Here is a 72,089-nt window from a genome sequence, read left to right on the forward strand (position 1 = left end):
CACTCACGAATGGAGTGGATAAGTTATATTCCAAGTAAGGAGATTATATTAGATGCTAATCTAAGAGTTCAGAGGAGAGATGATACAGGCCAAATTAGGCAGAACCAATGAGGAAAGTGAGATGGACTTGAAAGATGAGTCAAGATGGCTCCCAGGGCTGTTTGGGAGTTTCCATTCAAGGGAGAATTAGGGATTTCTCTGGTGGTCCAGTGGCTAAGACTCCGAGCTCCCAACGTGGGGGTCGGGGTGGAGTGGGGAGGGGCAGGTTCAATTCCTTGGTCAGGAAACTAGACTGCACGTGTCGCAACTGAAGAATCCACATGCAGCAACTAACCTGACACAGCCAAATTAATATTTTTTTAAAAGATTTTTTAAACAATTGAAATAGGTTTAAGGAGGCAAAGTAGTAGGTTCATGTGCAGACATGGTTAATCAGTCTTGACACTTGGTCCTTGCCATGCATGAATCTTGAACCTAAGGTTACGCGACAGCCACAGGTGAGCTTATCACGTACTACATGTGGCAAATCATCAGGTACACAAGATTACCAAAGTAACAGGCCAGCTTCAGTGTGGGCTCTGAAGCCCAGTAGTAAACATATCCAAGTAAGTTTTCAAGTCATCTTTCACAGTCTTTAGGAAAGAAGGGATAGAGGAACAGCAGGTTCTTTAGGATTAGGCAGGAGAAGGCAATGGCAACCCACTCCATTACTCTTGCCTGGAAAATCCCATGGACAGAGGAGCCCCATAGGCTGCAGTCCCTGGGGTCACTACGAGTTAGACGTGACTGAGTGGCTTTGCTTTCACTTTTCAGTTTCATGCACTGGAGAAGGAAATGGCAACCCACTCCAGTGTTCTTGCCTGGAGAATCCCAGGGATGGGAAAGCCTGGTGGGCTGCTGTCTATGGGGTCGCACAGAGTCAGACACCACTGAAGTGACTCAGCAGCAGCAGCAAGCATTAGGCAAACATAAGAAAGCACTTCGGTTTTCACGTCAACTTGAAGAGTTAGCACGGTTTGGAGGAAAAGAAAAGAACTAAAGTTGTCAGATTTAAGTAGGCCTGCAACACTGACCATTTGAAAACACACTTAAACACAACATAACACACACATACGTTCCAGATCAAGTACTGGTAAAATTCCTTTTACAGTTAGGGAAATTGTAATTCTATTCACCTGGTTTTTCCTGATCTCTTCTGGGAGTAGTACTGATTAATGGTGGAGTCATCTAAAGTCTTTGAATCTAAAATCAGCAGCAGATAGGGTGTATTTTTTTTTTTTGCATAGGTCCAAAATAGATGTGGTCTGGCAACAGATCTTGGAAAAAGAGATAATGCAGGTTTTAAATGACCACAAATTCAATGAATCAAGAGCATTCTACTGCTGAAAGCAAGCTAATACTATCCTAGTCTTCATTAACATTCAACAGCGGTTTTACCAGCTATCATCTTGTTCTAAACTAGGAATTCGTGCATATGTGCTCAGTCACTCACTGGTGTCCAACTCTTTGCAACCCAATGTACTGTAGCCTGCCAGGTTCCTAGGCCCATGGGATTATCCCAGCAAAAATAATGGAGTGGGTTGCCATTTCCTCCTCCAGGGGATCTTTTTGACCCTGGGATCTTCTGTGGCTCTGGCATTGGCAGGCAGATGCTTTACTAGAGCCACCAAGGAAGCCCAAACTAGGAATACAAGGGAGGGGAAAAAGTTATGGCTTCTGCTCTACAAGAAACTCCTTTTCTAGGAGAGTAGATGCATACAAACTCTCTCCTTCCTATGCCAACATGGATATATCTCCCAAAAAGGGCAAACAGCTGTTGGTCATTTATGGGAAAGTTGCAACGCTAAACCCTCAGCAAGTTTATTTCTTGCTGTTTATGTATTTCCTAGCAACAGTGACTTCATGGCTTGTTTCCCTATGTGACAATCCCTGAAGAGAGGCAAGGAACCCATGCCAGAGAAGCCATCAGAGTTTACTGGCTTCAGTTCTGGCTTCCTGGAAGATCTAGCCTGGATACCTAAGAGTACAGAGGCCAGTTTGGTGACACAACCAGCTTTCTCCAACACAGAACTTGCAAACCACCTGTGCCCCAGAGTTTATAAGCCTCCTCTGCAGATAGACTGAGCCTGACCAGTCCTGGTCAATGGTCTGTAGGGAAAAGTGACACGTCAATCCTGCTGAGGCAGTTCACTGCTGGTGTGCCTCCAGCATCCGGCCCCTGATGCATCAACCTGGGAGGATGAAGGCCCCTCTCCTCACAGAGAGCTTATCCTTGCATAAAGTCATTACTCCACACCTTGTCTTTTGCAGCAAGCAACACCAAGTACCTTGACTAGTAAACAATGCCGCTTCCTTCCCGACCCCTCCATATGATCCTGATGAATTTCTGGACGTCCTCCTTTGTGACTGCTCCCCACTTTTCCTCAGTAACTCATTATTCTTTATACTTGTGTTGCCCCAGATTTCTGTCCTCAAACCCTCATCACATTCAGATCAAAAGTTGAGTCCAAATACCTCTGGCTTGGGGCACTGCTGGCCTTAAAAGCTATTCAAAATACGTGAGCGCAAATGTGTATGTGTGTGCATGCACACATGCACTCCTGCAGTGCTTTGAAGGATTTGAGGATAATTGTTTTAGATAGTGAAGTCCTGCTAAGATGTATAAATCAAATTTCTTTCCTAAATTAAGCTTCCAACGTGAAGAGATTCTACTACCTCAGTCACTAAAAAAGTCACCAATTTTAACTCAAGATCTGTCCTTTAACTCAAAGGAGAAAGAAACTTTAGGTAAACTGTTACGTGGAACCAATGGTATACTGATAAACGGACTGGGAATGGTGGGTAAGCTTTCCAATTTACCAACAGTTTTTCAGTCACCATGTCACCAGTGTGGAGTGGTGAAGAGATGCAGCTGGATTCTTTCCTAGCTCTGCTGCTAATCACCTCTGTGACCTTGAACAAGGTATTATTCAAAGGAAGATCAGAGCACTTCAAGATTCAGTGACATTATTGTTAACTTTCCATGTTAACAATAACTGCTATTTTCTTATTTATCCATCTTAGCCTGCTATCACTGCATGTGTATTATCCAGAGACAAAAAAGCAGAGCTGGGTACCTCCAAATGTCACAAGCAGCAAAACATCCAAAAGACTTACAAGTGGCATTTTAAGACATTACAATGTATTTATCTTACAGGAACAGAAAAACAACCTTAAAATACTACAAAGACTTGCTTTAATATACAACAGAACCTGGAGTCTTCACCACTACTAACTTATGACGCTGCTACTTAGCAACTGTTAGCTTTGTGCACAGAACATTGTAGCGGGCTGGACCCAGCGCAAGGGAATTAATTAGAAACCCTCCTACTGTTGGGACTGCTCTGAAACCATCCTATCGACCACCCACGTGGCCCAGTGCATTTCCTTACATGTTGCTGCTTGGACTTTCTCACAACTTAGCGCCCTCCTCTGCTTCTACCACTTAAGGTCATTTATCTTATTGTTCTCAGATCTCCTTGATGGTCATGCGAAGGCTTAACTGTCTGGAAAAGAACATGGCTGCACGGAACTTCGCCTTCTCCCTAAACTTCTGTGTAATTTTAACTTTTTGTTTAAAAAAATTACATATGACTTACATATTTCCCGCAGGTATTTGCTTCATCCTTCAAGATGCAATTCAGAGATTTATCTTCTCTGACCGCCACCTGTACCACTAGTACTGAATCCATCTTGGTTAACATCCCATATTGCAGTCTCATGTGAACTGTCAATGCCTGAATTCCCAGGGAGTGGCACAGTGCCTGGCACTTAAGAAACCCATTAAATATTCCTTAAACATTAATCTGTTTTCTAGTATAATTAACCCCTATTGTTTGTACAAAACTTGAACTTTTGTACACAAGCTTTAAAAATTATACCATCATATAAAATTTAAGATAAAGCAGTAACACTTTTTTCACCATTTTGCAAAGGGGGAGTATAGTCAAGGATATTAAAAATTGTATTAACGTTCATATTTTTTGGTGGTCACACACTATCTGGAGACTAATATATTTCTTTTTACTGTCTATATCGAGACTAAAACATTACACTTTTAATGCAATCGCATGTTAGCACAGTGCAAACCAATTTTGCAATTAATGAAAAAATATTTACTTAGCAACTGTTGAGAGCAGTTTCTAAAAATACCCACCTCCCACCTTTCTTCCAATCCTAAAAATCTAATATAGCACTTCATCACCAAGATTTGTGTCACTGTTCACTGGCAGAGAACCAATGGATGGCTGCCTGACAAAATTGTTTCCAATGGTTATTCAAACTATTTCATATCCCTACATTAGTAAGGCTGACTTAATATGGTAATGGTGAGAAAGGGCCACATTTTTCTACCTAATACATTCTACTCCATAAATAAGACGACTACAAATGTACTATGGTACTAGAGGGTGAGAAAATCCTGTCAGTGAATATACTAATACATTAGAATAGCATACCTCTATAAACCTGATTACATGAAAATGCTCCATAATTGTAAATATTTACCATAGGTAAAAATAACCTGACCAAATTTCTTTTTCAGTAGAATGCAGACTTTATTAATGCATCCTCCGGACTCGACTAATAGCCCAAATAGCTGAAGTGGATGACTTCTTTATGAAATCCTGTCTTATCAGTTTGGATTTTAATTCCTCCTACACTACTATCCTGTTTGATACTCATTTAAGACACACAGACCATAAATTATAAGGGGTATAGTTAGCTCTCACTTACGAAGCCAAGAGTAACATAAATACCCCCTCCAATCCTTTACTTTCATTATCTTCAAAAGTAAAATGGAGACAACTTACCTTAGGGGAAGCTGTGACAATTAGGCATATCCAGGTAAAGTGCTTAGAAAAGTGACTGGCATACAGCACTAAATAACATTACCAATCTCAGGGTTTAAAATGGTGAAAAATGGTGATGAAGTGCTATCTTATTTTTAGGGACACCACAGTCCAACAGGCTGAAAAACTAAAGGTTATCAGGTTTAGGTCCTTGCTCTGCAAAATTTACTGAGCTGTCTTGCCTAAGGTAGTCCCACTGTCCTCAGTTACCCAATGGGAGCAACAGTAACTTTTTCACACTGTTCAGAAAACTGACATGCTGCACCTAATTTTGAAAAAATCAAAGTTTCACATAAATTCAATTCTGCACTTTTAGGTTTACTCATCAAACTTGTGCCTTCTCTAATATTTCATTCATCTTTTATTAGCTTTGTACTCCCCCTTCTCATTTTTCTATCAATGTGGAAATCATGTGTCCTTGTTCAGTAAGTTAACTTGCTATCATTATTTTGATAATGTAAATGATAGATCTGGCCAGTAAGAACCCTTCAAGTGAGTCTTGTGTCCTTCCAACCCATACCTAACACTTTTTGAGATTTCTTCTCTGACACAATAGAAAGTTCCAGGTTCATTTTGTACATTCTCTGCTCTAGCCCTGAAGTCAGACATTTCTCCAAGCAGCCATGTTTTCTTTTAGTATTTAGAAATCAAGATTGAGGTCTTACATGTGCTCACTGTGACTGCAGTATCATGCCTTCTAGGCCCTCAGTGAACACAGCTGGCAAGTAAAGGAAACATTACATGGATACAAACAAATACTAAACTCATAGAAGATAAAGGGTAAGGAACTGTCCCCAGTTAAAGAATGCCACACACACAAACCAAAGCAGATTCATGGTCCTTCTGTTGGATCCATGAGAGGACTCAGGAAAAAGTTATCAAACATTAGGGTAACTGATGAAACTGAATAGACTGGCCTAGAAAGTTGGGTCAACATTAAACATGTCTCATTTCTTAGGAACTCTACACTTAGGTGTAAAGGATCATGATTCTGTAACCTACTTTCAAATAGCTAAGTATATGTTAAAAGAGCGAATGTACAAACAGAAGTGTAAATGGGACAATGTTAACAATTGTTGAAGCTGTTTCAAGAGCATTCTGCTTTGAATAATATCAAGATAAATCACAAAATTAAAATGCTTAAAAGCATCTCATCAACTAAAGGACCATTAACACAGGGTAAAGCCTTGATTCAGCTCATTAAGATGACCTAGCATTAAAGCAGCTCTGGCTTGTTAGTTTGAACAATGGGTATATTATTTAGTAGATAAATGGGTAATTCATCAATGAAAAGCAAGACACAATGAATCTGACCAACTTAAAATGTGTCTTGAGACAGTTGATTTCTCTAACAGCTCTGATATTGCTCAACATTTCCACTGTATACCTGCACATCCTCAAAAGCGGCCTAATAGGTCATCTCAGAATACAAAGCACTAAACAATATACCTTTTGACGACTGACTACAAAATGCATAGCATAGATTCAGGTCATGTTACACCTAATTCATTAGTCTTGGGCAGTTTCAAAAGATGAGAGGTGTACTAAAAGTCAATAAATATATTCCACAGAAGAGTGGAAGTTATCTTTTTCTGAGGTGGGAGGGAATCCCTAAAATGTTGTGAGCAACCATAATGTGCTTATAGTCTCACTTCAAAGGGACCCGCACATCTCAGATTCATAAAATCATTGGTCAGTTATCACTGTCTAAAAAGTGACAAAGAGAAAATCTGGAAGTCAACTATCTCCCAGACTACCGACCAATTTTTAGGAGCTAAGCTGAAAACATCTAAGATGCCCCTTTCCAAGGTTCACTCTAGTCAAGTTGCAAGAACGTAATCCTGACATCTCAGCAAATGTTAGAGAAAACTAGCTCAATGGCTTGGCTTCTAAAATCCTTTTGCTTGGTATTTTTATTACAATGGAATTAAGTTTATAAAGTATAGTTTGCTCAAAACATTGCAAGGACTAGCAGAAATAGGAAAAAATCTCTTAATATCTGTTGATGGAAAATAATAGCAAAAGCAACCCTCCAAAATTCCACTCATAGGCCACAGGAGCATGAGCACATCCATGTGGGAGGAGATAACCAGTCTCTCCCTTCATATATTTTTTTTATTTTCTTGTTATACCTTCCCAAAACAGAGACATTCAACAGTAGTTAGAATGGCCATCTCCCAACATTTAAAAAAACTGCACCCCCCAATGGGTGAACAAAGTAAAGAGTAGTAACCTAGAGTTCAGCTGAGTAAGCCACTGCGGAGCCTTAAGTGGTGAGGTCTTCCAATTTCAGAGTGATGTGTCTTCAACTTGTATCATCATTTTAGTGGAAAAACATAATTAAATTTTGGTGAAATGAGATTCATCTCCCGACAGGATTAGTAACAGCATTCACTGAATTTCACATTCTTCTTCCGTGAACTGTGAAGAAAATGAATGGTAGCTAGAAGATCAATGAGATTCCAACTCCAGCTGCAGATGGAACGACAATATACCAGGACAAACACACCTATATTTTGATTTACAAAGCTAACAGCAGTTTTAAATCTGCAACTTAATTACAGACCAACTACACCACAACTTTTTCAAATGGCAAAAATACAAAAAAGTTAAGTGTTACAAAAATATTTCAGAAAAAGTGCATAGTCTAAGTGCATAGTAAATAAAAGCACTGAAAAATATCTTGCTAGAGGGAGTTCAGCTTGGAAAAGTTATTACCAAAGCCAAACATTTTTATTTTACACAAACTATACTCAAAAATAGCTTTATGAGACTGATTTCTGGCTAAAAGTATCAAAGGGTTTATTAGTCAAGAAACAAATACCTTAACCAACACGGGTGGATAGAAAGAAAACAAAGAAGCTGCCTACCCCAAAGTTCATATTCATTAAGATTTCTGCAGTATGATGGTGCTAATATATCCTTTAATGGCAGAATGTGGTAATCACTGAATTAATTATTGCTAATGTAGTTTTCAAATTAAAAAAAAAAAGGAAACAAACCTGACACAATCTGACCAAACACGTGTCAATTTACAATTTCAAGTGTATTTTTTACAAAATACCTACATTTACACAATAGGTCCCTGGCAGCATTTTTAGACAAGTTTTTAAATTTATTCTGACATGCTATTAAATGAATAAATTACACTAACTTCCCTTGTGGCTCAGCTGGTAAAGAATCCGCCTGCAATTCGAGAGACCTGGGTTCAATCCCTGGGTTGGAAAGATCCCCTGGAGAAGGGAAAGGCTACCCACTCCAGTATTCAGGCCTGGAGAATTCCACGGATTGTGTCCATGGGGTTGCAAAGAGTTGGACACGACTGAGCGACTTTCACGCTACATTAACGAATTAGTCATGGAAAGCTTTTCTTTTTCTTGGGTCAGAAAAAGAGCCACAGTAAGACTGAGAGATAAACTGCAGATAATTTACAGAAATGGGTGGGGGCTGGGGAGGATCACCAATCACAAGAATCTCTCATGGTATGCTCTCCAAGATTAGGAGTCAATCTGCCCAATCAACCAGGAATTTAAAGAATAGCTTCATTTTATAGATAAACCCTTTAACGCTTTCATTCTTATTCAAAATCAGTCCAGCTGTTAGTCTGAAGCTGCAGAAGTTACAATACCAAGTCCTGGCAGCTGCTGCAGCACTAGGTATTGTGTCTGCAAGTCACTAAAAAAAAAGAAAAATGAAAGAATGCCTTTCCGCTTCAGGGCAAAAAATTTTTTTTAAATAAAAAATTTGAGAAAGTTATGACAGTAAATCTAAAATGATTTGCAAAAGAATAGTACATAACAAATGGTTTGAAGTAGTCTATTAAAAAATTGGGGAGATTTTGATTTCATAGTGAGTCAGCAAGGCATTTTTTTTTGTTTTTTAAAAAATCTCATTTCCTTACAGAAACAGTTTATAGTTTTTAATGAATTTGTAAACAAAAAAGCTCCCATTTCAAAATAAAAACAAAATCCCAGATCATATAGATGTTTACAGTGATTACATTTATCTAAGCAACATACATACATGTTCAGTTGTAAGATGTTAACTAAATTTCTGTGACAAATATGCGCGCTTTTTTTTAATACCAAGAACATTATAGAGTTAATGCAGAGTCCTAAGGATAATCTAGTAGTCACTAAGTTTTTCTTAAAGTCTTCACTTTAGATGCTGTTATTTCTAGCACAGGTAAGCAGGCAGAGTCTTTCATATGCTCAAACACTGGAATCTTTGGTTGCTACCATATCAGCTGGCTTGCAAACAAGAAGCCAACCATTTTAAGAATGTTTTAAGTGAACAACTTGCAAACCCCAGGGATGGATAAACCCTAAGAATGCACAATTGTGAGCATTTACAACCATCACAACTGTGGCTGAAGACTGTTCATGCCGTTCTTCTGAAATGAGATCTCAAAGCAGTATAGTTCAAAATAAAAGATTTTAACAAAAAATTGGCATATGCACAATTTCTCCACCAATTTGTGTGTGTCAACCATTTTGTGAACTTTTCCACTTGAAAAAATGCAATAGAAAACTGACACCATGTTTCACTATCTCAGTTAATATTCACAATTACAGCGGCTACAACTCAGGACACAGCATCCATCACCAATGCTGCCCAGAGCCAGTTTATACTGAAATTAAGTTCTTTACACCAAATAAATGGTTGTCCACAACCACTGGCTAGTGTACATATGAACTAAAATTTCTAGATTTGGGGAGAAACAAATGCTGCTCCGATCATCTGCTCTGCTTCTTCTGTTCCTTGATTCATGCTTAGAAACCTATTAAAAAAAAAAAAAATCAAAACAGAAAAACAGGTTAAAATCCAAATTAAGTACATTTTCTTAACCATACCCAAAGTAGGGAAATCATTACTTTAGAATGATACTCATGCTATTTTCATCTATTTGAAAATCAACAGGTCAGGCCAACTGTTTAAGAAAACAGCAAACTTCTGTTCAGGATGCCTCTAGGCAAGAGTGGTATACAGTGAATTAAAGCCTTCTAGTCCAGCATACAATTCTCAAGATGGAGAATTAGTGTTACTTCCAATAAGCCTATTCACTTTATTTCTGTGTTTTTAATACCTAGAATACATTATATGTGTTTGTCAAGTTAAAAAAAAAAAGGTTGCTTTATCAACTAGAAAATATAGTTTTAATCACATTATGATTAAGAACTTTTCTGTACGTTATTTCTTTTACGAATGAGGGACAATAGGCTTTAATAACAAATGTATTAAAAGCACAATTATCTGAGTTATTTCACTGAATACAAATCTGGCAATAAGTATATGGCTTTTATACAGGAACCATAGATCTTTAAAAATTACCAGTTACATTAAAAACACTAGTTTTTACCACTGATTTGATGTGTAAAAATGAGTGACGCCTTCTGGCTTTACTTCAAGCCTCCCCACTATGTAAATATAACCCTCCTCTTTCACAAATTACACCTTAGGGCTACTACATAAAGGCAGGCTTGAATAGGAGGAGGCTTCAGGTATCTAATTGCCATATTCTACCTACAGCTGAAGAGAAATCAGAAGAAATAGGTCTACCTCTAATGCCTGTAAGCTTTACCTGTAGCTAAAAGGAATATACTATCTCTCAACACTGGGAATATCCCATCAGCACCTTCTCTCACCTAGAGGCATCAATGCCCTCTTGGTCCAATCCCTCCTCTTAAAGCCTATATATATATATATAGAGAGAGGCTATATATATATATTGTTCTAGCTTACTCCATTGACTCACTTCCTCAGCACAAATTGTTTTGCCAATCATAAGCTGGGTTTGTTTTTTTTTTTGTACTTTTTAGGACCATCTCCGACAGGTTTTGTGCGATAAATGAAACAGTTCTGTAATTTACTTTTTCTACATATATGTCTTTGTTTTTTCATTTAAGGGCAGAAAGTCATCTTTATTTACCTAAAAACTAGATTGTGACAAGCTCTGAAGACAAAGATGTACTTTGTCTCTGCATAATGCCTAACAACAAAATAGGTGTGAAATAGGCATTTGCTACCCATCCTAGTACTAAGTTCACAAAGTAAATGCTAAAAATGAAAGATAAAACTTTCTGAAAATGTAGTTTATCACAACAAATACCACCTTGCTGATGCATATTAAGCAGGATTAGCAGTATAACCACAAAAAGGCTGTCAGATCAAACCTGAATTAAAAAAAATTCTGACCATAAGCTTTAACTTAGTTTCAATGCTAAAATACAGAATATTTTGAAACAAATTGAAACTATGGGTTAGCTAAATAGCAATAAGCCTTATCCTGATGAGTACCTGATGGCTTCAAGTCTTGAAATTATTTTTTTTGCAATTATTGAAAAATACAATAAAAATGTTTTCACAGCCACTAAGATTGCTGGGTCTTCATTTATCATAGCTTCTTACATGATTACATTACAGTGCATAATTTAATTACCAGTGTTCCCTTTACTTTTCAAAAGTTCACTGTATGCCACTTGATATAGGAAAGATCTACATTAGAACCTATTTTAACTAACCAGAAGAAATTCAAAGATATTTTGCTTTTACAAAAAAAAAAAAGGCAAAATCAAAAATAGTGTTCAGTGTTTCACAGCTGATCTAGAGGCAGTATGCACCTTGAGTAGTAAGAACGGCACCACCAAGTTCTTTCCCTGGGAACTGCTCTCAGCCCTTAAACTGCCACAGCTCTGAACTGTGTCAGCTAGCATCTAAGCATTATCTCAATGTATCAGCAACATTTATCCTAAGCTAACTGTTTTTTCACTTTATGCCACTGTAGCTTTGGAAAAGCTTCAAGAACACCCTACTTTCAGGTAGAGGGCAAACCTGTACTATGCTGAATATCCAAACAGCTTTAAAATAAAAACCACTAACAAACTAAAAAGAAAAGTTACATCATCAGTCAAAATATTAGAAAACTCTTTTGTTTTTAATAAGGATAAGAATTATATCTGTTCATCTTTTTAATCTTATTATTTGAAGAACTGCTGGGTTAATTAATGATTACAATTGTTTAGGGACTGGTTAAAGGCTGGCCTAATAATATTCCTGGTAGAAGAGAGGAGTCAAATCCAGATTCAATTCTTCAGACGGGCCAATGGTAGGATGTTCCATCCAGAGATAAATGTTTCTCCAGTGAATTGTCCTAAAATGTTACAGATGTTTGTTTAGGAAAAATCTCAATAGGAGCATTCAGCAGGTATTCAATCTTCAAGTATTCTTTTCCCCAGTGTGCATTAGTCCTTGGTTTGTCTTGTAGTTGTTCAGGTGGTGTCTCCTGGCTTCTGAAAGTCCAAAACCCATCTTCATTACAACAGTTAAAATAAGGAATGAATCCATCTGTTCCCAAAAAAAAAAAAAGAGGAGGAGGGAAAAGTTAAAACAAGGCTGGAGGACTAATGTGACAAATTCAGGAGTTAATAGCTACATTTAAGATTTAACAAATCTGCAAAATGAGAAAATATGCTCATTTGTCAATTAACCAGGAGATTCTATCCCTCAGTCTGATATCTAAAAAGTATATATTTGATCCCATTTGTAAATTAACTTCATATGAACTTGACTTTGTTTCTCAATAGAATCACAAACTAGTTTAAAGAGATATTTATCTAATACTAAGGCTAGGAAGTTTGTGATGAGCTTTTAAAATTTAGAATTCCTTAAGAAGACATTAGTTTCAAAAACTGACAAAAAAATTGACTATAATATTTATATTCACTATGAATGCCATTTATATTAAAGAACTTTTTCCCTTTTCCTATAATACACTTGTGTGGTTTTTTTTGTTGGTGCACAATCAGAATCAAGCTTGGAGAATTCTGAATCAGACTGACAGTACAGAAGTTAAAGAAAAAAAAATTTTTCAAAGAAAGAAGAGCTACAATAATTCTTCCTTTTCCACAGAAAGCTAAAAAATGTATTCAGTTGGGAAAGATAAAGGAAACATTTTTATCACTACAAACAAAATAGATGACAACTTAGTATAAAGGGTACACATCATCCTTACACTGCATTTTAAAAAGACTGATGATCTGATTTCTTGTCTTTTCTTTTACACAATTAATTCTGCTACAGATTTTGAAGGATGTGAATTTTAAAATACCTGTTACAACTGATTGCTTCCCCAATTGGTAGATGGTCTGCATTATACACCACCGAGTCAGCAGCACTGTGCTCTTCTAGATCTTCTGACTGTTGCTCTAGGTCTTCTGTGGTTTCCAATCTGACAAGTTGAAAAGTTTGATAGGTCCAGCAAGCCTTAGAGATGTGGGCTTTAGATCATGTCAAATCAACTCTTAAGCAATCATCTTCATTTCCTGTTGGGTTATTTGGTTCTCTTTTCTCCAGCTTTATTGTCCACGGTGAAAAAAACACCTGATAAAAATTTCAGCAGCAGCCGAAACAGATGCAGCTCCCTGCCACTCCTTTGGGATTGAGAGTATTCAGAGCAAAGCAGTCTCTCCAGATATTTTAAGGTCTTCCCCTGTGATCTGGTTTACGTTGCTGAATGACCAGCCACGTTCCTAGCAGCAATTGGTGAAGCCAGAAAAAGTTAAACTGGACATAAATGGTAAGTGAAGCCCAGTAAATACTGGAAGGCAATTCAAGGAAGATCACGGACGTGTAGCATAATGTGATGGGAAAAGTATTTCTAATCTATTAAATGCCAACCATTTGACATCCATTTACACTATGATACAATTATGCTTAGTAGCCAGTGGAACAGTAAACAGATGGGTTAAGATGATGAGTATATTAGAATTCTGAGAGGATCCACCTTTGGCTTCACTACCTTCTGCAATTTTCCCCATCTCTGCCCTATACTAAAGAAACAGTGAACTTAGGTGAATTCTGAATGTTCTAAAAATATTTCTCTTTCCTTTACTATGTCTTAAATGTCCTTAAAAGTACCTTCCCTATAATCAATACAGTTGAAGAAAACAGAGTGGGAAAAAAAAAAAAGAAAAGGGAGTGGAAATGCATTTGGAAGTGTACCAGATGTAAATCTTTTCTTTTCCTCTATAATGTGTATAAAAACAGTAACTGTAGTCTTGTGGCACCTGAGCGCTTAAAAACAGCAGCAATCACAGTCAGCTTTACAGGAGATGCCTTGTTTCTTAGTCTTTCGATGGCCTTTGAAATGGAGTATTTCAAAAGATCTTTTCTTTACAAAAGTAAATAGAAGTCTAATACACATAGGAAGTCCATCTTAGCTAAGTCAGACTTTGAAGTCTTTGCACATTCTTAGGCAACTGCTAAAACAAGTTATAGCTTTTGATGGAAGAAATACTAGACGTGGATTTTTCCAATATTATTATATAAAACATATTAGTAAAAGCTACTATTTGGGGGATTCCCCCCCTCCCAGGAACGAATGTGCTTGCAATACAGAGATTTACCTAAAAACTTACAGTAGGGAATCCTAAGAGAAGAGATGCCTTCAAACACCTTTATTACTTAGAAACTCCAGGCTTCACAGGAGATTTCTTACTGGATGACCCAGATAATGGAACTGTGGGTAGAGGTTAGTTAGGGGGAATAGTTCTCCATTTCATGCCACCTTCAAACATGCGATGCTTTCATGGCTTTATATATGGATGGGTTTGTATAAGATTTGGTTAGGGCACTAAGTTTTATATCTCAAATAAAACAAGTTAAAGAATTTTGTTCTTAGTAGTCTGTGGTGGTATGGGGTATGTTTTATGAAACATCCATGTTTGTGTGATATTTGTATAACCCCAGTGTCTAAGAATGCTATGAAATTTTTACAAGATTTTAAGTTGCTTTTATGAAAAATGGCTACAATACAAAATAAGGATCAAACTTCAGTTTAATTACAATTTTTTTTCCAAGGAAACATACTAACTCAGCGGATCCAACTTCTCATCTTTTAGACCTGGATAAGGCAGGACAAAAATTCTGCTTGTTTATTGAGTAAGAGATACAGTAAACTAACAACGAAGCTAGCTCAAAATAAGGTTATTCTTTCTGAAGGCTGCTGAATGCCTGAAGTAAGATGTTCTAGGTCAGGTAAGATTTCAATGTAATTTTAGTTCTAGAAACTGCAACTTGTGATGATCCTATTATCCCAGCTAGCTTTAGGCAAAAATTTGTTTCATTTTGTAAAAAAAGCACAAATACACTAATACACTGTAGGTGTCAGGTCCTCATTTAGAGAGTCTTTGTGGTCTTACCCAAATGGCAGAACCACTTCTTAGCAATACTAGCTAGCTAGCTACCTACCTCATTAAGAAACTGTTGACACTACGATTAGAAAGGGACAATTAAATCCCAACTATGATGCAGAGGCAGAGCACAGGTCGAGCATTGGTGTTTGCCATCTCTAAGAACTCCCACTACACCAAACTTTCAACTCCGGATCCGTCCCAAATACAGAAACATGGAAGTGAACTACCTCAACTTCACTCTAGTAGATGAGCTGCTGGGATGAGGATGACATCAGTTAACTATACTACTTGAACAGTATCCTCAGATTAGAGCCTGTGGGCTTCCCTGGTGGCTCAGAGGTTAAAGCGTTTGCCTGCAAGGCGGGAGACCCAGGTTCAATGCCTGGGTCAGGAAGATCCCCTGGAGAAGGAAATGGCAACCCACTCCAGTATTCTTGCCTGGAAAATCCCATGGACGGGTCGCAAAGAGTCGGACACGACTGAGCGACTTCACTTCACTCCACTTATATTACAAAATTTTTTAAATGCAACACTAATAACACGGACCAAAGAAAATCAAGTTCAGACTAGAGCAGTCATTCAGAAATTACGTAATTAGAAACAACAACAAAAAACCCCAAACAAACCTTACCCACCCACTACACTTTCAGAAAGTAGGCAGGTATCAGGAGTTAAGACCCAGAAAGGGGAAAAGAAAAACAGACAGAAAAACACAGGAATTGAACTGTGTGGCAACAGTGATAAGAAATGGTACTGTGTCCTAACAGTTCTACTCCTCAGAAGTACTAACAATGCCAGAGAAAGAGAAGGGAACTAGACTAGTGGCCAAGCGGCATTCGCCCCAGTTTTCCTTTTTTTCCAATTTGCAAGGAGTTAACTGCAGAATTCAGTTCTACAGTAGACCTCATTTAGATCTTGAATATTTGTACAATTTAAAAAACTGAAGCCCTAAGGAAAAAAATCATTTTAAGAACACATGTTGGTAAATAGCAACTAAAAACAAAAGAGATTTATTTTTGTGATGAGAAAGGATGTGTCGAGCTTTTCAGTTATTTGAGCATTTAAGAGAGTAAATGAGGTGCTCTGCAACTGAGAAGACAGACACTCCAGGGGCAATGCCAGACTGTCCCCTTGAAATTAGATCATGTTCTCAATGTTCCATTTTAAATGCTAAAGCATTAACATGCAGAAAATTCTTAACACTGTTAGTTGAAAAGTCAAAATACCATAGCTAACCAGATTCATTATTAAAAATCAACAAGTGTTAGGTCTAGGATTTTGGATTGATTGATTATACCATATTCCCAACACCGAATATTTATTTTGGTAAGGGTTAATGAATGAGTAAAAAAGATGCAATTGTTAAAAAATGACCCAAAATCCCAAGAGAAATGATATAATATACACACATATATGTATATACAAATACATATACATATATATATGAACAAGGACATTTGGGTTTAAAGTTAGTAGTCAAATTTTCCAAGGACGTCTTTTTTTAACAACAAAGAGCCAAATTTTTATGTATTTTAAAACCACCTCCTCGATCTAACACTGTTACAAATGGATGAATTACCCAATTTTGTGTTTAATTTTTTTTCCCTGTAACGTCACTTGGTTCTTGGCTACTAACCTTTCATGTTACTCTTGGTTTTGTCAGTTTGCTTGCCTGTGGGGGTTTGGGCCTGCTGACCCTGCCCACTTGAAGAGGCTGCCTGCTGTGCTGCTTTCTGCTTTAACATTGTCCAATCAAATGTGTAGTCATATTGGTGATTCAGGGTCCTAGAAAATGTAAAATTATATGTTAATCCATTAACAACAAGGTCCAATTTAAATGCTCTACTGAACTTTCAAAACAGTGAGAGCATTTTTTTTCTTTTGTGGTAGCTCCTGTAAGATTTCTTTCCCTATAGTTGACTTCCTTTTTGATTAATTAATTTTACTTTTTACACATTTTGATTGGAGGGAAATGTTACCACTTTGGTCTGCTATATTCAAGAATAATTAAATCCTTCCCCTTTGCAAAAAGAAGCTGCCTTTGAACTTTTTGAAAGGAGCAGGAGAGTGGGAATGAAGGGCAGCATGAGGGAATTCCCCAATGGTCCAGTGGTTAGGGTTCCGTGCTTCCACTGCCAAGGGCAGTTCTATCCCTGGTTGGGAACTAAGATCCCAGAAGCTGCTCTGTGTGGCCAAAAACAGGAGGGCAGCATGAACAACAAAAATACTGAGTCAAGCTATCAGTTATCTGGGGGAATATTTATAACAGACGGTACCCCGTGAAGACAAATCAGAGTAGACATGGAACTGTTAAAGTTTGAGAGAGAGACGTCTATGTTGACTTTGTCCATGCAAGACTTTTGTAGGATTACAGCATTATCCCTAATTCTTCTCTTCCAACTAAGATTTTTGAGTCACATGTACTTTATTTTTCCCTTTTGTTCAAGATCAATTATAGGTTGTTTACATAGGGATCTGAGAGCTTGGGCCTACCTCTACAGTATCATAAATTTTGTCTGATATTTTAATTGTTATTCATTTCGGTATTAAACAGGATTCTCTACCAAGTTGGAGAGTCCCCAATTCAACAACAGTTACTTGTATCTAATACTTACAATCTACTTTGAGCATGATTCAATGGTTTCTCCATCCGAAACTACAACACTTCAAGGACATTTAGAAATAGTAAAATGTCAAACTCAGTTCCTTAACATTTCATTACTACTGGTTAGATCGCTTTTATCTGCTACTTGTCAGAACAGGTACGTTGAATGGATTGAACTAATTTCCCTCACCGGAGTTTACAGTCTTAAAACTGACCTGAAAAGAATGCGGAATAGCTGCCTCAGGTACATGTAATCTGGGGCTTCCTCAAAGCGCAGCCCACGACAATAGTTTAAGTACATGGCAAATTCTGCAGGAAATCCCTACAAGTTCAAGAGTTAAAACATAAAATTAAAAACAATTATATGACTTGTTATCCACATGAATTTAACAGAACTTCATCATCCAGACCACCTTATTATGTATAGGTAAAGGAAATGTATATCCTTTTCTTACAGTACCAGGTTCTTAAATAATATAGATATCACACTTCTTAACCTATTAGTTTATCAACGTCCAGTAATTGGATGGCAACAAAGAATAACTAAAATGAGGCCTGTAATGTTCTTTGCCAGAACTGGACAATTAATGGGTGTTCTTTCTCCATTCTGAAATTACTTTTAAAAATAGTAGTACAGACCTATATTAACAGAGAAGTAAAACCACCAAGAGTGTAATCAATCATACAGAGCAATCAAAATTATGATACAGATCAATCCAATGCTTCATCCTATGAATCAACTGGGTTTATATATTTTTTCCCATAACTGTTATCATATTGCACATATACATATTCTCCTTTCCATCAAAAGAAATCCATTAAAACATTCTTCTATATTATTTCCAACCTCCCCATGAACTATTTAGAAGTTCATAGCTGGATATTATTTGACCTACTGAATATATCCTAATTAACCTGTTCCCTATAATTCGACATTTGGAGTATTCCAGTTTTTCTCTATTATACTAATAAGTACATCTATGGATATAAACTTTTTCCATGTTCGGTTTATCAGCAAAGATTCTCAAAGATGTATATAAACATTTTTTAAGGCTATAGATATTAGTCACCAAAAGGATTTTGCCACTAGGAATGTAGAAATGCAAACTATTAAAACAAAAACTCCCAAGTCTCTTCCACATGAGTAAATGTGAATGGCGATGAGTTACAGAGGCAGTCTCTTCCCACAGCCTTATGGTTTTGAGAAACTTCTCATATACAGAAGGTAGGATTGAATGTGTATACCTACCACCTTTATTTTTATTGATTATACTGATAGAAACAAATTTAACTTTTACAAAGTGTTTTATGCTATTTCATTTTTTGGTAGACAGTTAAAAATAAAACATACTGCACAATTTTTAAAAATCTTGTAACAGGGCTTTTCACTTTTTAATATACATTCACAGTCTGTATTAATAGTGTTCCATATTTATCATAGGAACTTGCTTTTACAAAAGAAAACTACCAACGTTAAGTGTTACCTGGTAAGTTATTTGGGTGAACTATAACATATGAGTATTTTACTCATTAGCCTAAAATTTATTTCATAATTTAAAACAAAGACTCTCAGAAAGGGTCTTATTTTCTCAACCCATCCCCTCTATTCCTCCAGATATGCAGAAAAGGTGAAAGCCAATTTGTAGGTGGGGAGAGACATAAAGACATCACCATTTTATACCCTTCCACAAAGTACAATTTCAACTCATGCTGATTTTTCCCTTCTACCAGACAAATACATAATTATATATTGTTTCCGAATAAGTTCAGGTATGCAACTATCACAAAGATGACCACGTGGTCTTCTTTCTATGGAAGAGACATCATGACACAAATATCTTTCTATTCTCAACTCACAAGCTTCTGTCTATAATGTTTGAGATTCCAGAGAAATGAGCCTGATTCAAACTACCATCTATATACTACTGGACACTTCCTATTTTTGGATTGTTCTAATCTGCTTGCCTTTGTTTCCCTAACTCTTCAATATGCCAATTGTGGATATTCTTTCTTCTCTGGCACCAGCTTAGGAATAAGGGAAATGTTTCTTAATTGAATTTTCTCACAGATCGGTGAGATTCCATTAGGTAAGTTTACCTGATCTTATTTTTCCTCTAATTTAAAATGGATCATAGCATGTAAACCAGAAACAATTATTTAAAATAACTCATATGTTCAAGTCATTCTTAAAGATACCAAGAATCAACCAAAAGTAAAGTTAAAACAGTAAACAGCTACTCAATAGGAAGTTTAAGTTCTGAGGCTGGGAAATAAAATGTTCCTTTTTGGTTTTGGATCATTTATATTTTTAAACAAATCATCAGTGTACACTTACCTTACATAAAACTTCAACGGGTGTGGACATCTTCTTTTCGCTAATTTTTTCATATTTTTGCTTTTTTGTTGCAGCCTGTGGAGAATAAGAATCAAACCACACAGACATACTCAATATTATGAAAGATTCTTTTAGTTTAACTTGCTACACATAAAAGTAAACTTGAGATTCAAGAGGAATCATAACCTAGGGAAAAGAGGAATGAAAGCATAATACATTTAAAATTTTCCCCCTAAGCTTTAACTTTTCATATGACTTTCTGCTTCAAGAATGTTTTTAGCTAATAGCAAAGAGTGAGTTTAACAGGAACATCAAAATGTATGATTTAAGTAAAAATAGGTGGGGTCAAATTTTAAATTAGATTTCTTAACAGATATTCAGCAAGGGCAAAGGTATAAGCAGATCAATACCAAACAAATGTGCTCATCATTTAGTTAACATTAACAACTGTTGTTACTTTTCCAGTGTAAAAATATTCACATTGGATAAAGCTACCCACCCAGCACTGAGCAATGTGTCAAGCTTACAGGTGCTCAATAAATATACAGACTACTTGAAAGAACCAATAAAGTACCTAAATAGTCATTAAATTCTTGAACACAGTAATTAATCATTAATTTAATAATACAAATGTAATGGCAAAACTCCTAATTAATGGAAACAAGTAAAATGTTAGGACAATTAAATAATATAGAATTACTGGATAAACTAAACTGTACATGAAAGCAGACATTTTCAACATAATGGCAACACACTAAAACAAAAAGCAGGCAATTTGAATCTGGTTTACCTTTAGTCCTTGCCATGGCAGGCTGGTTCTATTAAAATACATCAAAACATATCCTAATGATTCCATGTCATCTCGGCGACTAGAAAAGAAAATGTAAATTTATAAGCTGAAGTTATTATGAAGAACATGTGATAGAAAGCCAGGTATACAAGGAGAAATATTTCCAAGCAAGGAGAGAGTAATTTGGTATCATGAGCAAGTTAAAGTAATTTTAAAAAGCTCCTAATGGGTTACTTTTAAACAAAATTTTCTCATAGAATCCAAAATTATAAAATCCAACATGATCCTGCAACTTAACTTTTACAGAGAAAAAAGAATTTAGCTAAATAACTTTCTTTTCATTAAGTTCCCTAACCTGGAAGTGTTTAATTTGTCATTTCTATGCTTATTTTAAGGGACAAAAAGAAAAATGGTTGACAAAAGATGAAAGTAGAAGAAAAACTAGAATTCAAGTCAAAAAAATAGAAAAAGCACAGAAATTATGACCATGTTTAAACCAAATCCTTTATGTAGGGGTGGAAGAGGAGAACAGAGGATGGTCCAACAATCAAATTTTGATTCATTAGGAATCATGTAATATTTTCCATATAAAAATAACCAATATATTCTTTCCCTAAACTCAGCTTGCATCACTAATATATAAAAAGCACAAGATCACCATTAAGGAAAAAAGTATTGTTTTTAGCTGCAAAAATAAAGTTGCCTTTACACTTCTAACTTCCAAGGTGCAATATTTCTTCCCCAAGAGACAAGTTTCAACAAAGAAAACAAAAAGGCCTCATTTAATTGGCTTTTCTGCAATGTCTAAAGAAGCAGGTTAAAGGATTAATACGTGTCTTTCAAATCTTCAGCCAAGAGACATCTTTAGATATTGTAAGAAACTAATTAAAATATTTCAAAAACCCATAATGGCTTTTGCTATAGATTTGATAAATGCATTCATTCCAAACTCACCTTTGTTCAATACCAAGATGCGCATTGATGCTAGCATACCGGGCAGTGCCAGTGAGATTTTTATCTTCTCTGTATGGTATGTGTTGCCTTGTCCTGTTGTCTCTGTACTTTTTGGCCAAACCAAAATCAATAAGGAATAACTTTAAAAGAAAATAAAGAGACATTAGATTCCCAGGCTTACTCAGTCAAACTGCTTCTTATTTATTAAATGGCATTTATTCTATTTTGTTCAACCGTATCAAAATAAAGCATCGTAAGCAGAACAGATAATGAACAAACTTAACATTCCAATAAGCTTTTACTAGACCTCATCAATAAATCAGGTTTTAAAAAAATACAGTTACATCAAGCAGTTGATCCCTGTCAGCTGAACAATTTCACAGGCCCAGCTCATTAGACATTCAGAAGCCTGTCTCTGGAACCTCCAGCGTAGTGGAGAAATGTACACGTGCTTGATAGCAGAGTTGCTGACAAGTGTGCTGTGTGCCATAATGAAGCCTGACATCCTGTTACTAGTGGTAAACAAGCAGGGGGTTAAAAAAAAAAAAAAAAACTAGACATAAGCCACCTGGAACTCTTCCATTCTACAAAGGCCACTCTTTAGTATGCCAACAGAATGTTCATTATCTGAAATAAGACAACTCTGAAAGTTTGATATTGACAACAAAACCAGGATTTTTATTTATAATAAATGAGTACTTTAAAGCAAGCATACATTTCATTTTATTTCCAAATGACATTTACACATGTGATCAGCTTAAGCTTCTGGAAAATATAACAAGTTGATCTATTACTTAAGTCAAGGTGGCTTACAATTAGCAGCTTAAATGACCTAACTAAAAACCAAAGTATTAATAGTATTTCAAAACAAAGTAACATTTAGTGCTGTTTCGTTTATATGATACACAGGGAATAAGATGTTCATTTATAACGTAGCTAATTTCTTGAAATAATTCAGGTTTATTCTCCATGATTAAAACTTTTATAAGAAGAACAAAAAAAGCAAAAGTATTTTTAGGGGAAAAAACCCAAAATATGTTCATATTTACCTACCTTCTAACGCAAAATAATCTTAAGTAAAAATTTTATTTAGCCTTTACCATAAAATCACTTATTTAAAGTTATGCCTACAAAATTTATTAAGCAAAGCAGATCTATGTGCTCTTATACTATGTGGCCCTACACTATTCTTTACCTCAATTTTGTACTTTTTCTTCCTATCAGGCTGACATTGGGCCCCTTCTGCTACAGTTTACAGTGTGTGATGTACTGGGAAACATGATCACCTAGTCTGTTAGGGTCTGCCTCAAACAATAAATAAAGCAAGTTATTGATTTAAGTGGAAAAGATACCACCAAGTGTTTCTTTTAGAAAGATGAAAAATACTTATTGCAGGCAGGCACTATAATCTAGCCTCAGTTAGACACTGGGTAGGAAAGACTGAGATTTGTGCTTCTGTAACCATGTTAACATCGAAATACTTATTTTCATCTAGTCTATTGCAAAGAATAAAGATTAAATTATTAAATACAGATAATAATGAAAGTTCTTTAGTATGATTAAATGATTGAACAACTGAGTTACTATAAAATAGGAACAGAGAAGTTAATGCAATAAATCGCTAAGAGAAATAGGAGACTTAAAAGTATGAGCTTTAAGTTTCTTTTGATATGAAAACTGGCTCAGTACTCAAATATTAAAATGAGCAATATATACTTCTGTTAAGCAAAACAGAATCCATGACTAAGTTCTACAGATTCACACTGAAAAAAAAAAAAAAGGGAAAAACAAACACAAAAGGATGTCCACTTTCACAGCATTTAAAAACTATCTCTAAGAATTATGTGAGTTATGAATAAAAGGTGATTAGGACAGACTTTCTTCTAAGGACTATCTTCTGAGATTGTTTTCTTTAGTACTCCAAAATGGAGAAGAAAACAATAACCAACTCTGATAGGGTTAAGTCTGCCAGTTACATTCATGTCTAGATTCAACAGCTTCATGTGCAACTCAATAACCATTTTGTTAACTAGAAGACTCTGAGAGTTCTTTCCTTCCACAACTCTAAAGGACAAAATCTAACTTATCAAGGAAACAGAAATGAAACACTATCTTAACTATCTCAGTCTTAGTATCAAAGTAAAAAATTACAAAGCAAATGAATTTAAAATTTTCTCCTCCTATAAAAACTGAAAATAAGTCAGGGAAAGTAATGTCACTGATAAACAGGTATTCCATTTGAAGAGCAAAACAAATGAAAACTACTTAAAATTTTAAAAGTTTAATTCTCTTGATAGTTCATTATCTAATGGTACCTATTCATGCATGCTTCTTTAGTAGCTCTCCATGCATTGAATTTAAAACAAATAAAAACATACATAAATGGGAAATGTTTACATGAAACCATGTGATACCAAGGATACAACCAAAATAGCCGCAGATATGTAAAAACCGAACAAGGAAAAGTCAATACCCAATGTCGTAAAATAATGTATTTTTATAGGTCTGCATATACAAATGAGAAATCTAAACTCTTTGGTGGTCAAGCTGCCTTTTTGTGGATTTTTAAACTACATGTTCAAAAATTTGTGCCTGTTTTAAAGAAAGCAGCATATTCTTCAAAGGCATGTGGAAATGAGTTAATGTTGGGTATACTGGGATAACTCATTTAGCAGAGGTATATTTTCTTCAGAAATACTACTGCCAATTTCAGGTTTTAGTATTTCAACCATTTTTCTCTTCACCAGCAGTCACATTTCCTTGCCCTTTCAAGAATTCACAGGAACACTTTTCTTTATAACCCAGAAAACCTATAAGTAATCATGCTGTAAGATGAGTAAAATGTGTGAATGTATATGGATAAAAAATAGGGCAGTAAAGTTGCCTTACAATGTACCTAATTAACCACCATTCTCTCTCTGCCCAGTCAAGACCTAGTTACCACAGTTGGTTATTTCTTTGTCTGTGAATAAAAAAATCTAATTTCTGAAACCTTTTTAACAGCAGGAGAACATAGTTCCTGATATAAAGCTGGGCAGTTTGGAGAAGGATTAAATGAATGCCCAGATGATACATGTGGTTTAATAAAGAAATTACAAAGTATGCTCACACATCAAATGCAAATTTTTTCCTTTTTTGATACTTATGTCAACACTTACTTCTCAGTGTATACTACTGATAAAGATTCATTCATTCAGGAGTTTCAAAAATTAAGTACCTAGGTGGTGCTGATTTTTTAAAAATTTATTTTCCCTTGTTTATCTGAAAATTCATACAGTAAATAAAGCCAGCTTCCCAATAGTAAATGAAGAGTAAGCGAAAAGTTTCCTTACATTAAAAAAAAATTTAGAAAAATTGAGTGTTTTATCTAGCCTGCCAAACACAAATCATTAGGTTATACATCTGTTTATCTTATTTATGTGTTATTAATGGTAATTGATATCAATTATGTTATCATTGGAATGCAGTGCATTGTAGTTCCAGAGCATATAATGCTCTTTAAGCATTTTATGCTACTTGGTTGAAGATGAGAGAATTCTCATACTGAAGCAATCGATTCTAAAAAAACTAGATCTGAAATCTGATCTACACTTAACTCCTAAAGTTCATTAGGGAAGGGGAAGAGTTGAGGCAGAAAATCAACATTCAGCAGTGATGCATCTCCAAATTATTTTTTAAAAATTGAACAGTCTATCTCAAATCTACCATTAGCTAAACAATATCAGTGTTAGACCAATATATCTCCTCTTGTGGATGTTAGAAATCTATACATAATTCTGTTTTCATTTAGGTTTTCTCTAAGTTTTACAAGCTTTAAGCAAAAGCCATAAAGAAATATCTTAGTAATGTTATATGTTTGCCAAGTATGTCTGAATAATGCCAACGTAAGAGTGCTTGAGCAAGATCTATATTCTCCAGAATTAATACAAACAAAAATAATCAAACAATAAGAGAGAAAAGCACATGAATTTGGGATTGAGGTTGGAATAGGAGACAGTTTCAGACCTGGTTTAATCCTGAGAAAGATGGGTCCTGAGAAGTACTAACAGTCATGCTTCTTTTCCTCTTCCCCACTGGAGATTCTAAACACTAAACAGACAATAGAGGTGGCAGTGCATCAAACAGTATTGCTTACATTGCAACAATGGCCGGCGCAGACAGGCAACACCGAGGCATTAGAGAAAGAACAGGGTAGCCAAATGCCATCCTTCTTCCACCAAGCACTGTAGCTTCTCAGTTTTCCAAATAAGAATCACATGCTTAAGAACATTTGAATTCTGGAAAGTACTCAGGTTTTTAATGCCACTATATTGTGTCACTGCCTGAAACAGGGATAGCAATGGTGACATTTGGCTCTTTAATTAATACAAGACAGGGAATTTGGATCTGCAATCTTTGGCACCACAATCTGCCCTTCCCCTAAAAAAAGATTGCATGGGGGGGGGGGGGGGAAATCTTCAGTAAGGAAGAGGTAGAAGGCATTTAGTCACCTTAAAATTTATTTTCATAAGCATGCAGGGCTGATTACTGGAAGAGTTGAGCAAATTCACTACGGTTGGAGTGACTACTCCTAAAATATCAAATTCAGAACAATTTTCCAAATAAGAAATTTGATTTAAAAAAATCAACCTCAAATGCCCCCTCCACCCCCAACTCTACCCACAGATAGAAAACTACTACAACAAGCTGACCAAAGAATCCAGTCTCATACAACTGGCATATTTCAAACTACAATACAGAAAACACTAAAAACCAACTACATAAACAAACACTAACCTAAAATGTTCAAGAACAACATTCAGAATCTTAGGTAAAACACTGCACTTTTAACCCTAGGGTCTCTCTGAATCTGTGTAACAGCAAAGCAATTTCACAATCTTCTTTTTAGTATCTCTAAAAGAGGACACAAGATTCTAAAAAGGTTTACATATCACTGGGCAATCTGGATTTCCTAACACAACTAAGTGATGAATAAGCTATTTGGGGCAGGATGGGGAAGCAAAGACATTATCTGGACTATCATTAAGTTTAAGACAAACCATGTACTGCAACATCAACTTGCAGAACATGGATTACATGAGGATAGAAGGTCTTTAGCAGGAAGAAAAGGCTGGGAAATGGTCAAAAGATTAGGGTCATTCTGACAAAACTGCCTGCCAAAACTAAAACTAGCAATAGTTCAATTAAATTACCAGGTTTTAAAATAATAAGAACCTGGATGCTTCAAAGAGAGAAGCCACATAATATTTTTTAAAAAAGAAAAAAGATGCGATTTGGGAATGGCACGAAAGGTTATTACATATAGACTACACACCTTCTATCATTTAAAGTTCAGCTTTCAAGAAAAATAAAATTAAACTCTTAAAACCTGGTCAAACCAACAATGTCTCACGCATTAACAAATAACACCACTTCTAATGGTAATGGCTCCAAGTTGGCATTCATACAGGCAAACAAAGGTAAACATTTATAGCTAGACCTAAAAACATCAAACATTCCCTAATAACTGAATAAAATAAATAGGAATGTTTCTTCCAAAAACAAAACAAAACAAAAAAAAAACAAAAAAACCCCCAAGTTGTCCTGAAGTTGAGAATTTCTATCAGATCGTCAGATCATAACATGCTTAGTGCATTGCCAATGCTGCCTGTCTGCCCGAGCTCAACAATTGAAAACAAAAGCAATTCACTCAGTAAAGCTAATCATTGCAGAAAATTGTCAACACAATTAGTTTCTAACTGCAATCATGCGTCACTAGCTAAAACCCAATCACCCCGTAAGTTCAACCATTCTGTGGCCCCCAATGAACACTAATTTCATTGTATGAAAGTTCATTTCACTTGTCTACACTTTCCTTTGAACAGGAGAGAAGAGGGGTGGCGACCCCACTCAACTTGGCACCCAAATAAACTGTCAAACTACTTTTGAAACAGGTCCAAAAGTTATCCTTTTGAATACACAAATCCAAGGACTGAAGAATTCTCATTATCAACCTTGCTCAGTCAGCAAATGTTAACGCCATGGTGACAGATGGGTGGGATAGTGGTTCCCACAGTGGCACAAGCACATATATTGCAAAAACCCACACTTCAAAAAGAAAGGTTAAAATCTGATATTTAGCATTCAGGAAGAAAAGTATATGGGTATATGGGTTTTTTTGTTTGTTTGCTATTCGAATGAATGAAAAATAGATACAATAATATAGATGATTACATTTCATTATAAAGCCCTTGGAATTTCATATTTCCATATAAATAACTAACTTTGGTTGGGTTAAGTTGGAGAGAATTTATTTCAAGTTACTAAGTTAATGGATTAGCCTTCTAGTGCAATCTTTTAAAACAATTATCAATAGCAAATTCAACTATGACTTTTTTTAAAGACTTAAAAAGTTCACCAAAGTTCATCAAAGCAATTCTTGGAAGTTTTATTCTTTGTTCCTTCATGCAAAGAACATGTGACTAACCTTATTACAGTGACGCCCAATACCCATTAGGAAGTTATCTGGTTTAATGTCTCTGTGTATAAAATTCTTTGTATGCACATATTCGATTCTACTGATCATCTGGAAAAAAGAGAGGAGGAGAGAAAATCAAGTTAAGTGATTTGCACTAAGGAACAAAAGAAAGCAACATATTGTGACTCAATTATTTCAATATGTCAATCATTTTTCCAGATCACAAGTATACTTTATTAACTTTATTTAGAGTTCAAAAAGACAGTGCTAGACAAAATTAAAAAGGACAACCAGGCTCTGCATTTACCTCCAGACTAATACATATAAAGCATAACCAGCAGTTTCCTTTGAGTTTATTCTTTCAATATGAATGATTATAAACATGACAGCATCTAACCTGATAGAACTTTTTTTTTAATTACAAAAGTAATAAATTTATAATTGTTTCAGCTGTTGAAAATTATATAAAGTAAACATCAATCCTATGCCCCTTGAGGTACCGGTGTAAAAACAGCCTGGTATTACTCGATCAATTTTTATTCTCTTTTATATGTACACACACAAACTTACATAGTGCTTCAGAGTATGCGGTGCTGACCAATTGACAGATACAGTTATACACTGTTATTGCTTTGAACTAAAATAGAGGTAGTCTACTCACTTTATTTTTGTTCACTTGTTTTTAACTAATTCTATCCCAAACATTTCTCGAAGCTGGTACCATACAATGTAAGCATGTAATTTTTATACAAATGGGGACATATACATGCTGGGTTTCCTTTCTGGCATGCTTTTCCGACTCTCCCATGATTTTTCTCCATATTTGTATGATCATATCCCCAAACTAACAAACATGGCATTATAACAAGCTTTTCTTAATTTCCTGGAAATTCTGCCAAGTCAAGTGGTATGGTCTTACCATTCTTTTTAATAGCGATAAATATTCTATGGCATAGATGGAAGTACTCCCCAATTATTCCAACTCAGAGTATTAATGCTCATTATTTCCAATATTCTCTCACCATAAACACTAATATACTTATATATCCTTATCAACTAGCACTTCTATTTCTATGGGTTGTAACTCCCCTATCATTGCAAGTGGAGTTGCTGCTTTGAAGGCAAACTGATTGCCTCTAAAAATAGACTATAACAACTCATTTTTTCAGCACTAGTGTTTTTTCCCCACTAGCAGTTATCTCAGTTTTTTCTAAATCTTGCCCATTTTCACAGGTACTGACTTCACTTGTAATTTCATAACAGTTAAGAAACCTGCTCACTTTTACTGACCTTTTGAATTTAGTACTATACTGTGAACTGTCAATCCATACTTTTCCATTATTTTTTTGGCTTGTCCTTTTCTTGTCAGTTTTTAAGAATTCTTTGCATACAACAGACAGTCTTTTATCAGTCATTTGTTATGTAAACAGATTTAAATTTTTTCTATAATAGTTTAAATTTCTAAGTTATCAATTATGTCTACCTTGTCCATAAAATACAAGTTGTATTTGAAAATGTTTTCCATGTCCAAAGGCTGCCAACATTATCTCTCTGCCCATATGTTTTCGCTCTTCTCAGTAGTGTACGTCAGGATTCTATTTTTACTTGCCTGCATTTTCTATAGAGTTTTTATCACCAAGGATATACATTCTAACTCTTATTCCTCTACCTGGGCAAATGGCTTGTGAAGGCAAATTGTAATCTCTGGCTTAAACTATACACTCAAGGAAGTAGATGTATACAATGTCCAAATACCATCTTTAGGTACAGCAGCAATTCATATATTAAATAAGTAAAACAAAACATCTCTCTCACTTTTGGTACCAGTCAAGTACATGAAATATTTGTTCTAGCCAAGTAATACTTATGCTTAAACAAATGCCTTCCTACAACCCCCTTCCCTAAATTACATTATTTCTCTGATGTTACCAGAGTATCCAATGTAGACTTTTATGACAGAAGCCATCCACTTCTCTCCACTAACTCTATGTTACACGAGGGAAGAAACTAGTTCTTATTTTTTGTACACTTCAGTGCTAAGTACAGTTTAGCTCAGTCACTCAGTCGTGTCCAACTCTTTGCGACCCCATAACTGCAGCACGCCAGGCCTCCCTGACCATCACCAACTCCCAGAGTCCACCCAAACCCATGTCCATCGAGTCAGTGATGTCAACCAACCATCTCATCCTCTGTCGTCCCCTTCTCCTCCTGCCCTCAATCTTTCCCAGCATCAGGGTCTTTTCAAATGAGTCAGCTCTTCGCATCAGGCAGCCAAAGTATTGGAGTTTCAGCTTCAACATCAGTCCTTCCAATGAACACCGAGGACTGATCTCCTGTACAGTGGCAGACCCTGAATAAATGTTCACTGCATGTATGCCTATGTGTTACTGAGCCTACAGAATACAAACTCTTTTATTAAGATTTGCTCACATGTCAGTTAAAGCATATTAAGAAGTCATGTTTTATGCAAGGTCCTTGACATTTACCTGTTGTCTTTGACCATAATATCTGTTTCCTCAAGGTCTGTTCCTGACCCCATTCTCCCATCTTAAAATTCTTTAAAACTGGTTTTCTTTTTTTTATTACCTTTAGCTAAAACAAAACAAAACAAAACAAAAACCAAAAAATCTAGCCTTGGGCTTTAAAACAATTTCATCTAACCTCAATCAATGCATAAATCCAATTCATGACATAAAAATTTCCATGGTTTTGCTTAAATATTACCAATAGCTGAGAGTCCTGTAACAAGCATCTACTTGGTCAAAAACTGTTCATTAAATTATTTCAGTACCTTATTTTCCTCAAAAATACACCTTTCATAAGGGTTCAACACGTAATACCATTCAATTTGCTTAATTAAAATTTTAATATATACATATTTATTTATATTTGCACACACACAAACACTCCCAAATCCTTTCTTCAAACAAAATCTTACAAAGAAACTTGTTATACTCAACACTAAAACAAATATACTATATGATGGGAGTAGCTCGAAAACTCTTACGCCTATAGGTGAATATTAAACCAGTATAATTCATTTTTGTCTTATACCACAGGAAAACATCTACAAGACTTATTAGAGTAACAAACTTGAATAACTATACTTTTCAACCCAAGGATTATACAGGATTATAATACTCTGGTTTCTACTCTGAAATTATAGTTAAGTAGTTAATTATAGTTAATACTAAACAGCAGTATTTCTTAGCTTTTATTCTCATAAAAGTTTCACATACCTGGTCAGCTAACATAAGTACAGTTTTCATTGTGAACCTTCTTGAACAGAAATTGAAGAGGTCTTCAAGGCTGGGTCCAAGAAGATCCATAACTAGCACGTTATAGTCTTTTTCCTGACCATACCACCTAACAAAGAGGGAAAGAGGAAGGCATTATAAAAAGCTGATTATCACTTAATATCACCAAATTTTAAAAATGCAGGATTGTTTCCCTCTGGGTTTTTATTTAAGGTTGTTTTCCTCTATTTAGCTGATGACCGCACTTACTGACTACATTGCCCAATACAAAATAATGTATAAAGAGATTTTTTTCTGTCAAGCAACCCACTGCCCCATTAAGTTAGTACTTGTGTGGCAGCCTTAATAACGCTTTTTAAGCAAGGCAGGTGAATTCTCTATCCACCCACCATTAATTCCTGTAACCTTGGGCAAGTTTCTAAACCTCACCTGGTCTTACTTTTTAATTGAAAAAACAAAGGAGATTTTTATCAGTCATTCCAAAATGTTTCAGAGAGTAAATATCCATTTTATTGTAAGTTCTGTTCCACTTCCTACCAAGTTCTATTTATAAGCAGTCATATTTTTGCTTAGTTCCAGATTACAGAAAATAATCCTATTACCACAAGGATGACACTCACTTTTTATTGGAAGGATCATGCTTTAATTATCCATTGCTGTATTTCTCTGGATATACATTTATCCACAATAACTCTAGGAACATCAACTGCTAATTTCAGAGACTCCAAGGACTAGGAATCACTGCAGTAAGTGATTTCAAGTTTCTATGTCTCTAGGTCAGATAAGGGTAGTTTCTGAAAAATACGCACTATCATTTTTATTTTAAACTTAGCTAAATTATGAATTTTGCTTGAGGGAATTCCCTGCCAGTCCATGGTTGGTTGGACTTCTTGCTTCTACTACAGGAGGCATGGGTTTGATTCCTGGTCAGGGAACTAAAGATCCCACACGCTGCACAGTGCAGGCAAAAAAAGAAAAAAAAGACCAGCTTGGAAAAAAAAGTGGCTTTTATTTAAAATGTAAACAAACAAAAGAGTAAGCTATTTTAAAGCTGGACTGAAGTGATGTCTTTAATAACTCTAATAAGAAACTATACCTGGATTTACCATTTGAAAAAGTTTATGTGTTTTTAAAATATTAAAGCAGGGAAAAAATGCTTTAAAAAATCTGTTTTAAAAAATGTTTAGTGTTTTTGTTGTTATTCAGTTTCTCCATCATGTCCGACTCTTTGTGACCCCACGGCCTGCAGCACGCCAGGCTTCCCTGTCCTTCACCATCTCCCAGAGCTTGCTCAAACTCAAGTCCATTGAGTCGGTGATGCCATCCAACCATCTCATCCTCTGTCAGCCCCTTCTCCTCCTGCCTTCAATCTTTCCCAGCATCAGAGTCTTTTCAAACCAGTCAGTTCTTCCCATCAGGTGGCCAAAGTACTGGAGTTTCAGCTTCAACATCAGTCCTTCCAATGAACACCCAGGAGTGATCTCCTTTAGGATGGACTGGTTGGATCTCCTCACAGTCCAAAGGACTCTCAAGAGTCTTCTCCAACACCACAGTTCAAAAGCATCAATTCTTCAGTGCTCAGCTTTCTTTATAGTCCAACTCTCACATGCATACACGACCACTGGAAAAACCATAGCTTTGACTAGATGGTTTGATTTAGGATTAGCACTGACTGGTTTGATCTCCTTGATGTCTTATGTAAGTGTGGTCCCATATTCAGGTCCAACGAATACTATCCCTGGAATTTTATGTGAAAGACCACAAGGGGACTAGACTTAAAAAGCACACACTGTTTCCTGTACTTTTGTTTTGCCTGTTCCTGAGGACTACTTTGCAAACAGGAAACATGAATAACTACCATCAAACACACAAAGAGGAATTCATTTTCATGTCTTTGCTGAAAAAGATAGCCTGGTTGGCAAAGAGTTTTTTTTTAACTGTACAGAGATTGTGCCCACTCGCCTAAGAAAAGCAACAGAAGGGCCAATCTGCTAATGTCTGAGATTTTATCTAAAATCGTGTTCAAAGCTTCTGCAATTTTATTTCAATCCTTTGTTTTCCATACAAGAATTCAACATTCTTCACATCCATTCCAACATTTACTTTGAAGAATAACTCTTTCACACATAAAAAAGGTCACAGTGGTGGGTTTTTGGAGGGTGAGGGAAAGGGGCGGAGGTGGGAAGAGATGGGTAAAACAAAACAATAATATTGAAAGATAAGTGATGAACAAAATGAAATATGGTTATGTTCTCCTTTCCTGATTCCTCTATTTTGTTCTCTTTTTCTTTTTTTTAATCCTTTCTGTACTTAATTGCAGAGGCAAATCTGTGCTGGGAAGCTATTAGGAACTTCAAAACCCATTCTTAACACTATAAATATCCAATACTAAGAATTATGGCAGATTTTTAATATAAATCTAATTTAGCTAGGTTTTAAAGAAAAAGAAATGACTCTAATCAAGAATACAAAGTATAGAAAATGCTAAGGAAGTGAGGGGAAGTCACTAAAAGTCAAAGGCAAAAGAGAAAGCAAAAATCAACTCTCGTAAGACTACACCTCACAAGTATATCAACAAATTTGTACCAACAGCTCCCTAACAAAATTACAATAAAGTAAATTTTACAAGCATCCAACCCAAACCACAAACCTGACATATCAAAGGCATAAATTCATACTTCACATGGCCATGAGAAGTCATATGCAAAGTAGGCCTTTAACAGAATATTCTCAGAATAATTAGAAACAAGGGAAAAAAATCAGATGAATTTAGAAATATACTTAAAAAAAAAATCAAGTCATCAGGTATTTTTCTTCTTATTGCTTTAAGTGTGTGAGTTTAAGCCCTGCTGGTTCAGCAGTAAATAATCTACCTGCAATAAAGAAGACTCAGGAGACTTGGGGGCCCCTGAGGAGAAAATGGCAACCCACTCCAGTATTTTTGCTGGGAAAATCCCATGGACAGAGGAGCCTGGAGGGCAAGGAATATATAACTAATTTCTTGAAACCTAAGACCTCACAGCCTCCCCATCTGTGTCTTCCACTTGTGCAATCCAGCCAGACCTGATTACACACAGATTAGGCGCCAGAACAGTCTTCTGCTTACCCAAATCATACTCACTCAGTTTCTGCCTTCACCTCCATGTTTTCCTTTTATTCTGAGAGCTTCTAACTCTCCATTTGCAATTGCAACATCCTAATATCCAGCTGTCAGAAATCTTCCTTAAGTAGCCTGTCTCACACAGATCTCCCATTTCACAGAATTCTCATAGCCACTGACTACTGCTTGAATCCAAGATCTAACCCCTTGACGGTACAAATATTCAGGTACTGTTACTTTGGTGCCTCTCTCTCTCCACCTGGTAACACAGGGCTTACTGTTTGTTTTTTTATAAGTCTTCACAGAACCTGGGTAATGAGCAAGCACTAACCTGATTCTCTGAGATCATTTAAGTTTGCAGACTACCTGAAATACACCAAAGTGAAAGCCTCACTCCTGTTTCTGCTTTCAACCAGAAACTCAAGGTCCTATCTTTAGACATTTTTTAATGTATGTAACAATGTGTTGTTACTAGGTACATACACTATGGTAAGAGGCTTCCCTGGTGGCTCAGAGGGAAAAGAATCTGCCTGCAATGCAGAAGACCTGGGTTTGATCCCTGGGTAGGGAAGATCCCCTGGAGAAGGGAATGGTATTCTTTAGTATTCTTGCCTAGAAAATTCCATGGAGAGAGGAGTCTGGAGGGCCAGAGTCCATAGGGGTGGCAAAGAGTTGAAAACTGAGCGAATGACACCTTCACTTTCACTTCACACTATGGTAATGTGCACACTGTAGGTAACTCTGACAATTTATGAGATTAAAAAAAAACTGGTTTGATTTGGACCTTATTTAGTTTCAAAACATGCAGAAGAATCAAATAATTTAATGGATGAAAGCAAAAACGAAAGTACAAGGTCTCATTTTCTGTTTCAAATGTCTTTAGACTCAGTGTTGCCTGATCAATCAAGGAAACAGGCCAAAGAATGAGTCTGTAATTCAAAAAAATCATTACTTACTGAGACCATTAAAAAAGGTACCTTAAGGTCTGAAGAAAATTCTAGCAGAAGGCAAGGTCCATCTCTGATCTCATCTTGTTCTTCTAAACCCCTATCCAAAGTAACTCTAGCTAAAAACTTAAGACACATGTAAGAAGCACAAAGCTAAGATCGCACGTACATGTACAAGTCACTGGGGCTGACCAAAATGCACTACCAGAACTCAGAGAAGCAAAAAAAAAAGAGAAAAGAAAATCAATGGGCTGAACTACATTTGTCCAAAGAAAGAAACCTAGTGAAAATGGTCTATCACCAGTCAGATCCTGAAGGAAGGATAATATTTCGATAGGGAAGGTAGAAAAAGATGTCTTAGGCAGGCGGCAAGAATAGACACAGGTTCGTATAAAGGGGAGAATCAAGGTGACTGATAGTTTGGAGCTATAGTATAGACTCTTGAATGCCAGGCTAATGTGCTTTAAATTTTATAGAAAGCTGGGAAAATATCAGTTAAGATATGTCTAGGACCTAATATAATTAAGTCAATATTAAAAGCTGGCCTGGGTATCAGTATGCAATACGGAGCCTGGGGAGTAAAAGGAATGACAATGACATGAAGACCAATTAGAAGATTTGGAGAAGAGTTTCTTTCTTTTCCCTAATAAATCTCTACAAAAATAGAAGTACCTTAAAAAAGAATGAAATGAAATATTTTAAATATTGCTGTGAGACCCAACGACTTCCAAGAATAGTAAAGCAGTGTAATCATTATAAATACTCAGTTCAGATTAAAGCACCTAAATATGTTCCATCCCTATAACTAGAACAATAATAACAGAAAAAGGAACATTTGTTTAACGTAGGCCTTCTCTTATGGCTTGATTAGTGTGATGGTTGTTAATTTTATGTGTCAACCTTACTGGGCTAAGGGATTCTGGAATAGCTTGTAAAACATTATTTTGAGGTGTCTGTGAAGTTGGCTCCAGAAGAGATTAGCATCAGAATGACAGGCTAAGTAAAGAATATCACTCTCCCTAAAGTGGAGGACCTGAACTGAACAAAAAGGCAGAGGAAGAGAAAATTCCCTCTGCTACACTGAAATAATCACCTTCTGCTCTCAGACATCCATGTTCCTGGTTTTCAGATCTTAGGACTCAACCTGGGACTTAAATCTTTGGTTCCCCTGGCTCTCAGGCCTTCAGGCTTGAAGCAGAAATGCACTACTGATTTTCCTGAGCCTCCAGCTCATGTAGACCACAGGTCCCGGGACCTCTTGGCCATGACTGTGTAAGCCAATCCCTCATAATAAAACTCTATCTATAATACAAGCATATCTTTCTTTATTGCTCTTCGCAGGTATCATTTTTTTTTTTTTAAACAAACTGAAGGTTTGTGGCAACCCTGTCTTGATCAAATCCACTGGCGCCACTTTACCAACAGTACGTGCTCACTTTGTGTCCATCACATTTTCATTATTTTGATATTTGTTATTATTATATCGTTGTGGTGATCTATGATCTTTATTTTTGATGCTATTATTGTAAAAACTACCACTTGCTCAAAGCTCAGATGATAGGCCAGCACTTTTCGGCAATAAGGTATTTCAAAATTAATACACATACTTGCCAAAAAATGTGTGTGACTTTGCTTTATTGTGGTGTTCTGGAACTGAACCTGTAAAAACTTTGAGATATGCCTGTATATAAGACTCATCGGTTCAATTTCTTTAGAGAGTCCTAATGTAATAGGAAGAGCCATTTTATGTCTTGTTCACAACTCTGTATTTTCAGCATCCAGCACAATGCCTTACAAGCAGGAAATACTCAGTAACATTTGCTGAATTAAAGAATAAAAAGCTGTATTAGAGGTTTTAAGAGGCCAGGGCACACCTGACATGGCAGATGAGAAAAACAAAGCAAGGAATAAAAAAAAATACTCCCTGTCACTAGGAAGCATCTGCTCATCTTTGACTCAAAGAAGCCAAATAATAAGTAAAGTGGGCTTTGGGAAGCATCCCTATGAACAAAGCTGGTAGAGGTGATGGAATTCCAGTTGAGCTATTTCAAATCCTGAAACATGATGCTGTCAAAGTGCTGCACTCAATATGCCAGCAAATTTGGAAAACTCATCAGTGGCCACAGGACTGGAAAAGGTCAGTTTTCATTCCAATCCCAAAGAAAGGCAAAGCCAAAGAATGTTCAAACTACCGCACAATTGCAATCATCTCTCATGCTAGCTTTATTTTTCTGGGCTCCAGAATCGCTGCAGATGGTGATTACAGCCATGAAACAAGAAGACACTTACTCCTTGAAAGGAAAGTTATGACCAACCTAGATAGCATATTCAAAAGCAGAGACATTATTTTGCCAACAAAGGTCCGTCTAGTCAAGGCTATGGTTTTTTCTGTGGTCATGTATGGATGTGAGAGTTGGACTATAAAGAAAGCTGAGAGCCGAAGAGTTGATGCTTTTGAACCATGGTGTTGGAGAAGACTCTTCAGAGTCCCTTGGATAACAAGGAGCTCCAACCAGTCCATCTTAAAGGAGATCAGTCCTGGGTATTCGTTGGAGGGATTGATGCTGAAGCTGAAACTCCAGTACTTTGGCCACCTGATGCGAAGAGCTGACTCATTGGAAAAGACCCTGATGCTGGGAAAGATTGAGGGCAGGAGGAAGAGGGGGACGACAGAGCATGAGATGGCTGGATGGCATCACCGACTCAATGGACATGGGTTTGGGTGGACTCTGAGAGTTGGTGATGGACAGGGAGGCCTGGAGTGCTGCGGTTCATGGGGTCACAAAGGGTCAGACATGACTGAGCGACTGAACTGAACTGAACTCATGCTAGCAAAGTAATGCTCAAAATTCTCCAAGCCAGGCTTCAACAGTACGTGAACCGTGAAATACCAGATGTGGAAGCTGAATTTAGAAAAGGCAGAGGAACCAGAGATCAAATTGCCAACATCTGCTGGATCATCAAAAAAGCAAGACAGTTCCAGAAAAACATCTACTTCTGCTATATTGACTATGCCAAAGCCTTTGCCTGTGTGGATCACGACAAACTGGAAAATTCTGAAAGAGATGGGAATATCAGACCACCTGACCTGCCTCCTGAGAAATCTGTATGCAGGTCAAGAAACAAGTTAGAATCAGACATGGAACAATGGACTGATTCCAAATTTGGAAAGGAGTACATCCATGCTGTATATTGTCACCCTGCTTATTTAACTTATATGCAGAGTATATCATACAAAATGCCAGGCTGGATGAAGCACAAGCTGGAATCAAGATTGCCAGGAGAAATATCAATAACCTCAGATATGCAGATACCACCACACTTATGGCAGAAAGTAAAGAAGAACTAAAGAGGCTCCTGATGAAAGTGAAAGAGGAGAGTGAAAAAGTTGGCTTAAAACTCAACATTCAGAAAATTAAGATCATGGCATCCAGTCCCATCACTTCATGGCAAATAGATGGGGAAACAATGTAAACAGTGAGAGACTATTTTGGGGGGCTCCAGAATCACTGCAGATGGTGATTGCAGCCATGAAATTAAAAGATGCTTGCTCCTTGGAAGAAAAACTATGACCAACCTAGACAGCATATTAAAAAGCAGAGACATTATTTTACCAACAAAGGTCCATCTAGTCAAAGCCATGGTTTTTCTAGTAGTCATGTATGGATGTGAGAGTTGAACTTAAAGAAAGCTGAGCGCCGAAGAATTGATGCTTTTGAACTGTGGTGTTGGAGAAGACTCTTGAGAGTCCCTTGGACAGCAAGGAGATCCAACCAGTCCATTCTGAAGGAGATCAGTCCTGAGTGTTCATTGGAAGGACTGATGCTGAAGATGAAACTCCAATACTTTGGGCCTCCTGATGCGAAGAGCTGACTCATTTGAAAAGACCCTGATGCTGGGAAAGATTGAAGGCAGGAGGAGAAGGGGACAACAGAGGATGAGATGGTTGGATGGCATCACCGTCTCGATGGGCATGAGTTTGAGTAAGCTCCAAGAGTTGGTGATGGACAAAGAAGCCTGGCGTGCTGCAGTCCATGGGGTTGCAGAGTCGGATACCACTGAGTGACTGAACTGACTATAAAGTGACAGTCTTAACAAGGAAATGTCTTCCTATACCATTTATCTTCCCATCTTTAGATTATCAAATCAGAGTCCTCACTGGACAACTGAAAGTATAAGCACTGAATCAGTGCTGTAACACACCAATTTTCATAGCATCTACATTCTCAAGACACTGTATCTCAAACTCAGTCTCTTGCCAACTCATCATCATCCAACTTTTACCTTCATTCTTATGAGGGTAGACGTTAAGGACCTTGTCTAGTACAATCTCACTCAACTCTAAGTAAACAAGCTCGAATTCCCCCTTTAGGTTGTTACTGCTAACAGTTCTAATCACCCTAGTCTCATGTCTGAATTTCTTTCAATGTTCCTATATATTAAATTTTGCCTTTCATAATATTATAAAAATTATAGACAGCTCTTCTTCCTATCCTTCAATAGCACCCAAATTACCATGGGCCAAAAAAATTACCTACAGAAAATTCTTGTGCATCCTTTCCTGTATTTTCCTTCTTGCTTTTCATCGTAATCATGCCTGGCTGCCTTTTCTTCCCATGTTTTGTTTTTGGTGTGTGTGCCTTGGGATTAATAGTTCATTTATGACAGTTAAGAAAAGCACTTCCTACTACCCCTGTCCTCCTAAATTACCAGAATCCCACAGGAGGCCGCCCTCAATTCTCAATTTAAATTCCCGAGTCTCAAGAGTTACCAGTCCTCCTGGTACTACATTCAATAGTTGATTGAAAGGTAGAACCATCTATGAACTTCAGTCTTAAGACACTGTAACTCCTTTAACCTAAAACTGTTAGTATTTATAATGCTCTATTTTACTAATGGCATTTTTCATCACAAAAACAGAACCATAATGCACCAGTTTGACTATATTTTTGATTCATGGTAACTCTTCAGCCTTTCTGAAAGAGAACCAGACACAGGACTAAATGTGGGGCATCTCCTGATTTTCTACTAACTTGATACATAAGACTGTTGTGTAACTATCATTCTCCAAAAGCTTCTCTGCCCTTATTTGTTCCTTAGATTAGTGGCTTTCATTTTACTTTGAATACAAGACACCTAAAATTTAATAATATAAACTTCTTTTGCCATCAAAACATCAATCTATTTCCTCTTCTCGCAATTTCACATTTAAAACATAATTCATATTTCACAAGTTCAGTAACATGAAATTTTTATTCACAATCCTTTGGACTTACAATTGCAGAAATACCTTTGAACTGGTTTGAGATCCAGAGGGCTTTCACTAGAGAATGACACTCTATGCTGCTATTTGGCTACTGCAAAGAACTGGAAAATCAAGTTGTTTTTTTACTCTGCTGCACCGCCACACAGGCAATTGGGATTTTAGTTCCCAGACCAGGGATGGAACCACACCCCGTGTACTGGATGTGCTGAGTCTTAACCAATGGACCGTACCAAGGAAGTCTGAAAATCAGGTTTAGTAAAGAAATTTAGACTAAAGTTTAGACAGAACAAAACAAACAGTTTTAGAGGCAGATATGGTGATCAGAGGAATAATTTTGATATGATGATTTCAAGAAATTTTAGATATTAATTTTACCTTTTACTTTACTGAACCTTTCCCAAAACTTTCCCAGGTCTTTAACTGGCTAATTGTCCAATCCTTATAATCTCACACCAGTGAGGGAGGGTATTAACAAGCATGGAAGTAATTTAATAAAAACTGAACAAGACTAGATAGGGGAAAACAGTGGATATCCACCGAGACCAATCCTGCATCAAACAAATGTTTTTTACTTAGCCACAATGAGAAAGAACTTGGGCTTCCCTGGTAGCTCAGTTGGTAAAGAATTGGCCTGCAATGCAGGAGACCCCGGTTCCATTCCTGGGTTGGGAAGATCCACTGGAGAAGGGAGAGGCTACCCACTTCAGTATTCTTGGGCTTCCCTGGTGGCTCAGCAGGGTAAGGAATCTGCCTGCAACGTGGGAGGCCTGGGTTTGATCCCTGGGTTGGGAAGAACCCCTGGAGAAGAGAGCGTTTACCCGCTCCAGTATTCTGGCCTGTAGAATTCCATGGACTGTATAGTTTGTGGGGTCACAAGAGTCGGATACGACTGAGTGACTTCCACTTTCACCAAGAACTTGCTCAAGCAAGTTATGTTTGGGTGGGTGGGAGTTGGAGTCACTAGATCTGCATCAGGAGTTCTAAATCTTTTTTTGTTGTCATGGACTCCCCCCACACACCTTTGACTGTCCAATGAGGCCTACTGATCCCTTCTCAGAGTATTTAAAAAGCATAATATGTAGCATTATAAAGGAGACTAATTTTAGAGCGATTCAGTTACCATAAAATTACTTCAAAATAAATCTTGATATAGTAAAATACATGCTCTTCATTAAAGCACTACATAATAAAATATAGGGGCAGGTCTAATTAGTAGTGTAATTGTGAAGCATGATGGGAATAAAGACTATTATGAGATTCATGCAACAATGTGATACAAAAATATCTGTGATTTCTATTGGTGACAAAGCCACAGGTACTGTCCAAACTAGTGAGGTACTTGAAAATAACTTTGGAATATTTTTTCATCCAACTCACTAACCTCTTGAAGGGAAGAAGGGATATCCCTGAACCAAGTTAAGAACCCTGCTCTAAACAGATTTTCTTTTTTAATTTCTGGTGGTGTTGGGTCTGTTACTGTGTGCAGGCTTTTCTCGAGCTGTGAGCAGGGGCCACTCTCTAGTTGCAGAGCGTGGGCTCTAGGATACCCAGGCTTCAGCAGCTGCAGCTCCTAGGCTCTAGGGCACAGGTTCAGTAGTTGTGGTGCTGGGGCTTAGTGCTCTGCGGCATGTGGGATCTTCCCAGATCAGGGATCGAACCCTTGTCTCCTGTGTTGGCAGGCAGATTCTTTACCACTGAGCCACTAGGGAAGCCCCTCTAAACAGATTTTCAAGGTAAACAGACTATAGATTAAGATCTAAAACTTGTGCAGTGCGTTTCAGTCAGCCAATAACAATGTCAACTAACATGATTCATTTTCCTTCTTCATCCTAACCCTCTTACCTGCTACTACTAACCCTCTGCTGACAATATGACCCCTAAGATCTTTGAATTATGCTGTAAGGTTTCCATTTCTCAGTCTTCCTGTTCCTTGCCCTCTGCTTTAAAACATGCATAGACGTTCCTTAACCTGCAAATTTTAAAAAACACAAACCAATGTGCCTTGATACTTGGTACTACCTACTATTAAAGTTCCTGTTCATTTACCCTTCAACATTTATGGTGGCTAACAAGACAAAACCAAGTAGTTTTTACTCTCATAGTTTATACCACAGTCTGTGTCGGCAAATGATGAAAGAGAAACTGATGGTGAAAGGTACAAATTATGGGGACCCAATCAATTTTTTAGAGGGAAGCATTAGGAAAACCTTTCCATGAACAAGTAAAGTTGATTCTTGAAGCATAAACAGAAGATGGTCAGGTAAAGAGGTGAGCAGGGGTTAGGAGTACACACTAAGCTTTGTTATTCACAAGAAACTGAAAACAGCCAGCATTGTTGGTACATAGCAAGACAAGATCACCCTACTTTCTTGCTCACAGGTAACTTGTTAAAAATCTAGTCTGTATCTGCCATCTTAATTTTTTTCTTGGTTCCCAGTATAATGGTTATCATTCTCATCTCATTATACTGCCCAATATTATATTTCAAAGGTCACAAATGGTTCTTGCTGTCCCTGCTTTCTCTAGCCTTGGATATAATTGTGCTGGAAGACAATATGTTAAGACCTGGAACCTCCAGGGGAATACAAGTATTAAAATATACTTTTCCACTGGGAAGTAGGACAATACATCTGTAGTTTTCACAATACCAATTATAAAGGGTTGATCAAATCTTTTTTAATAAGCAAACATATCGAAAGTAGATGAGTGGCTATCTGGGCCTAGTACGATATGGAGAGTAATCACTAATGTGTTCAACGTTTTTGGGGGACAGGAGGGGATGAAAGTATTCTTTAATTGTATTATGGTGATGGACGGCAGCACAACTCTGTACATATAGTAAAAACCAATGAATTGCATACTTTAAGTTGATGATGCTTACATACATAGTCTCATTAAAACTGTTAAAAATCCTTTATTAAAATCTGCTCTTCAAGTATGACTCAACACTTTTTAAGCAGCTGCTCTCTGTGTGACACTGCCATAAAGGATGTCAAAAGCATCTTAAGGTCTAGAAGAACTGGAGACAAGTACAATATAAAAGCGACAATAGAGTAAATATGAAATATAGAGGAGTTAAGTAATTTACTCAGAGAAGATAAAAGGGAAGGCTTCTTAGAAAAGTTGTCATCTGAGCTAAATTTTGAAAGATGCCTTTCTTCATAGTCCCCTAGTGTTTCAGTCACTCCTCTACAGTTTCGTGGTGCCCTTTCTCTGCTATGAAAATAATGTCCCTCTCCCACTACATACACCAAAAAAGCAGTTTCAAATACAATAAGAAACTCCAAAAATCTGGCCTCTGCCTGTCCTTTAAAACTGGCTTCCACTGACTGTAACATCCCATTATCGCAACTCTCCTCTTGCCTTGATTAACTCTGCATTTCCACCAAAGAATTCAGTCCTTACCTCTCAATTTCCTTTCTCTACTACCACTTCTACACTGATCTTGCTCAGATCTAAATAAACACCAGTCCTAATTCCCTAGCCGAAGTTTAGGTCTGTATCTCTGCTAACTTAATTATACAAGAGCTAAGACTGGGATATCCTATCACCTTAAACTCAACATGTCCAAAGATATAACCATCAATGCTACTTTCAAAATATCAAAATTAGGCCCCAGAGGGATTTCCTTGGAAGTCCGGCGGTTAGGACTCTGCACTTCCAATGCAGGGGGCATGGGTTGGATCCCTGGTCAGGAAATTAAGATCCCACATATGCATGGTGCAGCCAGATAAAAACAAAACAAAACTGGGTTCCCTTTTCCTTCTTCCTAAATTAAATTTCAAATTCTCAAGTCTGAAATGACTTACCTCCACTCCTTAAGAGAAAGTATGAGAAAACACACATTAAAATCTTAGAGCAAGTAAGTCCAGAAATCAAAGTATCTCTCAACACACTATTTAGGACCAAATAGTGTACCATTTTCTTTAGGGTACTTTTAGCAATATAGGAATCATTTGTATTAAAGACAGTTTTACATATAAAGATCTAGGAGAACAAATAATTTTGGCTGGATGAAACATTCCCCCTCCACACACACACACTACATTAATTAATTAATTTGCTTAGTAAATCCTTCGTTAAGTAGATTATAGATTTTAAAAATAACTCAAATTTCTCTACATTAGCAAATGAACATACACAAAAAACAAACAATTCCAAAGTTTGATATAATCTTTTAGAAGAAGTAATAGAAGAACGAACACAAAGTCTGGGCTTGATACGTTAACACAAGTATAGGAAAGGGGAAAATGGAAGAGGCAACACAAGTTACTAGAATGATAAAAGCTGCAAGAAAAAAGTAATGTATAAACACATGAATATCTTTTCATAAATTGAATTCAATGTAAATCTAAGCTAATAATACAGAACTATGCAACGTGTACTTATAAAAATGCCCTTCAGTGAATAAACAAATAAAAAGTGGCTCAATAAACCAGCAGTTGGACTAGAGAATGTTGAAAGCTGGCTAAACTCACAGCATATGCAATATAATGAAAAGAATAATGACTCAATCAATGGCCAAAAACACAAGTTCCAGTTCTTCCTTTGTCATTTTCTTACCTGCATAAGCCATTTTTGCTCACTGGTAAACATTTTTATACTTATCTATCAAGAAGTCTCCTAGTAAATATGAGATTATAAAAGCACTACACAAATATAAGGATTACTTTCATTACAAAAAGCAGTTGTCCAACAGTTATGAAATAACAAGACAATAGCATCTCCTTACAACAGTCAGAGCCCTCTCAACAAAATAATCACTAACTACCCCCAACAGCTCAAAACAATGAAGTGTCAAAACCTCAGCACAGTATTTCTCAAAGTGTGGTTCTCTGGTCTTTAGCATGAATTATCTGAGGTACTTGATAAAAATACACTCGCAAGGCCCATTCCAGTACTGGTCAAACAAATCTAGGGGTGAGGCAGAAAACTTTACATTTTAAACAAGCTCTGAATGTAATTACTATGCACGGATGATGTTTGAGAAATGCTGACTAAGCAGGATTCACAAGGAGACATAATGGGGTCTCCACTGACCTCTCCAATTAAGGCAATCTCTGGATAGCTCAGCCTGCTGTCTGATGTTAAGGAAAGGTTATGTCCTCACAGTATGAAATTCAGTTATCTCTGCCACTAACTGTTAGCAAGGGACAAAGTCACAACTATATGTCAGGCACATGGTATATATTCAAAAAGAATGTAGGCCTCACAAAAATTATCTGTTCACTGAAATGTGCCCATTATCTGAAACTGCACAGCATACAGTTAAGTACTCACGTATACATGTATTTGTTGAATAAATGAAAAGAAATGTTTGCTTATTCTCTAGAAGGTACCGTAAAGTTCACTGACTCTCTCCAAGAAAAGAACTTTAATTTTCAGAGAAAAAGCCAACATCACTCCCTTCCTTAAGAAGGATACAAAGTATTAATATTATGAAGGCTCAAAAAATGAAAACACTAGGTTTTCAGTAAGTAGATATATGTGCTCAGATGCTCAGTCACATCTGACTCTTTGCGACCCTATGGATTGTAGCCTGCCAGGCTCCTCTGTCCATGGAATTCTTCAGGCAAGAATACTGGAGTGGGCTGCATTTCCTCCTCCAGGGGACCTTCCTGACCCAGGGATGAAACTCAAGTCTCCTTTATCTTCTGTATTGGAAGGGAGATTCTTTACCTGCTGAGCCATCAGGGAAATTTAGTGTTAAGAATACTTTCAATCAAGTGAGAACAAAAAAAAGCAAAATAAGGAAAGTATACAATTGAAAGACTTTGAAAATTTGGAATTTGAAACAAAATTTACAAAAACTTCATGCTACCACTTTCCAACAAACAAGGTAGCTTTAAATCAGATCGCATCCTCCCCTCACCATAAAAGCCACCTTACATGTACATAGAATAGTCTGGCAGTGTAAGCAAGTACTTGGAGCAGCCTCCAGAGGACCTGAAATATAGGATAGCCTCAATTTCAGGTTAATTTGCAAACACTGTCATTGTACACTTAATGCTGGCACAAATGAAACATGTGATATACACCATGTATGCTTAGTCACTGTCGCCATCTTGCTTCCTCAAAAAAAAAAAAAATTCTCCTGTAGAAAAATTTCCAAGTGTGAGCCAAAAGAAGTTCCAAAAGGCCAACAAACCACTGATAAATACTGAAGCTGACAAAGGTCCACATTAGCAAGCCTCTACCATGAAATTAACAGACATTAGCATTTTGATATGTCAGTATCTCTACATCAGGATTCAAAGCTAAATCAACCAGTACAGCCATGTTTCCATTTGTTCACTTAAGAAATACTAGATTTGGTCCAGTGGTTAGGATTCTGGGCTTCCACTGCGGGGGGGCCCAGTTTCAATCCCTGGCTGGGTAACAAGGATTCCATAAGCCGCATGGTGCAGCCAAGAAAACCCCAAAACTAAATTAAACTAGAAGTCATACCCTCAAATCAATTAATTCGAAATATCTGAGGTTAGAAGCCAGGTGTCAATATTTTTAAGTTTTCTAAGTGATTACAACGTGCAACGAAGTTTGTGAACCACTGATACTGTTGAAAGAGACCGTAAAATCTATTCAAATATCACGTTACCTGTGTGACTTTAGGCAAATTAACTATTCTGACTCAACTAACAGGATTCCTGTAATGATTACATGAGACCATGGGCAATGCCTGGTATTAATTCCTTTTTTTTTTTTGCACATAGATGGTTGCCACTAACTTATATAATGCATTTTAAAAAACTCAAGACCGAGATAGTCTTACAAAATCCCTTTTATAAAGGAAAGCTGACCTTCATGATAGAATTCATTCTAGGTTCAAATCTAGATGACACCACAGACAGAACCTAAGTATTGACTCTCAGTATAATGCTCTTTCCATTTCCTTTTTTATTGAGAATCAGAAAAATAAAATATAAAAATAAGGATCAAAATGTAATGTCCAACTAAACATTTTTCTACAGCACTTCTGAAGTCCCTATTAAACATACCCCACTGATGACTATCAGACAAGGAAAAGGCAATATTTTAGTTATTCAGACAAGGAAAATAAGTAAAGATCTCAACTGCCACTGAGTATCACCAACCCAACTCAGTCATTTTAGTATGTTAGTATACATCATGGTGATAAACATATTACTAACTTGTAGTTGTACATACTGACAAATCAACATCAAATCCAGAAAAATAAGGTTACAATAATTCTAAAGGTCAATTAAAAAATATATAAAACCTATGTTGTCACAAAATGTCGCCTACCAAGAATTAGGAGTATTAAAAAAAAAAAAAGAAATATTCTTTATGTCAATAGGGAGTGTGGGTTACAGTGTATGAATTTGTCAAAACTTATTCAACAATACTGGAGAAGGCAATGGCACCTCACTCCAGTACTCTTGCCTGGAAAATCCCATGGACAGAGGAGCCTGGTAGGCTGCAGTCCATGGGGTCACTGAGGGTCGGACTCGACTGGGCAACTTCACTTTCACTTTTCACTTTCATGCATTGGAGAAGGAAATAGCAACCCACTCCAGTGTTGTTGCCTGGAGAATCCCAGGGATGGGGGAGCCTGGTGAGCTGCCGTCTCTGGGGTGGCACAGAGTCGGACACGACTGACGCGACTTAGCAGCAGCAGCATTCAACAATACATTAATCTATATACACTACACTGTATGAAAATTACATCTCATTAAAAAGATTCCATTAAGACATGGATCAGTAATATGTTATTACTAGTTTTTTCACAATTTTCAAGAGCCACTTGTATAAAAACAGTACAGAAAACATCATTTAGACTAGGTATTCATTTATATTATGAAAGCTATTAAGGTACTCATTTAGCTTCAGAAACCATTCTGTTAAAACTCAAGGACTGATCTTAAAAATAAAATGGAATACAGCTTCCCTGGTAGCTCAGTGGTAAAGAATCCACCTACCAATGCAAGAGACCAACGCAGGTGTTCCATCCCTGATCTGGGAAGATCCCACAGGCCTCGAAGAAACTAAGCCTACGTGCCACACACCACTACTGAGCCCATATGCTCTAACTACTGAAGCCCGCCTGACCTAGAGACCATGCTCCACAACAAGAAGCCTGTGCACTCTCCGCAACTAGAGGAAAGCTTACCTGCACAACAACGAAGACCCAGCACAGCCAAAAATAAACACACAAAATTATATTTTAAAAAATAATAAAATGGAATAAGTTAAAAAGATTAAATAGCTAACATTTGTTCCAAATTCAAATTCTCTTGTACAGACTTCTTGACACTGAAGTTTCTGCTAAACAGGACAGATCATGAGAAAACCTTAGCAAATCATATCTTAGATACATATTAAGTATTAGATATTGTTTTCTAGTCACTAAGTCATGTCCGACTCTTTGTAACTCCAAGAACCGCAGCCCACCAGGCTCCTCTGTCTATGGGATTTCCCAGGCAAGAATACTGGAGTGAGTTGTCACTTCCTTTACCAGGGGATCTTCCTGACCCAGGGAGCAAACCCATATCTCTGTCATTGGCAGGCAGATTCTTTACCACGAAACCAGCAGGGAAGCCCCACAGATTAAGTATACTCAGAAACAAAATGACCTAGCTCTAGAAAATGACTAAAGCCAAGGCAGTAAAATCCACAGACCATACAAATGTTTACAAGTATCATTCCATTTTAAGATACAAATCAATAATGTCCACTAAAGTTCTCATCCAGCAATCCATGGACTCAAAAGGAACAGAAAGGGTTATAAGAATTATAAGGATCTAATGGGCTTCCTTGTGGCTCAGACAGTAAAAAATTTGCCCGCAATGCGGGAGACCAAGGTTCTATCCCTGGGTCAGGAAGATCCCCTGGAGAAGAGAATGGCAACCCACTCCAGTATTCTTGCCTAGTGAATCCCATGGACAGAGGAGCCTGGGGTGCTACAATAACACTTTCACAATTAAGTAACAGTGCAAACAATAGGTTACTTACATTTATCAGCTTTCCTGTATGAGACCAAATGCCATAAAAGGAGGCACAATATGGGTCTGCAGCATCAAGTGAAAAGGTGTGGGGTATGACATAATTTGATCTTGACATAAAGGTGAAAACTGCCCCAAGAAAACTGGAAGTTAGCAGACATCTAGTAAGAAGTACTGAAGAAGACTCAATTGTCTAATCTGTACCATCGAGTGTGGCTATTATTTCTCAAAAGTTTCATCCAGCTCCAAATGCTATCTAAGCATCATTCCATTATTCCATTACTAGAAATCCGGCATAAGCCAATGTAAGTACCTTTAGCCTATGACAGATTTAGTATATCACAGTTACTCTATGGATTTAGTTACTCTATGAATTAAAATCACATTTCTCATGTATCGGGTGATCTGTAACATTATCTCTCTAACAAAGTCATACCCACTGTAGATGTCATCTTTGTTCTCTGATAACAGTATTAGAATTTATTTATAGGATATATGTTCAGTGCCAAAAAGCTAAGATTAAAATTTAAGCTGCTTTTAACAGTAAGGATTAACTAATACTTTATAAATATCTCCTAGGATTTCTGACATTCAGAAATGTCAGAGGGGAAAAAAAGGGGGGGGGGGGCGGTTAAAAAAAAACAACAACCCAGACACCCAAAATTATCCTATGCCCTTTCCCATCTTCTTTACCATATTTTCTACAAAACTGTACCCCATTAATTTACTTCCTCCTAAATAGTAACTGATGGTTTACCTGATACAGATAGTATTTTTAAGGTCCTGAGTGGTATCTCACTAAAATATCATTCAAAGGTAAGATCTAGACTAAACACCAAACTGTGATGAGATGCTTTCTAGCTACCATCATCTGAAAATAAATCTTAAAATTTCACAGCCACAAGTCCTAAGATCAACTAGGCCAGTGACTTATTTAGGTAGGGAAACTTGTTTAAACAAAACCCTACCTGGGTTTTCCTGGTGGCTCAGTGGTACAGAATCCTCCTGCGAATGCAGGGGACACAAGTTCCATCCCTGGTTGGGGAAGATCCCACATGTCTCAAAGCAACTAAGCCTGCATGCAGCAAATGCTGAAGCCTACGTGCTTAGAGCCCAGTGCACCCCAATAAAAGATGCTTAAGTGAGACGCCTGCACACCACAACCAGAGTAGCCCCTGCTCACTCTAACTGAAGGCCTATGCGCAGCAATTAATGAAGACCCAGCAAAGTCAAAAGAATAAAATAAAATAAATGCTAAAGACAAAACAAACCCTACCAAAAAGCTCAGTGCGCAAAACTTTTTCCAAGAGAAGAGTAGGAAATTCTCCGAACTTTTCTTTCCAGCACACTTCTACCCCAACAAAATCAGAAAATTACCAACTTGGTAAAATCCTCTTATTTCAAAAAAGAGGAAATTGATATCCCCCCAAAGATTAAGGGACTGACTGATCCCAGATCACTCCATCAATACCACATGGCAGATTTAAACTGAACAACAGATTTGAATTCAGTTCAAAGTAGCACCAAAAAAGGAGGGTTGTAACAGAAACACAGTAACTTAAAATGAGTTCCCAGAGGTCAATTCACAAGGCCCAAAGGCTTTTAGTTTCTTAAACATACCTAAAGACTGAATACCATCCTCCCCCTTTTGCTCTTTCTACTCAGCTGTGCTTCTGCACAACAGATCCCTTAATAAGGTCCTTATAAACTAAGGACTTGATAAGGCAGACATGCTATAATATATAGGCCCGGTAATTTTCAGCCTTTGTTTTAGAATATCCCATAGAATCTTAAGACAATTTTCAGGGTGAGGGTGGATTGAGGGAGAAGGTAGATATTAGTGAGGTCCAGAAATTTTGGTGTCAAATTCCTAATACAATGGGGAACAGACTGCCTTATTTAATTTAGCTAATAAGCAATCTAATTTATTATTTCCCAAGTAAATATTTATTGAGTGTATTTATTGGGCTTTCCAGGTAGTGGTAAAGAATCCGCCTGCCAATGCAGGAGATGCAGGACACACAACAAGAGACGGGTTCAATCCCTGAGTCAGGAAGATCCCCCAGAGCAGGAAATGGGAGACTCGCTCCAGTATTCTTCTCTAGAAAATTCCACGGACAGAGAAGTCCATGGGGCCGATAGAGTCGGACATGACTGAGCAACTAAACACAAACACACGCATATAGTTAATGTGGAAATAGTGGGGAACAAACTAAGCAGAACAGATGATGTTGCCACCCAAAATAAAGAAAGCTTATGCATAAGTCTTTCTTATCCTTCCCAGATCGGTAGACAAACAGTTCTCTCTCATACTTTAAAACCAATAATCCACTTTTTGTTTCTATGTACCTGGACTATACCACTCCTAAAACAAGTTCACTCTTTCCTCACCCTCATTCAATAACTACATTCTGCTTTAGAAACTACTCCCAGTAGCCAGACTTCACTCTTGGACAGCCTCCCTGACCAGTTCACCAAGCGTCAGTCAGATCCTGAAATCCCATCTCTTCCAAGAAGTCTTAGTTTGAAAGTCAAGTTAATCTCTTTAGCTCCACCCAGTTTGTAACTCCACAACTCCCTCTCTCAACTTCTTAGAATTTTACTCACAGGTCAATTTCATTTATTTATGTGGGTAATCAGCATATTAACTACTGCCCTCATTGGTCTGTATAAGTGCTGTTCTTAAATAAAAGCTACCAAATAAAACTCCACGTACTTAATTTGGAGCTAGCACTGAAAATGCCAGGTACTTATTGCTTTTGTAAAAATGATTTTACATTAAATTCAACCTGATTTGTGAAATTTATAAAACCTCCCAACCTCAAAAGCATTAGGTTAGAGAAGCCAGACACAAATGACCTCATACTGCACGATTGCATTTCCATTTAATTCTAAGAAAAACTAGTAATGGGAAGTAAATCAGCAAGGGCCAAGGTGAAGAGATGAAAATATATGCGAAAGGAAAGAAATTTAAAATTCTTAGGCTAACACAAATTTTTTTATTGTGACGAAAAAAGATAGTATTTTAATCAAGGTTTTTCATTTTTCCACAGCAAGGTTTTTTTAATGGATGAGAACCATTAAAAATCTCAAATCTGATCATCTCAGATTTCACATTAATCTTTATCTTGTAAGAACCTGGTATTTTCTTCCTAATAATTTATTCTGACTTCCAACCAATAGAAAACTGTATCATTCAATTTCTCCATTAAAAATGTTTATGACCATTGAAAAAATTTTTAAGGATAGTGTCTCTCTGGTTTTTACATCAGAATTAATGTATATAATCCAATTAATTAAAGATTTGAAGAATAAAAGCTAGGTAGGCTACAGTAAATACCATTCCAGTTATATATATGGATCCACTGTATCTGGATCTTTTTGCAACCGTTATTAAATAATTGTTGGAAAAGGGCTGGGTCTTAAACTGTGTTTTAGTCTCTATCCTAGGAAGATATTCTTTAATTTTAAAAGTCGAACTTTTCTAAAATCCTTTAATAATTTAAAAGGACCCAATGTCTTCATCTGGTCATCATCTATCCTTATTACTATTTGCCTTCACCAATATCCCATCTCCAAAAAAAGCTACAATTTCCCAGATGTGAGGAGTTACTGACCAAGTTAACTCAACAGGTTAGAGTTATTTGTCAAACTGCGGTTACATGATTAAGCTTCCTTTTAATACAACTGAGTCAATTTCAACACAGTGTTGCTCAAACTGCCTTTGTCATTTCCCACAAAATTTCGTACACAGACTGAAATGCAACAAACATTACCATTCTTTACAGAGTTAATTAACACTTCTGGAAAGGACTACGAGAGATTTTGCATAGTAAACTTAATTTCACATCTCATCTGCTGCAGAGATCACAAACAGGCTGTCACTATGCCATCTCTTTCCTTGAACCTCACCACTTCCTGCGGCTTTATTCTAGGCTTTTCAAAGGTTTAATCAACTCGGAGCTGCCAAAGACGGAATCCAGGAAGCGTAACTTATGAACCCAAGCAGTGAAAAGGGCAGGAATATGTGCTTGAGTCACGTCGTTCCGCCATTTTCTAAGCGGAGGAGGAAGACATGTTGGAACAAAAACACAACAAAAGAGCAGCCATTTCCCAAGCCAGCTCCAATAGCATCCCGAACTGGCCCAGCCCGGTCACTTCGGCACCCTCAAATCCACTTCGCTGGACAAACCTAAGGGAACAGCTGAGGTGAAAGAAAGCAGTAGGCAACCCTTCCGCGTTGGGATCAAAGATGACCCGCATACTTTTCACTGCAAATGAAAGAAAGCCTCGGGAAGAATGATGGAAGCTAAACGGAGCAGAGTGTTAACAAACTGAAATCCTAAACTAAGTTGGCAAACTAAAATCTACTGTGATTGTGGTGACTTACGCTTCACCGGAAACCCAGGTAACGCAAATGCCAAGAGCCGGATTCAGCTGGTCCCATTGCCTGCCTCTTACACATTTTCTCCCATTCTGTACTTCCCTCAGAAGATCGCCTGTTTGCTCAAGGATTCTTACCGTATGTGGGGGATGCCAACCCCACCTTGAAGAATCTTATAGAGTTTGCTCTCGTACAGCAACTGGGGATGCCTGGCCTTCTGGGATTCTAGCTTCACTGCCACCTCCTGCAGGGGAAAGAGGGGATGATGGCATCAACATCCTTATGGATTCAATGTCACTTGGCAAAAGAGGGGGAAACATGTGCACATCTCCAACTTTCGGCTAGAAGGTGGTGAGAGGCTGGGAAGAGAAAGATCTCTGTAATTATAAAACGAGGCAACCAGCCTCAAAGGCCTCTTCAGGGGGCAGTGACAAAAGCGGCACGTCCTCTGAAGTATAAGAAAATGATTCATCCAGAAAACGTAATGAGGGTTATGAAGAAACCAGGCGATCGGTAGCTGGCCTAATGGGAACAAGAACCCCAGTCAACTAAAAATACAGGAAGAAAACCAGGGGACCCCAGAAATAGGATTTTGCCGTTCTCGACTTAAACAACGGTTTTTTAGAAGTTCATTAAGGTGTATTTTTAACAAGCTAGGAAACTTCCTAGTACACCCAACCTTTCTCTCGGGTTCTTTCCTTTTAGGGAAAGAGAGCGGGGGAGGTTCCTAAGACAGGAAAACTGGCTCCCTCTGGACTTCCCAGTGCGTGAGTGCGGTGGGAAAAGGCCCGAGCAGTTCGCGGGGCGGGGGAGTGAGGACAGGCGCAGCGTAGTCGTGAACCCCACCCCAGGTGATTACCTCGCCGTTGGTGATGTTGATCGCCAAATAAATGTCCCCGAAGGAGCCAGACCCGATCTTCCGTACCAGTTTATACTTCCCTCCGACAATGAATTCGGCCTTGGAGCCGCTGCTGCTCGCCATCCTGAGAGACGAAGATGGAGGCTGGGGCTAAGCCCCGACACCTCTAAGGGGAGGATGGAGGCCTCTAGAGCTCGACCACGGAAAGGCTGTGGAGAACGGCAGGCAACAGAAAACGATGGCTCTTTTTCGGCGTTACAGGGCCCAGAATCGGCCAAGGGGAACCTGATCACCGCTGCTGTCAGGTTTTTTGGCCAGGCCGCAGATTGTTGAAGGAGTTCTCGCGGTTACTAGGCTGAGCCACTTGTTTCTGGCGGCCGCCGCTGCCTCGCTTTCCCGGCGACGCCGCGGGCTGGAAAAGGAGAGCGGTGAAGCTAGGGCGGCGATACCGCTGCCACCACTGCCGCCGGCTCCCGCCCGGAGGGACCCCTGTCACTCCGCCGACGCCGCCATCTTGTTACTCCGGCTCCAACCAACACAAAATGCCCCCAGTCCCCGGGAGCCGCTTCTTCACAGCGCAGAGCACTGTGGGAAAGGGATCGCGAGCGCTAGCCCCGGAGGGTCGACAGCAAGAAGGAGGGCGGAACCGGATCCGTGAGAGTCGCGGCCCACGCTCTGAACGTCACTCCGTCACCGCCCAATTGCGCACGCGTACTGCCACCCTGCTTACTGCGCAAGCGTGCCGTGGTCTCTTCTAATCCCCGCCCGGGGCCCATTTCCACTTCCGGTCGTCGACTGTTGCATTGTGAGCTACCTGTTAGTCACGTCAGACCCGCCTGGTTTCTGAAAGGCTTCGCGGCCCCAGGCCTAGAGAGCATATTAGGGAGGAGTCACCTTCATTTTTCTTGGAAGATGGTGCGTCAGGCCTTAAGAGTTGGGTATTGACCTTTGCTCTTTGTTTGAGGCGCTTTTTAACCTTTTGATCTTTACTGGGGCTACTCCCCCCAACCGGCCCATTCCAGTTCAGTATCTCTTTTGAAAGAGGCTGTCGCCTCTGGTGGAAAGAAAGAGAAAAGCAGGCCTGTACGGGCTGGATTAGTTCAGGGCTCAGTGTTTTAGCAGTCTAGCTGAGGAGTCTTACTAGAATTCTGCGCTTCAGGGAGTGTTGGATTCCCTATTTTAACAGAGAGGGAAAGCAGGGATTAACCCTGCCCCTCTAAGTCTTTGTGTTGTTTACCCACTGATACTTGATACCCAAGGCAGGGGAGAAATCCGAGTAATGTTAGTGGCCAATATATAGTCAATAGAAAATAAGATTTAGAGCCGTGAAAAAACTTGCACATACAAAAGTTACCCTCTTCGCAACCCCCACCCCGACAAAGAAACGTGGAAAAATCGTATCTTGGTCTTGTTGAAAACTGCAGTCTTGACCCAAGAACATTCGGTAGAAAGGACTTCATTATAGAACTATGTTTAAAACTTTACACAATAAATTTTTTTTTTTACTAAAAATTGGTCAGAGAATCAAATCTTGAGCACGATTTCGTTAAGAAAAATTTGAACTGGGAAAATTGGGCTTGGTAGTAATGATAATCTGAAAAGAAAGCTGCATGATGGTGTTTCATTTGCAATATGAATCAAGCCCTGATGGATGAGTGAATCAAAGCCTCGGTTGTGAAAACTTACATAGAAAATCCATCCCAAATAAGATAATTTTGTAAAACCTGACAAAAATGTAGACTTAGTTGTAGCCTCGATAGCTGATCAAGTAGTAATGGGGTTCATCCTGGAAGATATCTTAAGTGGAATTCCTACATGGTACTTTATTTTTGGCTTAAATATTTGTATTCATAAAGCTCTGACCTAAATGTCTTGAATTTGATAACGGAGAAAACACTAAGGTTTAACGTGAAGTTTTTGCACTAACAAAACCCAACCCACCTGACTCCCAAATCAGCACTGTTGGACAGCCTCCTTTGGTGATTCTAAGTGTGTCTGGCCTACTTTAAATTCTCTGCTGTCATGATTCTGGTGTTTGTTTGCTCTTAAGTTTAAGCATCCTGAATTTTTCAAGTTTCCAAAGATAGCTGTTATTCTGCTGATTTTTTTTTACCACAGCCATCCAAAATTTAATGGATTCCTCAGCTTAAAGAGTTCCCTATATAAGGGGTGGGGTATACATTTAAAGAAATTCGCCCCCCCCCCCCCAGTAGTGAGGACACAAATGCTCAGCTGTGGGTTAGGGTATAAGGGTATGTGTGAAGTGGACTAAATTAAGGATTCCTAGAGGTCTCTGTGTGAACAGGGGCAAATCTAACAAAGTTTTTCATGAGATACCTAGAAAAGAGCAGGATAATGCATTTTTACATTTATCTAATTTTAAGTTATGCTTCTGAGATTTTCCTTCTTATGTATGTGTTGTTAAAGTGCCCGTTTATAAAATGGTCCTGATGATAGATGGTTGTTTCGTTAATATCCTTGTTTGGCAAAACTAAATGTTCACACTTTATGTCTGCCTTACCCCACCCCCTTTTAAAAACTTTCATAAGCTTTTGAAATGCCATACTCTGGGACTCCCTAGTCTAAATAACTTTTAGAAGCCCTTTCACCTGGAGAGTCGTATTTTATGTGTATATTTGGTGTGTCTCCTGACTTGTTGCCTGCCTTCTGTAATCACTATTCCAACATTGACACTATCCAGCAAAATGTGCTAAAATATTGCCAGTGGTTATAGCCTTTTCAGATGTGATTCCTTTTTTTTTTCAGATGTGATTTCAATTGAAAATCTTAAGATTTAAATTTATTAGGTTAAGAAGGGCAAAAGTTGGTGTTTTTAATGTAGAAATGGAAGTTTTAGGTGTTGGCTACAAATTCAGCCTTCTCATAAAATGAAAGTGTTGTTTGTGGTAACTTTCAGCCTCAGTAATTGAAGGATTACCTGTTTGGGTGCTATTTTAGTTACAAATAAATCATTCTTTTGTTTTGAATCAGTAGCAGTTTTAGTGTAATGGAGGAAGTCTTCTACAATGTGCCAAAATGTAATTCCTAACTCCTGGGTCAACTGAATTCACCAAAAATATAGTGTAAAGTGGGCTTCCCTGGTGGCTCGGACAGTAAAGAATTTGCTTGCAATGCAGGAGACCCAGGTTCAATCCCTGGGTTGGGAAGATCCCCTGGAGAAGGGAATGGCAACCCACTCCAGTATTCTTGCCCGGAGAATTTCATGGACAGAAGAACCTGGTGGGCTACTGTCCATGTGGTCACAAAGAGTCAGACACCACTAAATGACTTATCACTTTCACGTTTTCATAATTTATTTAAGACCTTGAATGAAATTTTTGAGATCACCTATTTCAATAATCTTTTTTTTGTTTGTTTGTTTGTGCATGCCATGAGTGGGACCTTAGTTCCCTGACCAGGGATCAAACCTGTGCCTCCTACAGTGGAAGCATGAAGTCCTAACCACTGGACAACCAGCTAATTCCCAATAGTCATACTTTTAAATGTTTTGCAATCTACACAGTGCTTTCACACATATTAGTTGTGCCCAACTAGGATAAAGTGGCTTGCCCCAAGTTGTACAGATCTTAGTGGCAAAGGAAGGATTAGAACCCCAACCTCTAACTGAAAGAAAAGAATTGAAAGGGTAGAAGGTGAATTGGGACAATCATGCCCTGGTGATTTACTTCTGTTTTCAGAGAGATGTCCAAATAAATTGAAAACTTTTTAAAACCACAATGTTTATGCAAAGAAAGGTCACTGGTAACCAGAGTATGTTTTAAGTAAAGTGATAAAGATAAGCATAAGAGGTGTAGATTGCTGCAGTAAGAAAGAAAAACATAAGGGCGAGGACTTCCTGGTGGTCCAGTAGCTAAGACTCTGTACTCCTAATGCAGGGGGCCCAAATTCAATCCCTGGTCAGAGAACTAGATCCCACTTACCACAACTAGAGATCCTGCATGCCATGACTAAGACTACTGTGCAGCCAAATATTTTTTTAAAAGGGGGCGACCTGCCCATCTCTAGGGTTGTTTGGTACCAATAAGTAGAAAAATAGAATGGCTTAGAATATGTCAAATGCTGCTTCAGGTGTTTAACTGTTACAGAGCTTTGTGCATAATCAGTATCAGATAAGGGAGTTAATGAGGTGACTGGACACTTGAGAACATTAGAAATGTCTTATTGGATCTATTCAGTCTTTTTTCTAGTCTTTGTCAATGGCAGCAATTTCTGTCTTCCTTTCTGGTCTCAGTTCCTATTCTCCCCTTCTGCATTATTCACAAGCTTTTGTGAAAGTGTATAGCTGCATCTATGATAGCGACTTCAAACACTTTTGAGACTTTCTGCAAACATTTCTTTTTACGGTGTTATTAACCATAAATTTATTTAGATTAACAATTCTTTGAACACATCTGTGCTTTTGACCCATATGGCTTCAAGATTCTAAAGTTTGTATCTTTCATATATATGTTACCCAATGAACTTTTACACATATCCTTTACTTTTCCTTATAAAAGTGACAAGTATTTATTTGAAAAATTTAGATAAATCAGAAAAAAAAAGAAAAACTTATAGAGATAATGATGAAATGTTAATTTGCTGTATATGAATGGCCAGTATTTGTTTCTATGTGTGTTCTGTGTCTTTTTATATGTATCTTGAATGTGTGTACATTTATTGATACACATGTATAGTACTGAAGAATTGATGCTTTCAAATTGTGGTGCTAGAGAAGAGAGCCCCTTAGATTGCATGGAGATCAACCTATCAATCCTGAAGGCAATCAGCCCTGAATATTCATTGAGAAGGACTGACTCTGAAGCTGAAGCTCCAATACTTTGGCCACCTGATGTGAAGAGCTGACTCATTGAAAGGGACCTTGACGCTGGGAAAGATTGAGGGCAGGAGGAGAAGGGGGCAACAGAGGATAAAACGGTTGGATGGCGTCATCAACACAACAGACATGAGTTTGAGCAAACTCCGGGAGGTAGTGAAGGACAGGGAAGCCTGGTGTGATGTAGTCTGTGGAGTCGCAAAGAATCAGACATGACTTAGCAACTAAACAACAACAACAACATGTGTACATACGTATATTTTATTTCTAAAAAAATTGCAACAAGTAGTCATAGTGCACATTCAGTTTGGAGATGGGATTTTCACTGAATGATTTGTTGGAGACATATTTCTCTATAACTAGTCCTCCAAAATATGATTTTGTAAGAACTTTGTAAAATTTTTAATTGGAGTATAATTGCTTTACAATATTGTGTAGGTTTCTGCCATGCATCAACATGAATCAGCCATAGGCATACCTGTGTCCCCTAAAATATGATTTTTTGTGTCTCGTATTAAATATGTATCATATTGATAGAACTGCATTTACCAATCCTAATGGAGTATTTTAGTTATTTCCAAAATCTTGCTAGTATAAAAATTTCATTGAATATTCCTATGGCTAAATCTTTGCCCACATCCAGGATTAATTGGTTAGAATTTGTTTTTAGAAATGCTAAAGTATTAAAATCCCTTATATCATAAACAACAACTCCTAATTCTGTTTTTGTCATTTGTGATAAATAAGTAATGAATAAGTATTTGTGGGCTATCCTATCTTTTCATTATTTAGATTTATCTTAAAAGTTTAAATCCTTATCCTTGAAAGAGGTTGTAAAATTATCTTTTCTCACCAATCATCGTTATTAATTAGATCTCCCCCCCCCCACACACACAACTTCCCTACTCCCTTCCCCATCCATTTCAAAATCTCAAGAATTTTGTAAATATGTGGTTTACAAGTCTGTGCTCATAAGACTGAAAATGTCCCTTTTTTGGACACAGCCAGCAGGACACATTTGTTCCCCTTGGTGAAGCAATTGCTTTCTTTAGCTATGTAGATTCATTTGAAGAAAGGGGGCAAGTTAGTTTCCTGTAAGAGTGGCTAAGTCGCATCCGACTCTTTGCAACCCCGTGGACTGTAGCACGCCACATTTCCCTGTCCTTCACTCTCTCCTGGAGCTTGCCCAAACTCATGTCCATTGAGTTGGTGATGCTGTTCAACTGTCTCATCCTCTGTCGCCCCCTTCTCCAGCCCTCAATCTTTCCCAGCATCAGGGTCTTTTTCCAGTGAGTCGCCTCTTTGCATCAGGTGGCCAAAGTGTTGGAGCTTCAGCATCAGTTCCTCCAGTGAATATTCAGGGTTGATTTCCCTTGGGAGTGACTGGTTTAATCTCCTTGCTGTCCAAAGGACTCTCAAGAGTCTTCTCCAGCACCACAGTTTGAAAACCATCAATTCTTTGGCACTCAGCCTTCTTTATGGTCCAACACACATCTGTACTGACTACTGGAAAAACCAAATATGAGTGTGTTAGTCACTCAGTTGTGTCCGACTCTTTATGACCCTGTGGACTGTAGACTGCCAGGTTCTTCTGTCCATGGGATTTCCCAGGCAAGAATCCTGGAGTGGGTTGCTACTCCCTTCTCCAGGGGATCTTTCTGACCCAGGGATCAAACCTGGGTCCCCTGAAATGCAGGCAGATTTTTTACCATCTGAGCCACCAGGGAAACCCCATACATGACTACTGGAAACACCATAGCTTTGACTATCCGGACTTTGTCAGCAAATTGATGTCTCTGCTTTCTAATACCCTATCTAGGTTTGTCATAGCTTTTCTTCCAAGGAGCAAGCGTCTATTAATTTTGTGGCTGCAATCACCGTCTGCGGTGATTTTGGAGCCCAAGAAAATAAAATCTATCCTTGTTTCCACTTTTCCTCATCTATTTGCCATGAAGTGATGGAACTGAATTTAGAAATAATGGCAATCAAAGGATCTTCAAAATCAAGAATATAGTTAAGTATGAAAAACAGGATAATCTCATATATATTCAAATCTCTAATATTTTGCATGAGTTCAAGTATTCCCACAGATGTAAAAGTGTATTCTCACAAAAATGAATATGCAGGTCTTAGAGATGGGGAAGAATTCAAATTGTCACTGTTCCAAAAGTGAGATTAACGCAGACTTTAGTACAGAGGTATTGTAAATGCTTGAGTTGGGCTTCCATGGTGGCTCAGACAGTGAAGAATCCACCTGTAATGTGGGAGACATGGCTTCCATCCCTGCGTTGGGAAGATCCCCTGGAGGAGGGCATGGCGACCCACTCCAGTATTCTTGCCTGGAGAATCCAAGTATGAAAAACAGAATAATCTCATATATATTCAAATCTCTCATATTTTGCATGAGCTTAGGTATTCTCACAGACGTAAAATTATTCTCACAAAAATAAATATACAAGGTCTTAGCGATGGGGAAGAACTGAAACTGTCACTGTTCCAAAAGTGAGATTAACCCAGACTTTAGTACAGAAGCATTTTAAATGCCTGAGTTAGGCATTTCACTGTGCTTCCTTGGAAGAAAATGCCTCCTTTGCCACCTATTATGAGTAAAATGTTGCCATCTACATTTCAGAGTAGCCAGGATCCTGAAGTTTTCCTAACATTAACAGGAGATCCTGGAAACAATACTAGAGTAGTGGACCCTTATTTTATTCTTAAAAAGTAATTTGGGTTGGGACAGGAGAAGCCAGATTGAATATCCTTTTATTTGGCTTTTGAAGGGCTGGGTTAAATAGTTTAAGGAAATGTATCTTGATCTGACCTAAGTATTCAGAAGAACTGAATCTTATTTGTGATTCTACCTTAAATGTCTTCTGAGGCTTCGATGTTGTACCTTCTAAAAAGAGAAGTCAGATACTAAAGTTCTTTATAGGTTTAAGAAACGTTGTACTATTTACTAAATTTGACTCCTGTATTTTGAAGTAGAAGAAAGAAATTAACATGCTCATCTCCTGTCATAGCTTCTTAAATTCCAGATAATATGTAACATCCTGATGGGCAGGTCCTTACCCGTTTTCCTTAATATTTGTCAGAAAAATAAAATTATCTAACAGTGAAACACATGGCAATGGATAGATAGTTAGAAACTAGAAGAGATCCCCAAATTAGAAGAGTTTGGGAAATATCTTTTATTTGAAATATTTAAGAAAGAGAATTAAATAATTATCCCTGGAGGTGGAGGAGGAGCCTTACTTAAATGACCTCTGTAGGTCCCTTTTAGTCTAAAAAAATCCCCACTTAGATTCTCTTCAGGGAAAGCACGAAATGATTTAACTCTTCCATACAGCCTTATTCTTGGCAAGGTTGAAATTCAACAGTGAAAATCAAGGAAAATTTGTTTCATATTCTCTTTAAGACTGTTTCCACTAGCCCAGCCCTTCCCTCTCAGAGTCACTTTGAGATAATGCCTGAGGCTTTAACTCATTTGTCTGCAATGAACATTCTGCAGTGTAATAATTGAATGCCAGAGATGTGTCCTGACAGGAAATTCAAATCATTGATGTTCAATGGACAGGTTAAAGACCTTACCAAGGCCAGGCCTTGAAGGGCACTGTAAAAGCTGAAATGCCTAGGTTCCCCTTGAGTTCCCCACGTTATTAACCCCATTTATCTTGTTCTGGTCAGTCTATCTGACCTAGCAGTATTTACCTATCAAATTCTATTTTACAATTTCTATTTTAATAACAAACTATTAATTCCTGGACACGCACTGTCATGCATAGCATTTGGGGATATTTGTGTAGCTACCTTTTATTTGTAAGAATTTCTTCAGCGTTTTGGGGTTTCTGAGGTTGCTCTGTCCCTTTTCTCAGCCTTTTTTCTTTTCCCTTGCATTGTTCATTAGCAAGGGCATGAAACCCTGCTCCCAATGACTCATTATTACTCACTATAGTAATCTACTTTTCTTTGTGAAGCTCAATTCGGAAGATGCTTGAGTTGCCATTCTTGAGAACAGGTCCTAAGATCACATCCTGTTAACTCTCATCTCTCCATGCTAATGCCAAGAAGCACTGATACTGATCACAGAAAGTGGAACAGCTGCTTCATTTGATCTTGGCCAAGCCTGACACCACTGCAAGACTTTCTGCAGTAAGCAGAGACTAGGGTCTGATTGGTGGGGGGGTGGGGGGGAGAACTCTGGATTGTAGGCTCCTAATCCACAAAGCAAAGGAAATCAGGGTGTATTTATAGAGCCCTAGAAAGGGCTCATAAAGTTCATAAAGTAATTTGTCATACGCTAAATTGTACTTTTCATGACCAGTTTTAGAGATAGGTAAACATCCCTTGTTATATTTGAAACTGAGGAAGGCCCTGTGGAGCTTCCAGGCACAGAGGACCTTTTCTCCCCTGTTTTGTATAGGCAAGATTCCATGACCTTCCCTGAGTTCCGAAGTTCGGATTCAAACCAGTTGCCAATTAAGGGAGGAGTGGCCAAGAAACTATTTGAATCAAGATTAAAGGGACCAGAGAATCTCATCAACATTAGAGACTGGACCACCTGAGATGAGATTAAGGGAGTGCAAACCCTACTGTCATCCTAATCTTGTCAGAGACCTCACCTTTAAACCATTGTTATAAAACCTTTATCATATCCTCCCCAGGTTGAGACATAGATTTTTGAGGCAGAAGCTCAGTGTGTCTCCCTTTGCCTGCTAAAGCAATAAAGCTGTCCTTTTTTACTTCACCCAAAGCTGTCTCCAAGATTAGATTCGGCACCATACAGAGAGACTGAGCTTTCAGTAACATGTTCATCTTGTGTCTGAGAAAGCTGAAGCTCTGGAGAGGTTTGTTGACTTACCCAACAGCTCTAGCTTTTGTGAACTCGTAAGATCCATAGTAATCCTTGTTCTTTCTCACACTTAGCATGTCCTGTTCAGACCCTGGTGCCTGCTCTAGATCTGGATAGGGACTATATTAGCAGTCACTACCTCAGCGGATGTACAGTTGACTTAAATCATCCCCCTCCAGCTGATTGACCCAGCCCATCTTCAGCTCAACTGACCTCTCAGTGTCAGAATTCTGTCACTTGAGCTCAAGCAGGATCCAGGTCCTGACTTCCATCTGTGTCTGAACTACACTTTTGAGGGCTGACACCCATCTCCTCCATGTCTGATGTTAAGTCTCGAGGATCAGTGAACCAGCTGACAGCTCAAATCCTATAGTCTTTGGCTGTACAACTGGTTCATTGACCCTGGCTGCTGCTGCTGCTGCTAAGTCGCTTCAGTCGTGTCCAACTCTTAGCGACCCCATGGACTGCAGCCTACCAGGCTCCTCCGTCCATGGGATTTTCCAGGCAAGAGTACTGGAGTTGGGTGCCATTGCCTTCTCCGCCATGACCCTGGCTACCTGACCTCAATTATTTACCTCCAGTCATCCCTCCTTGACAGCGCTGCATACTTTTACCTCACTAGTGTTAATTACTTCTGCCTCTCCCTCTTTCATACTCTAAAGCCAACTGACGTATTTAAATATTAGTTCCCAATCATACTTTCCAGACCCTCTTTACTTTCTCTCAGACCCTGAACCTGATCTGAACTCCTAAGACTGCTTCTTATCCGTGTTCTTCTAGGCTAGGGAAATGATAGACCCTTCTAACCTATATGAAACTTGTATTTTTAATATTTTCTTTTGTTGCTTAGAATTTCAAATTCTTGACCTTCTTAGCTTATATTTTCTTGGCCCACACTATGTCACTGGTTACCATACCTTCTGCTTAGTTGAAATGGGATATGTAAAACCACTGTGTTTAAGGCATAAACCTTGTACAAATGTACCCTGCTGTTGTTATTAGGCAATTCAAGTCAGAGGTGTTCTAACCTTTCTGGTGGAGGAAGACAGGCTGTCAGCTGAAATAGGAACTTAACAGTTATCGCCCAAACCAAAAATAAGACAAGTGTAACAACTATGACACTACCCCAACTGAATTCTTTATGTAGTTGATTCCTTCTGACAAGGTCGCCAACACAGGCATTTAAGATATGTCATAGAAAACAGAAATAAAATATTCCAGGCTATTCTTAAGGTCTCAGAATCTTTCCTCTAATCAACCTGAAGATACTGAGTTATTAGATGGCACCTACTCTGATTGACTTTCCCATGCCAAGGTAATAATTACTTTCAATGTTTACACAGCATTGTATACAGTCTTCTTCTTACCCATCTTATCTTCTGCCAAAAAAAAAAAAATGTTTTCCTAGGGAAAAAAATTTCATTATTTTAAATTTTTAGGTGGTGTGACTGAGTCCCAGAGATTTTAGTTAACTTGCCTAAGTGCACTAAATGATTTAAGAGTGCATTTTATACTTGAACTCAGATTTTTATTCTCACTCTAAAGAATCTGCTTTTTTTATTTCTCTAGCCCATGCATCTCAGAACTGTAAAACATCCTGGGAAGGAAACTACTCATTTATTTCAAGATTAAGTGAAGATATAAAAGCAGATATCCACTTAACAGATCACATAATATGCCTCAGAAAGGTATGTTCAAGTATCCACACCAGATTATGGTTTTCAATAATTAGACAATGCTGCCATCTTGTGGATATGCTGGCTTCTATGGCCCAGAATCAGCTAGTTGGATCTGAGCATTCAAATGTTAAATGCCCAGGAAAGGGCTGGAGTTGAGGAACTTAGAATAACATTTGAGGGGCTAAGTAAGTGTTAGGAGTTTGAGCAAACCTATTGTGCTTTCTGCACAATACCAGGGGCTTCCTCTATGACTCAGTGGGTTTGATCCTTGGGTTGGAAGGATCCCCTGGAGGAGGAAATGGCAACCCACTGCAGTATTCCTGCCTGGGAAATCCCATGGACAGAGGAGCCTGTGGGCGACAGTCTGTGGAGTCACAAAGAATCGGACATGACTGAACACACACACACATTGTGCTTTCTGAACAAGATCAAGCATTGTTAATATTTGAATGCTATGGACACGACTGAATGACTAACACATATGATATAAAGTCAGTGCATCTTATATTACCTGTTAAGGGGATAAGAGAGAAAAGAAAACAAAGATATATTTTTTTCGTATGGATAACCAGTTATTCTTGCATCACTGGTTGAAAAACTTTCTTTTCCTTGTCTTAATTTGAGATGCTATAACAAAATACCATAGATCTGGAGGCTCTCACAGATCTGGAGGCTGAAAGTCTGAGATCTGGGTTCCAGCAAGGTCAGCTTCTGGTGAAGGCCTTCTTCCAAGTTGGCATACTTATATTTTCACATGGCAGAAAGCAGTTACAGATTGTCAAGAAAAGTAAACATCACACAAGGACTTTGCTTCCTCTCTGAGGAAACAGTTAACATGTTTTCAATTGTATGCAACATGTATCATGGTAGGTGGAAGTATGACCTTGATATTGTCTTTATTTGGAGATAAGTATGGTTTAAGGGGAGAAGGCAATGGCAACCCACTCCAGTACTCTTGCCTGGAAAATCCCATGGATGGAGGAGCGTGGTAGGCTGCAGTCCTTGGGGTCACTAAGAGTCAGACACGACTGAGTGGCTTCACTTTCCCTTTTCACCTTCATGCTTTGGAGAAGGAAATGGCACCCCACTCCAGTGTCCTTGCCTGGAGAATCCCAGGGACAGGAGAGCCTGGTGGGCTGCCGTCTATGGGGTCACACAGAGTTGGACATGACTGAAGTGACTTAGCAGCAGCAGCAGCATGGTTTAAGGAGATGCATGTGTGTGCCAAGTTGACAAGGGATGAACTTGTGATAATAAATTTTATGTGTTATCTCAGCTGGGCCATAGTACCCAGATATTTGCTCAAACATTATTTTGGATGTTTATGTGAAGGTATTTTTGGGGGATGAAATTAACATTTGAGTAGGTGGACTCTGAGTAAAGCAAAATACCCTCCATAATATGAGTGGGCTGCATCCAGTCCTTTGAAGGTCTTCATAGAAAAAAGATTGACATCTCCCAAGCAAGAAGGAGTTACAGAAGACAGCTTTGGAACTCTTTGCAGCCCTTCCCTGGGTCTCAATCTGCTGGCCTACCCTGCAGATTTTGAATTTTTCAAGTTTTCACAATCACATGAGCTAATTCATTAAAATAAATCTCTCTCTTTGTCATCCCCCCACCCCTCCATCCCATCCTACTGGTTTTTTTCTATAATGCATTCCTTCACTTTATTCAGGTCACTGCTAAAGTGTTCTCTTCTTAGAAACACTTTTCATAACCAAATTTTTTAAAATAGACCCTTACACATACCCCCTTGCCACACCTAGTTACTTTTCTGCTCTTTATTTTCCTTCAAGCATTTACTAGTCTCTAAAATTATATATATACATGTATATATGGGAGAAAGTGTGAAAGTGTTAATTGCTCAGTCATGTCTGACTCTTTGCGACCCGCCAGGCTCCTCTGTCTGTGTAATTCTCCAGGCAAGAATACTGGATTCTTTCCTTCTTGAGGAGGAATCTCATTTCCTCCTCCAGGGAATCTTCCCAACCCAAAGATCGAACCTGGGTCTCCTGCATTGCAGGCAGATTCTTTACCATCTGAGCCACCAGGCGATGGCTGCTAGTGGTAAAGAACCTGTCTGCCAATGCAAGAGACGTGGAGACATAAGAGACACAGTTTCAATCTCTGGGTTGGGAAGATCCCCTGGAGGAGGGCATGGCAACCTACTCCAGTACTCTTGCCTGGAGAATTCCAAGGACAGAGGAGCCTGGCAGGCTGCAAACCATAGGGTAACAGAACTGGACACGACTGAAGTGACTCAGCATGTGTGTAATATATATCCCTGGTGGCTCAGATGGTAAAGAACCTGTCTGCCAATGCAAGAGACGTGGAGACATAAGAGACACAGTTTCAATCTCTGGGTTGGGAAGATCCCCTGGAGGAGGGCATGGCAACCTACTCCAGTACTCTTGCCTGGAGAATTCCAAGGACAGGAGCCTGGCAGGCTGCAAACCATAGGGTAACAGAACTGGACACGACTGAAGTGACTCGGCATGCGTGTAATATATATCCCTGGTGGCTCAGATGGTAAAGAATCTGCCTGCAATGCAGGTGACCTAGATTCGATCCCTGGGTTGGGGAGATCCCCTGGAGAAGGAAATGGCAACCCACTCCAGTATTCTTGCCTGGAGAATTCCATGGACAGAAGAGTCTGGTGGGCTATAGTCCATGGGGTTGCAAAGAGGCAGACGCAACTAAGCTACTGACACACAAACACACTCTTTTATTGACTTATTTCCTTTACTAGAACACTTGCTCAATGAGACAGGAACTCTTTCTGTATTGTTCACTAATGTGTTCCCAGTTCAGTGCCTACCTCAATAATAGTTGTTGAATTCTTGAATGGAATATATGTATATATAATATAGATTTACATATATACATATTCTTCCTATGACTGAAACCTGCCTTTTTTCAGTTAACAATGACTTCTCCACATGGACCTTGTTCTTTTAATTGGTTGTGTTTATTCCATGGTGTGGAGATGCTGGACTTTATTTAACTATCTTCTACTGATAGTTTTTGAGTGGTTTCTGGGTCTTCACTTTGAGTTTTTTTAAGTCACACACCACTACTATATGCATATATCTTTGTGCACTTATGTGTGGATTTCTCTAGGATAAATTAATAGAAGTGAGATTTCTGAGTCCGATAGGTTTTATCAACTCACACTCTTGCAATGTGGTTATACTCTTACCCTTGCTGATTCTTAAATATGTGGCAGCAAGCACTTGAGGCTGTACTCTAGGGCCATGAGTACATACTGCAGGAGAGGGAGTTTCCTTTTCTCCCTAGATTTCTTTCTCAAGCAATTTTCAGGAAAGCATTGCTTTGACCTGACTGAAGGGACCTCCTATTAGAAACCTATGAATAAAAATCTGATACTCCAATAATTCAAGCAATGTTTGAAATGGTACTGGTCAGATATTTCAACTGTAGTTTTACTTGGCAGTGTGAAACACAGGTGAAACACAGCAATTGAAGGAAGTAGTTTGTAAGGACGTTTAATAAAAGTCCAGCTCTCTTCCCAGCTTTATCTGACTGCTCCTTCTGTCTTTTTTGCTGGCTCCTTTTTCTCTGCCTGCCCCTTGGCTGTTTTCACCAGGTCTTTGTCCTTAGTCTTTTTTTTTTTTTTTAAATGTCCTTCCTATTTTCCTAGTTTGACCTCATTCATTCTTGCAGTTTCCTATACAGTAGACATGCCAGTGACCTCCAAATCTATATTGCTAAGTCAAATTTCTCTTTTCTGGAACCTTATATCCATCTTCCCACTGGACACCCTTACTAGGTTAAGCCACAGGGGTCAGCTAGTTCCAAACTGGTTGTATTACTTGCCCCTAAACCTTTGTTCCAAGCCTGTTCCTTCCCTAGGATGATTTTTCTTTAGTGAAGGCTACTAATCTTTTTTTCTTTAATTCTTTAAAATATATATATATATATTTTAATTTTTATTCATTTGGCCGTGATGGGTCTTATTTGCGACATGCAGGATCTTTAGTTGGAGCATGTGAATTCTTAGCTGTGGCATGTGTAATCCAGTTTCCTGATCAGGGATCAAACCCAGGCCCCCTGAATTGGGAGTGCAGAGTCTTAGCCACCAAGGAAGTCCCATAAAATTCTAGTAATATCATGCTATTCCCATTCCTTAGTGACTCCTCCATTACATACAGGTGAAATATAATTCCTTAGCATGGCATACATGCCTTGCATGATCTGGTACCTGCCTGTCTTGCCAGTTCTGTCTGTAACTGCACATCCGGATATGTGTCATTCAGTCCAGTTACAATGAAGTGATTGCAGTTTCTGAAAAACACAAGGTAGTTGCATATTGTTATGCCCTGCATGCAGTCCTTTCTACTTGGCATAGCTTTATATTTTTATCTGCTTGGTAAGAATTCTCCTTAAAGACTCAGCAGGAAGGATCACCTTATCTTTGGCTCCCCAGGCTCCCTGTAGAATTGCTCTCTCCCTCCTGCAGCATATACTGTTGGCAGCCTACCCAAGAACATTCCTTCTTAATTTTCGTCTTTTCCAGTAAGACTCCAATTTTGTCAAGGGTACATGACTAATGTTTCAGAAGGGAGCTGGCCCAATGTTGAATCTTCATTCATATAAGCCAGTCAGTGATTGGTTTAGATTATGGTTAGTTATGGACATTCTATCCTAGTCAGTGATATAGACGAAGTCTGCTGGAGAGCTCTTGAAGAGACACATAGGCAGAGATGGTCTTTTCTTCGGATGGATATTATACTTTGTGGATGAATTGGATTTCTGATACTCAAACCAAAAAATTACTGACTAATATACAGAACACAGTAGAAGCAAAGTATGTTCCTCCAAACTGGGCTAACAAATCATGATGGTAATGGGTTAAAATCAATTGCTAGAACTAAGGCACATAATCAATTATAGAGCTCCAGCAAAGTAGATTTAGAGGGACTCTTTTCTACAGATTAAGAATGGGACTATTTCAGAGCTCAAGACTGGGTCTGTGTAGGGAAGTTATGGTCTTGCCCATGGGAAGAGGGAGCTGGAAACTGGAAGGTAAGAGAGAAGAGCTCTGTCCTTAGAAGGGTTATTATACCTGCAAAGAGCCAGGAACCCACAGGGAAGCCATTGGAAACAAGGAAGAGTGAGAAACAGAAGAAGTACTGAGTAGTGTTTCTCAGCACAAATTAGCAAGCTGGCCCAGGGAGGGGATGACACACTGGACGAAATGCAAGCTTTGGAGTCATACTGCCGAGGTTGCAGTCCCAATTCTGCCACTTCCAGCAGCAAGGCCTCTGGCAAGTTTCTGAATCACTCTAAACCTCAGGTTTCTCATTTGTTAAGAAAAAAAAAGTTGGTTAATACTTTTCTTTTAGGGCTGACTAGCAGAGTATCTGGGCTTCCCAAGTGGTACTAGTGGTAAAGAACCTGCCTGCCAATGCAGGACATGAAAGAGACATGGGTTCAATCCCTGGGTCAGGAAGATCCCCTGGAAAAGAGCATAGCAACCCATTCCAGTATTCTTGCCTGGAAAATTCTATGGACTGAGGAGCCTGGTGCGCCACAGTCCATAGCATCACAAAGAGTCGGACATGACTGAGTGCTCACTTGTGTCTTGAGCAGAGTATCTATCTGGCCTACAATAAGGGCTCAGTAAAGCAGACACTCTTATTATAAAATATTTTATATATTAGTAATGAGGTTAATACACTAACCTGCTATTTGATAAAAGTTTAATTCT

At 38.2% G+C, this 72,089-nt stretch overlaps 1 protein-coding gene across 4 annotated transcripts; it reads right to left on the reverse strand.

Moving 5' to 3' along the window:
- Window positions 1-6,959: 6,959 nt before the first annotated feature.
- On the reverse strand, window positions 6,960-55,609 carry CSNK1A1 (casein kinase 1 alpha 1). Of its 4 annotated transcripts, none has more exons than XM_052642475.1 (11): window positions 54,997-55,609; window positions 54,275-54,381; window positions 31,463-31,589; window positions 28,233-28,331; window positions 25,772-25,855; window positions 21,767-21,906; window positions 20,813-20,891; window positions 20,023-20,097; window positions 17,903-18,009; window positions 16,755-16,867; window positions 6,960-9,669 (listed from the first exon to the last, which is right to left on the reverse strand). In XM_052642475.1, exons 1-11 carry the CDS (start codon window positions 55,117-55,119, stop codon window positions 9,662-9,664), a joined length of 1,062 nt encoding a protein of 353 aa, XP_052498435.1. In that variant the 5' UTR covers window positions 55,120-55,609; the 3' UTR covers window positions 6,960-9,661. The 4 variants fall into 4 exon arrangements, with proteins under 4 accessions (XP_052498435.1, XP_052498434.1, XP_052498436.1 ...); XM_052642474.1 differs by having other exon boundaries at window positions 16,719-16,867; XM_052642476.1 differs by lacking the exon at window positions 25,772-25,855 and having other exon boundaries at window positions 16,719-16,867; window positions 54,997-55,608.
- Between the last annotated feature and the right edge of the window lie 16,480 nt (window positions 55,610-72,089).

This window comes from Budorcas taxicolor, chromosome 7, assembly GCF_023091745.1.
Source record: "Budorcas taxicolor isolate Tak-1 chromosome 7, Takin1.1, whole genome shotgun sequence".
Lineage (NCBI taxonomy): Eukaryota > Metazoa > Chordata > Mammalia > Artiodactyla > Bovidae > Budorcas > Budorcas taxicolor.

Bases quoted from the DNA above. Each gene is read 5' to 3' on its own strand.
- CSNK1A1 (XM_052642474.1), bottom strand. From the start codon at position 55,119: ATGGCGAGCAGCAGCGGCTCCAAGGCCGAATTCATTGTCGGAGGGAAG. The intron at 20,892-21,766 runs GTGAGTTTGGAA...TTTCTTTTCTAG, and splicing joins CATCTTGGTATTGAACAAAG to TCGCCGAGATGACATGGAAT. The intron at 16,868-17,902 runs GTCAGTTTTAAG...TACATTTTCTAG, and splicing joins CTATTCCGCATTCTTTTCAG to GACCCTGAATCACCAATATG.